Here is a 72,089-nt window from a genome sequence, read left to right on the forward strand (position 1 = left end):
AGGGTCCCAAGACTTCTTAGGCCAGGGTTACTGCTCTAATTGCTGCTCCACCTGCACATCCAGCTAGAGGTGGAGGTCAGGAAGGTAAAGGTCGCCCTAGAGGGGAGGCCATGCTAGATGTTATGTTTTTTCGGGTAGTATGGAGGCGGTTGCATCAGACACAGTTATCACAGGTATTGTTCTGATTTGTCATAGAGATGCGTCAATCTTATTTCATCAAGGCTCCACTTACTCATATTTATCATCTTGATTCACTCCGTATTTGGGTATATCTCATAGTTCTTTGAGTTCTCATGTTTATTTGTACACGCCTGTGGGGGATTCTATTGTTGTGGACTGAGTATATTGGTCGTGTTAAGTAGTTATTGGCAGTTTTAAGACTAAAGTTGATCTATTATTGCTCAGTATGGTAGACTTTGATGTCATCTTTGGCGTGGACTGGTTGTCTCTCTCTCATGCTATTCTTAATTGACACGCCAAGATTGTGATGTTGTCTATGCCAAGTTTGCCATGATTGGAGTGGAGGGCTACTTTGGATTATGTTCCTAGTAAGGTTGTGTCATTCCATAAGACACAACGGATGATTGAGAAGGGGTGTGCTGTATAACTAGCCTTTGTGAGGGATGTCGGCATTGGTAATCCTACCGTTGAGTCAGTTTTGGTAGTGGGTGACTTCCCAGATGTATATTCGGCAGATCTTACAAGCATGCCTCCCGATAGAGATATCGATTTTTGTATTGACTTGTTGCCGGGCACACATCCCATTTATATTCCACCATATCATATGTCCCTAGCAGAGTTAATGGAGTTAAAGAAGTAGTTGCAAGAGTTGCTTGATAAGGGTTTCATTCGGCTTAGTGTGTCACCTTGGGGTGCTCCGGTTCGGTTTATGAAGAAAAAGGATTGTTCTATGCGCATATGTATTGATTATCGGCAGTTGAACAAGGTTACAACGAAGAATAAGTATCCATTGCCACATATTGATGACTTATTTGATCAGCTACAGGGTGTCAGAGTGTTCTCAATGATTGATTTGCTGTCACCGCATCATTCGCTAAAGATTTGGGATCCGAATATTCTGAAGACTGCTTAAGAGAATCGATATGGTCATTACGAGTTCCTTGTGATGTCATTTGGCTGACAATAGCCCCAACAGCACTTATGCACCCGATAAATAGTGCACTCCAGCCATATCCTTATTCATTGGTAATTGTGTTTATTGATGAAATCTTGGTGTTTTCCCGCAGCTGGGAGGATCATGAACAGCATTTGAGGATTGTGCTCCAGACATTGAGAGAAAAGAAGTTGCATGCATAATTTTCAAAGTATGAATTACGGCTTGATTCGGTGGAATTTTTGGGTCATGTGGTGTCAAGTAAGGGGATAGAAAAAGAATGAAGTAGTGTAGAGTTGGCCTAGACTGTCTTCAGCTACTGAGATCCAGAGTTTTCTTAGTTTTGCCAGGTATACGGCCATTTTGTAGAGGGTTTCTCATCCATTACTGCACCTATTAATAGATTGACCTAGGTTTTCCTTTCATATTGTCCGAGGAGTGTGAGGAGAGCTTTCAAAATCCCAAGACTGCTTTGACTACAGCCTTAGTGTTAGTATTGCCTATGAGTTTGAGGTCTTACACTGGGTACTGTGATGTGTCACGTGATAGTCTTGGTGTGATGTTGATACAAGATGGTAGGGTGATTGCCTACGCGTCTTGGCAATTGAAGGTCCATCAGAAGAATTATTCGGTCCACGACTTGGAATTGGCAGCTATTAATCATGGCTTGAAGATAGAGCGACACTATTTGTACAATGTCCCTTGTGAGGTCTATACGGACCACTGGAGTCTACAGCACCGGTTCAAACTGAAGGATCTTAATTAGTGGCAGTGAAGGTGGTTAGAGTTGCTTAAATACTATGATATCTCTGTTCTATATTATCCCGGGAAGGACAATGTGGTGGCCGATGCCTTGAGCCAAAAGGCGGAGAGTATGGGCAGTTTGGCATATCTACCGACAATGGAGAGGCGATTAGCATAGGATGTTCAGGCCTTGGCAACCCATTTTATTGTATTAGATGTTTTGCAGCCCAAATGGGTTTTTGCTTGCGTGTTTTCTCGATCTTCTTTATATGATCGCATTAGAGACCGCCAATATGACACGGTATAGCACGATGATCCCAAGGAGGTTTCTATTGTTGACATGTGATTTTTGACCCTCCCCGAAATTTTACCCATTTTAGCATGTAAATATTTGGTTTAGGCCTAATATCGCCATTTCAACTAATTTTTACTATTTTACTTTATTTTATTACAAGAAAATGAAAAATTATAAAAAAATAGGTTTATTAATATTTTATAGTCATTTTTAATCTCAAAAAACAAAACAAAAATAGTACCCTATCTTTATTTTTATAATCTTGAAAACACAAAAAAAAAATAGTTTTATGTTTTATAGTTTAGTTCAATTAATTAAAATTAGTTTTACATTTTTATATTATAATTGTACATAATTTTAGAAGAAAGAATTAGTTTTAGGTTGGTTTATCCCGTTTTTATAAATCTTATAGTCCATTTTTTTAGTCTTTGGCCCAAAATCCCTAGTCCATTGTTCCTAGGCCCATACCCCTAACCTAATCCCTACCCTATATAATACTACCTACACCACAAACACACCATATAAACAAAAACACTCCTAAAACACTCTGCAAAAAACAAATCCGCCGTTCTCGTCTTAGGAGCTAACGCTAGAGAATAAAAAGACGGCATTTTCCAGTGACTTTCGATTCCTAGACCTAACGAAGAGAACAAAAATTCTGACACTTCTAAATTTTTGGTTGATTGGCTTTAATTACTGCCGTTTCCAATTGGCATTTTCCAGTGACTTGTGCTTTGATTTTAATTCTGCTTCGTCTTTGCCTCATCTTCGCCCATCGACCACCTCTGTATCTTCAACGTAGCTTCACCCATAACCCACAGCCACGACCAACGAACAGAACCAATTGCAGAAACCAAACGACCCTTTTGTTCGAGTTTCATTCACACACACACGCAGTTCGTGATTTCCATTTGGAGGTGCGATTGCTGCATAATCGAAGTTTCTATGAGAGGTGTGGTTTGTTGTTCCGATCCGAGATTCTGGTTCGATTTTGCCAATTCGTTTGAAGCTGTGTTGATTTCCGGTTGTAACCGTTACTCTGTTTCAGTCCATATAATTGCCGCGATTCGATTAATCAGAAAACCGTTGCTCTGTTTGTGTAAGTTTCTGGTGCCTATTTCCGTTTCATCTTTTAAATCTGATAACTGAGATGGAATTATGGTTGAGTGTCTATTGTATGAAATCTGTTTGGTAAAATGCCTGTTAGATCTTGTGGGAGTTTATTCAATGTTAAAGTCATCATTTGAGCTTGAAAACGGGTGTATAATACTGCTAGTTAACCATATGATTTTATTTGAGCTAATTTTGCACTTGAGAAATATGTATTGTTGCTCGAGTTTCTGCTTGTTTCTAGTTTGTTGTTTTGAAACATTTGCTTAATTGCTTGCATGAATCTTAGAAAACTCTGTTTAGTCCAATAAAACTTGGAAATAAAATTTGATTGGTTTATTTGATTCCACCTGTGAATTTGATTAAGGCATTTGGGTTGTAAAAGATATAAGAATGAGTAAGCCCATATCAAACTTGTAGGCCAGTCTTTATCGCACATGAACCAAATTTTCTTGTTCTGCTAGGCCCACGAGCCATTGAGTAGTAATTAAAGTCCGGCAGACCTTTCTCTAAATAACATATCTGGCCATCGTTCTTTTAATAAGCTAGCCCACTTTTCCACATTTAAAACACACTACCAAATCCATAATCCATGACCTCCGGATAATTAAATTTAATTCTTAGAATTCGAGACGTGCCATTTAGCAAATTTCCATGGCCCTCGCAAAGCTAAAAAACGCGTAGTTGCTTTAGGCGCGTTATTTTAATAATCTTACCTTCCTAAAATCGGGTGTGCATTTCATGTGACCCAAATCCAAATCCCCAAAACGTTGAATAAAATATGTTTAGGATTACGGGTGCATTTCATGTGACGCGATCCAAAGACATGTTTTAACCGACGTTCAACATTCTTTAAAAAAAATTGAATAAAAGCGGTAATAATCTAAAATTGCACATAGGTTCAAATGTATTAAAATCAGATAATTAAGCCGAATATGACAGTTGAGCGACCGTGCTAGAACCACGGAACTCGGGAATGCCTAACCCCTTCTCCCGGGTTAACAGAATTTCTTACCCGGATTTCTGGTTCGCGACTGTTAATACAGAGTCAAACCCTTTCCTCGATTCGGGATTCAAACCGGTGACTTGGGACACCATAAATCTCCCAAGTGGCGACTCTGAACTTCTTAATAAACGAATCCTGCTTCGATTGTCCTTTAATTGAAAAAACTCCTTTATTATACCCTTCACAGGGTGTATTAGCAAAAAGGAGGTGTGACAGCTCTGGCGACTCTGCTGGGGACAGAACCTAGAACTTTTGGTTCAGGGTTCAGAATTCGAGCTCAGTTAAATTGTTATATTTGGCTTTATCTGATTTTGTTACATGTTTTGGCTTAATGTGCTAAATGCTTTACCGCTTTGATATTTGGTGAATTGTATATATAAATTGTCACGGATCCCTTCCTCTCTCTGAGTCTTCTACATCATGGAGAAGGGTGCACTTAGTGTAGCTTCTCTTCTGTTTAGAGTTATTTCCCATATAGAACGAGGTTCGGATAAGTTGCTAAGCCGGCGGAGCTTCTGTATCCCCGGTATGCTGCCTCCCCCTCGGCCCGAGTTGTCCGCTCGGGTAAGCCAGGTCTAGACCAATAAACCTAGGGTTTAAACCTAGAAGAACAAAAAACCTCATGCCGGATCCCTAGTAGGAGCGCTTGTTTGCATCATGTGCATTTTGACTTAGGGGACTCAACACAGGGGTTGGGTCCGTCTAGGACAGGTGCACCCAAAATAACAGACCATCCGGATGCATCCTATGTGCTACATGTTGCATTTATTCAAGGGTAAAAAGGTCATTTGGCGGACCAAGGATAGCTAAGGGCAAATGAAAAGCAGAGAAAAAGAAAAAAAAAGAACAAAAAAAGAAAAAAAAAAGAGGTTGAAAATTCAAAAAAAGGGATTTTTCGCTTTTTCATCATTTTTTCGAAAATTCGAAAGAAAAAGAGGAAAAGAAAATCCAAAAAAAAAAGAAAAAAGATTTTGCATGTTTTATCCTTTTTCAAAAAAAAATATTGTTTTCTCTAAATTAGTTGTTTTTAAATTTTCGACCGTATCCGATCTGCCCGAACTACGCATACCTGATTATCGTCTTTCGGGGCGTGATACGTAGGCAACCCACATAGGGTCCGGTCTTCCTAGTAAATCTTAGGTTCTTGGCTTTGCGGGGTCTTAGCCAAATTTTGCATTTCTAACCACTTTTTGGCCAAATAAGCCATTTTGCAAAAATAGTCTCACTCATGTCTTGCATGTGTCTAATAGGGAGTGTTATTGTCTCACATAGTGTTGGTTTAAGATTTCTCATTAAGGTGTGGATTTACTTACCGGAGTTTGAGCATGACAGATACCCCAGGGCCACTGCATTCAGAAGTTGCTTGAGGAGATTTTTATTTTATTTTTGTGTCGTCTTTTACTTTCTAGTTTTATACAGTAATATCAAGTCTTTTGTTATTGTATTTTCTGCTTTATATTTGAAAAAATGTGCTGTAACTCAAAAATCCAAAAAAAAAAAAAGAGATGTTGCATTTTATATTTCCGTTATAAGTTTTCTTTAGAATACTAATTCTAGAAATGGAAAAAAAAAATTTTAAGGTTGTTTTTCCTTTAGGCAATTAATATCTAGGACTTAAAATGAATTGTTTTATGTTTCCTTCGAGTATATTAGGAGCAAAATTAAAAAAAAAAAAAATTTTCTTTTAGTACTTCTTTAAAAGCTTTCTTTAAGGTGTTAATTCAAAAATTCATAAAGATTTTCTTTTGAGGTGTTTCTTTGGGAAATTAGTGAAAATGAAAAAAAAATTATTTTCAGTAGAACTTTAGGATATTGTACATAGAAGAAAAAAGACAACATACTTGATCTTTGGTTTATTTTCAGATTTTCTCTTTTAGGCAATCAAAATTGAAATCCAAAAATATTTTTTATTGCTTGTTTCGAAATCTTGCGTCAGGATATCAATTGAAAATTCAAAACACTTTTCTGTGATTTATTCTTTAGATTTTTCTTCCTAAAAAAAAGAATCAAAAAATATTTTTCTCTTCTAGGATATTTCCTTAATAGAGTATTTGTTTCAAAAGAAAAAAAAAAGAGAAAAAATATGCCCGTTAAGCTCGAGTTTAGAATAGGTTATAGAATATTAAGTCTAGAAAATTCAAAAAAAGAAAAAAGATTTGCTTCTTTTTATTTCTCTTTTCTCATCAGAATAGTCATTAAGGTAAAAAAGAAAAAAAGAGAATGTCAGTTTGTTTACTTTATTCCCGTTCTTCCAGAACTATGCAAAGATCTGATTCATGCGGGGTCATGATACGTAGGCAACCTACATAGGGTTCGATCGGATCATTTTTTATTCTTAAAAGAAAAAGAAAAAAAGGAAAAAATCAAAAAAAAGGGGAAAAGAAAAAAAAGGTGAAATCATGTGATGTGAGAAATGAGAGGAAAGGAAAAAGTGATAATTAGAAGGAAAAAGAGGAAGGAAAATGAACAAGCAAGTGCTAGAAAAGCAAAGAAAAGAGAGGTTGAAATGAACAAATTAGGATGATGCCAAATGACCTTTGTACCCTCGAAGTCATTTTAGAACCGATAATTGTGGCTAGCTGCATTGCACGTAAGGTGAGATTATCTTGTGTTAAATGCCCTAACGCTAACGTGGTGGCTTCATTTTGTTATACTCATATCAGAAGGGTGGTTGGTTTGTGGTTTTTGAAGTTGTAACTCTTTTCTACAACATAAAGTCATAAGACAATGGCAGACAACAACAGAACTGAGTTGGTTGATACGGGTGCCCAAAAACAATTTTTCAGACCCATATGCGAAAGGCTTTGATCCTGCTGTTCGATGCATGTACCACTCTAAAGTCCGGGGGCATAGCATTGAAGATTATCGCTCTTTGAAAAGGGAAATAGAAATAATGATTCCAGAAGGGGTAGTTGTGGTCAATGACAGTGACAGGGAGCATGTGAATCCTTTTGGGAACTTGTTGATTAAAGTTGATAATGGTCTTGGCAGTATTGATGCGAAACTCAGTGGCTAAGATGTCGTGCTTGGTAATTGGGAAGACGCTCCATTTCTTGGTCAGCCGGAGTGGAGTTTTGATGGTTTATTTTGTTGTCATTTTTGTTGTCCGGGTTATTTCAGGGTTGTAATTCGGATATTGCCTTGTGACTCAAACCCTTCTATCCTTTATTTTGTCTAGTTCCTTTAGTCGTAGTGTCTCATTTAGTGTTATCTAGGTTTGTTTTAGGGTTGTACCCCAATTTATTTTGCTTGTTTTGTTGATTCAAATCATTTCATCGTCTGTCTAATGCAATTCTCTGTTTTCTGCTATTTCTAGTCATTTTTTTAGTTCTCTTCTCCTTTTTCAGTTCTTTTCATGATGGTTCTAGTGACATGACATGCACATCATAATTCTCAGCTTGATCTTTAAAAGTCAGTTTAGTCAGGAAGCAATGAAACAATTTTGAAGATGATAGGGGCAATTGAGGGAAATAAGAACAGATTTGGACATTTTGAGATCATTTGAAGCCCGAACCATGTGAAACTGGGGCAGATGGAACATGAAGAAATCCTAAAGGCAAGTTTGTCCCTAATTGGCAGGGGCCTTTCGTGGTAACGAAGAGTGTTGTCCAACGGTACTTAAAATTGCCAAAAGGCGAATGTGCAGATATGGTTATCAAGTCTGGTACAATCAAAAGATGTTATAAATGTGTTCCTCGGTTTGTTTAATTGTGTTGTTTGTATTTGGCATGTTTTGAAGATTGGAATGACGAAGGCATTTTATTCTGCTATCTAAACACTTCATCCTTTGTTACCCCTTTGAGCCTATTTATCTTCTTTCATATCCCTCTTTTGGAATTAGAAGCAGAGTCTATAAATATGATACAAAAAAAAAGAGAAAAAGAAAAAAAAGAGAAAAAGAGAAAGAAAAATGGAAAAAGAGTAAATCAAAGAAAAGAGAAAAAAAAAAGAAAAAAAAGGAAAGAAAGAAGAAAAAAAGAAGAAGAAAGGAAAATAGCAACAAAAAATTCCTGAACTACGTTTGACTTGATTCCGAAAGGATACGTAGGCAGCCTCTCTCTGAGGTTCAGTCACACCAAAATGAAAATCCAAATGTCCCCAAAGAAAGTAACCAGGGCAGTAGTTGTGCTTGTTGTGAGAAATCCAATTCCGAAAGTTGTAATTTTGAACCCATGATGAATTGTTTTGAGCCTTTGATACCCTTTCTTTCTAACCCTATCCAAAAGCCCACATTACGGTCCAAAGAAAGACCTTCCGATCAGTCTTCGAGAGATGCCAAATCAAGCGAGTAGAGGTGAATCATATCAGAGGCAACACTCCGGTTTAAACAAGGGAAATGAAGAATGATAGAGTCTTGTTGATGAGAACCCTCACGGGTACCACAAGGCGATGAAAGCTGAGAGAAATCAAAAATGAGAGAGTCTTATTGGTGAAAACCTTCACGGGCACCATAAGGCGACGGTGAGATGAGAGAAAGACCAAAATGAGAGAGGCTTGATGTGAAAACCCTTCGGGCACTGCAAGTCGAAAAAGGATTGTGGTTCAAATTGGATAGGCGGAGCTTCGAAGCCCAGTTTCACGGCAAAAAGGTACGACAACAGCTGAGCATCAGATTTGCTTAACAGAATAGGTCACAGGTGCATGTCATGGTCAGTAGAGTTGGTATCCACATCCGATAGGTTTCTACTTTGTGGTTTTCTTGTTAGTAATCATCTCTTTCCTTTGTCCTTTACTCTGTTCCTTTTGTTGTGTTTTCTTCCTCCTCCCGAGTCTGTTTGGTCATAACAAGTGAGAAATGTCTTCGAAATCTGCCACCAAGCTTTTCAATTGGACAAAATGGGATCTGGTGAACACATCAAAGCGTCATAAGTCAGGAAAGAATAGCAGGCACGCTGAGTTTGCAACAATCAACATGCTTTGGGATCCTTGTGAAATGCAAAGGCTTGGTAGATGTCCATTCATGCAACAAATGAAGGGTTAGGATGAACAGATCAAAGGTATTCCCTGTGATAAGCTTGATAAAAGGGTGTTAAACCAATGACGAGCAAGACCTTCCAAGCAGAAGTCAAAGTTATCATGGCAAATGGGGGAGCTATAGACCTCAAGGACCAGACCAGGGGTTTAAGTCAAGAAAGAACAACATACATTTGAGTGGGTGCCAATTGACGTGCTTTGGGATTCGTATGAAATACAAGGGTTTGGTACATATCAATTCATGAACAATGAAACAAGATGGAGGGTGTTCGGTGAACGGATCAGAGATATTTTCTGTGTTAAGGGTAACAAAGAAAGTGGTTAGTCAATAAACAAGCAAGGTCTTCGAGTAGGAATCATTTATGATGGCAAGTGAAGGAATAATAGATCTCGAGGCCAAGGATGTTGATTCAAATCAGGAAAGGACAACATGCGCGCTGAATTGGTAACAATTAATATGCTTGGGAGTCCAGGTGAAGCACAAAAGTTTGGCCAATGCCGGTACGAGCGGTGCAACAGATAAAGGGTATTGGGCCTGAACGAGAAGAGGTGTTTTCCGGGTCAAGGCTTACAAAGGAAGTGGTTAGTCAAGTAATGAGCAAGGTCGTCGAATGGAAACCAAAATGAAGGAGCAACAGACCTCAAGGTCGAAGCCAGTGGTTAAGTCAAGAAAGAACAGTGTATACACAGAGTGGGGGTAATAGACATGCTCATGCGAGACACAAAGGTTGGGTAGATGCCAGTTCATGAGCAATGCAACAGATAGAGGGTGTTGGGTCTGACTGGAGAAGAGGTATTTTCAAGGGTAAAGATGACAGAGGAAAGTGGTTAGTCACCAAACAAGCAAGGTCTTCAAATGGAATCAGCGATCATGGGAAGAGAAGGAGCAATCACCCTCAGAGTTCAAGGCCACAAACCAACCACCACATTTTTAAAACTGACAAGATTTTTCTTTGATTGAAACAGGAGCAGAAAGTTTTCGTTGGTTTCGGAGAAACCCTCTTTAGGGAAAAGCAAGCACCAAAACAGGTATGACGGGAAATTTTCAGGACCCTCCTGGAAAATGGGACTAGGTTTTCAAAACAATCATGAAATAGCATAATTTAGCACAAATGTATCCCAAAGAACATAGGTTGTCTAAGATATGATTCAATTAGGAATGTCAAGACCCTCCTGAATTATGGGACACAGTTTTAACACCACCTTTAGGCAACGAGATATTGTTCAGCCGTAGAATTGGCACACTTAAGATGAGACTCGAGTTTTGATTTTTCAGGACCCTCCTGGATAATGGGACGTAGCTTTAAAGTTTGTTTAGATAACAAGATATAGTGGGAGTCGTACCTTCAGTAGATATAACTTAGGTTAAAACTATCTTTTAACTAGAAGTTGTCATGACCCATCTAGATAATGGGGAGTAGTTTAAGACCTTTTAGACAACAAATGTAGTGGGGGTAATACCTCTAGAGGATAGAACTTAGGTTCATAATTATTAGAAGTTGCCAGGACCTCCCTGGATAATAGGACTTAGCTTTCAAATTCTTGTAATAGTTGGTAGAATAATTCAGTTTAACACTTACCCATGTACCCAGCTACCAAACTGGGGCAGAAAATTTTCTTTGCTTGTTTATTTCGTTGCAGTCAGGAGCCCACCTGGAGAACAAGGGAATACTTTTCAAGTTCAGCAATTAGAAGCCCACCTGGAGAACAAGGGAATACTTTTTAAGCTTCAGCAGTCAGGCGCCCACCTGGAGAACAAGGGAAGTGCAATTCAAATTTTAGCTTTTAATTTTTAATATTTGATAACATGCTGTACCCAGTTACCAAACTGGGGCAGAAATTTTCTTTGTTTGTTTATTTTGTTGCAGTCAGGAGCCCACCTGGAAAACAAGGGAATACTTTTCAAGTTTCAAACGTCAGGAGCCCGCCTAGGGAACAGTGGCATACATTTCAAGTTTTAGCAGTCAGGAGCCCGCCTGGAGAACAGAGGCACACATTTCAAGTTTTAGCAGTTAGGAGCTCGCCTGGAGAACAGAGGAATACATTCAAGTTTTAGCAGTCAAGACCCCGCCTGAAGAACAGAAGGAGTACAATTCAAGTCTTAGCTTTCAAATTCTTCTTAATATATGGTAATATGATGCCCAGCCACCAAACTGGGGCAGAAAATTTTCTTTGTTTTGTCTATGTTTGTTGAAGTCAGGAGCCCGCCTGAAGAACAGAGGAATACATTCAAGTTTTAGCAGTCAGGAGCCCGCCTGAAGAACAGAGGAATACATTTCAAGTTCAGCAGTCAGGCATCACCTGGAAAAAGGGCAAACATCTCAGATTACAATTCAAGTCAGCAACAAAAGAGGCTTGCGGAAAGAATGCGAGTCAACAGTCCGAGATGATCAGCGGAAGTTAGTCACAATCCAAAATAATAAAAGAAGAGGAGAAACAAAAAGAAAGGCAAGAAATGAATCCAAATGCAGAAATTGATGAAAGATGTGGGTTGCTCAAGACATGGCCGAGGTCACAAGCACTGCATGTCTGGTCTTGATCCGAAAATCTGAAGAAGAACGAGCTAGCACCTGCAACTAGCAAGCGTCAAGGTTCAAATCTAAAGTCTGCATGAAGAACCATTCAAGACTCAAGATCAAGCTTCAGAAGACTTATAGATAGAAATCTTGTAACTCGTAGTTGACAGGCTTAGATAGTCTTTTCATTTCTTTTGATTTTAATGTAATAGCAGGACCGCGGACCGGAACCTCGGCGGAACAGAACCTCACTCGACTCTCTCATCCTCTTCACACACTCCATCACCTCATTCATTTCTGAACTACACGTGGCCTGATTCCTTTATAGCCAAGGATATATAGGCAGCCTAGATACTAGGGCTCGGTCACATTCTCCTTCCTCTATTGGTCTCCTTAAACAAGGGTCGGGCAAAAACCTGTCTAGTCATTCTTTGTTTGAAAACTCTTCGAGTTTCCAGTCAAAGAGGGGCAGCTGTTGACATGTGATTTTTGACCCTTCCCGATATTTTACCCATTTTAGCATGTAAATATTTGGTTTAGGCCTAATATCGTCATTTCAACTAAGTTTTACTATTTTACTTTATTTTATTACAAGAAAATAAAAAATTATAAAAAAAATAGGTTTATTAATATTTTATAGTCATTTTTAATCTCAAAAAAAAAATACAAAAATAGTACCCTATCTTTATTTTTATAATTTGAAAACACAAAAAAAAATAGTTTTATGTTTTATAGTTTAGTTCAATTAATTAAAATTAGTTTTATATTTTTATATTATAATTGTACATAATTTTAGAAGAAAGAATTAGTTTTAGGTTGGTTTATCCCGTTTTTATAAATCTTATAGTCCATTTTTTTAGTCTTTGGCCCAAAATCCCTAGCCCATAGTTCCTAGGCCCATACCCCTAACCTAATCCCTACCCTATATAATACTACCTACACCACAAACACACCATATACACAAAAGCACTCCTAAAACACTCTGCAAAAAACGAATCTGCCGTTCTCGTCTTAGGAGCTAACGCTAGAGAATAAAAAGACGGCATTTTCCAGTGACTTTCAATTCCTAGACCTAACGAAGAGAACAAAAATTCTGACACTTCTAAATTTTTGGTTGATTGGCTTTAATTACTGCCGTTTCCAATTGGCATTTTCCAGTGACTTGTGCTTTGATTTTAATTCTGCTTCGTCTTTGCCTCATCTTCGCCCATCGACCACCCATGAATCTTCAACGTAGCTTCACCCATAACCCACAGCCACGACCAACGAACAGAACCAATCGCAGAAACCAAATGACCCTTTTGTTCGAGTTTCATTCACACAGACACGCAGTTCGTGATTTCCATTTGGAGGTGCGATTGCTGCGAAATCGAAGTTTCTATGGCGAGGTGTGGTTTGTTGTTCCGATCCGAGATTCTGGTTCGATTTTGCCAATTCATTTGAAGCTGTGTTGATTTCCGGTTGTAACCGTTACTCTGTTTCAGTCCATATAATTGCCGCGATTCGATTAATCAGAAAACCGTTGCTCTGTTTGTGTAAGTTTTTGGTGCCTATTTCCGTTTCATCTTTTAAATCTGGTAACTGAGATGGAATTATGGTTGAGTGTCTATTGTATGAAATCTGTTTGGTAAAATGCCTGTTAGATCTTGTGGGAGTTTATTCAATGTTAAAGTCATCATTTGAGCTTGAAAACGGGTGTCTAATACTGCTAGTTAACCATATGATTTTATTTGAGCTAATTTTGCACTTGAGAAATATGTACTGTTGCTCGAGTTCCTGCTTGTTGCTAGTTTGTTGTTTTGAAACATTTGCTTAATTTCTTGCATGAATCTTAGTACTCTGTTTAGTCCAATAAAACTTGGAAATAAAATTTGATTGGTTTATTTGATTCCACCTGTGAATTTGATTAAGGCATTTGGGCTGTAAATGATATAAGAATGAGTAAGCCCATATCAAACTTGTAGGCCAGTCTACACATGAACCAAATTTTCTTGTTCTGCTAGGCCCACGATCCATTGAGTAGTAATTAAAGTCCGGCAGACCTTTCTCTAAATAACATATCTGGCCCATCGTTCTTTTAATAAGCTAGCCCACTTTGCCACATTTAAAACACACTACCAAATCCATAATCCATGACCTCCGGATAATTAATTTTAATCCTTAGAATTCGAGGCGTGCCATTTAGAAAATTTTCATGGCCCTCGCAAAGCTAAAAACGCATAGTTGCTTTAGGCGCATTATTTTAATAATCTTACCTTCCTAAAATCGGGTGTGCATTTCATGTGACCCAAATCCAAATCCCCAAAACGTTGAATAAAATATGTTTAGGATTACGGGTGCATTTCATGTGACGCGATCCAAAGACATGTTTTAAACGACGTTCAACATTCTTTAAAAAAATTTGAATAAAAGTGGTTAATAATCTAAAATTGCACATAGGTTCAAATGTATTAAAATCAGATAATTAAGCCGAATATGACAGTTGAGCGACCGTGCTAGAACCACGGAACTCGGGAGTGCCTAACCCCTTCTCCCGGGTTAACAGAATTCCTTACCCGGATTTCAGGTTCGCGACTGTTAATACAGAGTCAAACCCTTTCCTCGATTCGGGGTTCAAACCGGTGACTTGGGACACCATAAATCTCCCAAGTGGCGACTTTGAATCTCTTAATAAAATGAATCCCGTTTCTATTGTCCTTTAATTTGAAAAACTCATTTATTATACCCTTCACAGGGTGTATTAGCAAAAAGGAGGTGTGACATCTATCATAGATGACAGTGTGCTATAGATGTAGGGCCGGTTATATGTGCCCAATATGGATGGGTTACGTGAGTTGTTTCTTCAAGAGGCCCACGATTTATGTTACTCCATTCATCCTGGTGCCGCTAAGATGTATCAGGATTTGAGGTAACACTATTGGTGAATGAGAATTAAGAAACACATAGTGAAGTATGTAGCTCGGTGCCTGAATTGATAGCAAGTGAAGTATGAGCATCAGAGGCCTGATGGGTTGTGTCAGAGACATGAGATTCTCGAGTAGCGTGTTACCATGGACTTTGTTGTGGGAGTGGAAATAGGAGTGTGTTACCATGAACATCGTTCTGGGGCTCCCTCAGACTCAAAAGAAATTTGACGTTGTATGGGTGATTATGGATAGGTTGACCAAGTCAGCTCATTTTATTCCGGTGGTGACTATCTATTCTTCAGAACAGCTGGCTCAGATCTATATCCGCAAGATTGTCCGACTTCATGGTGTTCCGATATCCATCATCTCTGACTGGGGCACGTTGTTAACATCGCACTTCTGTAGAGCCGTACATCGTGAGTTAGGCACATGGGTTGAGTTGAGTATACATTTCACACCAGACGGATGGACAGTCCAAATGCACCATTCAGATATTAAAGGATATGCTTCGTGCCTTTGTTATGGATTTCGAGGGTTTTTGGGATCAGTTCCTGCCGCTTGCGGACTTTGCCTACAACAACAACTACCAATCAAGTGTTCAGATGGCTCCTTATAAGGCCCTATATGGGAGACGGTCCGTTCTCTAGTTGGTTGGTTTGAGCCGGGAGAGGCTAAGTTATTGGGCACAAATTTGGTTCAAGATGCCTTGGAGAAGGTCAAGTTGGTCCAGGATCGGCTTCGGACAGCCCAATGCGGATCGAAAGCTTTGTGATGTTGCATTTATGGTTGGATAGAGGGTTTTTCTCTTAGTTTCACCCATGAAGGGTGTGATGAGGTTCGGGAAGAAAGGCAATTTAGGCCCTAGGTATATTAGACTTTTGAGATCCTTGAGAGAGTGGGAGAAATAGACTACATGCTTGCATTGCCACCTAGTCTATCTACAGTTTGTCCAGTGTTTCATGTCTCCATACCCCGGAAGTATCACGGTGATCCGTCCCATGTTGAGAAGCCAGTGGCCATCTTGGATAGGCAGGTCCGGAAGTTGAGGTCAAAGAACATTACTTTAGTGAAAGTTTAGGGAAGGGGGTCAACTAGTCGAGAAGGCGACTTGGGAGACCGAGCATGATATGCATAGCCATTATCCTTATCATTTCACCATATTAGGTATGTCTCCACACTCTTTAAAAAAGTTGACAGAAGTTTGAATTTCGTGTAGACGACTCCGAAATAGATTTTTTAGGGTTTTGTTACCTTCCTATGGTGACTTTGGACTTAGTCGTATGTCTGAATATTGATTTGGAGGTCTGTAGTTCGTTTTGGCTTGAATTGATGAAAGTTGGAAAGTTGAAGGTTTAGAAGATTTAGAAGTATGATCGAGAGTTGACTTTATTTATACCGGGTCCAGATTTCGGTTCCAGAAGTTGGAATAGGTATGTTGTGTCATTTGTCACTTGTGTACAAAATTTGAGGTCATTTTGAGTTGGTTTGGTATGTTTCCGCATTAGTTTTAAAAGTTGGAAGTTCATTTGTTCATTAGGCTTGAATCGATGTGCGATTCGTGGTTTTGGCGCTATTTGATGTGATTTGAGGCTTCTAGCAAGTTCGTATAATGTATTAGGACTCATTGGTATGTTCGGACAGGGTCCGGGGGGGTCCAAGTGTGTTTCGTATTGAGTTTGGACCATTTGTTAATGTATTGATATTGCTGGTTTCTGAGTTTCTAGTTTCATTAATCGTGTTTGCGAAAGGTATGTTGTGATCGCATAGAGTCCTTAGTAACTGATGGATTTTACCTTTCACGTTCGTGAAGATAGGGATGGGATCGTGATTGTTCGGCACCTTGTGCATTGCGAACACGTGCGTGGGATAATTTCACGACATCCTACGATGGGATATTTGGGATCATGACAAAAGTACTCTTGATTTCTTTGTCAGCAACAGCCTTACAATGACCTTGCTCTTCATGTTTCGGCAATATCTTTCTAGATGTTGACATCCTTGTAGTTCCTAGGTGAAAAAAGACGGAGGTCTTTGTGGCGGTTTCAACTTCCTTTAGATGTCCGAAAGCTACACGTTCACCCTTTTGACTCAGCCTTTCAAACATCGAGGCACGACATGTCGAGCCTCTAATGTGATCAAACACCGAAACCCATTGTTTTATTTTCTTGCCTTTAACTTCCTTCATCTCCTCTACCGAGGTTTGTTGTGATGAAGATATCTCTTTGCCTCTACCGAGGTATGTTGTGATGAAGCTATTTCTTTGCTTCTCTTATATAAAACATCAATTTTGACTATCTCTCCATCCTTTATGTACTTCAGATATTGATTTGAAGTAAACGATACCACTTTATTCTCATGAATCTAAGGATGTCCAAGCAGGAAGTTTATGATGTTTTATCATATATGATGTGAATCGGAGTGTTTGACTTCATCTCACCAATGGACAATCCTAGACTGATCATATTTATGGCTCGTTATCCTCCTTGGTTGAAACGTTGGATTATTAGGTTACTTCTGGACAGCTCTTCGATAGAGATCCCAAGCTTTTTAGCACCATCTTTGGCATGATATTGATAGCCGAACCATCATAACTAAGTATGAGATTAAGACGTTGTTCCCGAATAGCCCCTATAACAAACAAGGTATGTTATGTAGCTTAGACCCCAACAACAAGTCATCATCTGTGAAGAAAATTGTTGCACAATATATAACAACTTTTCTATTATCATTATGTTCTTGTGTTTTTGGTGGATCATGCTTATTGTTGCTTTCCTTTGTTTCATATGTGCTAGAAACTACATGAGTTGCACTAATATTCTGTGATAAGGCACCATTAATATTCTTCTGTGATAAGGCACCATTAATATTCTTGCTAGTAGAAGATTTGATAATCCTTGAAGGTTGCATCTTATCAACATCGCTCATTGTTGCTCTTGGCCTAGGAATTCATCACCTCAAAACTACTTGATGTTTTCGTTTCTTAAGAGTGACTAGAGTCCAATGCTCATGAGTGGTTGTCCACCTCTAATGAATCTTCGAGAATTTTTCCTTGTAAGATCAATTTCAATATGCTCGAAACTACCGAATTGTAAGAAGCAATGCTTGACATCTTCTGCGACCTTGAACACTTCTTTACCTTGGATTCGACATATGCATGGTTTGGTTCTACCGTTTCATCCATGTCTATGATGATTTTTCCCTCACTTACTTGAGCCATGAGTTTCTCCTTCTAGACGGAGCATTTCTCTGTAGGGTGTCCCATGACCTGGTGAAACTTGTAGTATTTTGGATCACCAACTTTACCAGTTTCCTCAAGCCTCTTTGGTTCAGGCTGTCACGACCCCAAAATCCCACTTAGGAATCGTGATGGCACCTAGTCTCTAAAACTAGGTAAGCCTAACACATGATGAGAATTTAATAGAAATAGCAACTAAGATATTAATTTAAAATGATAAATACCATAATAGAGCCAAAGCGGAACCACAATCATACAATACCAACACCGGTGGTACATAGTCATAAGCTCTACTAAAATACACTAAGAATATCTAGTACAATAGTGTTCGGAAACAAAAAAAACAGTAGCTTAAGATCACTAGAAGGTGACTCTGAGGCCTGCGAGCATCAATCAAGTATACCTTGAAGTCTCCGATACATCTGAATCAGCTCACTGGCGTCCAACATGGGCAGAAGTACCTAGGTCTGCACAAAAATGTGCAGAAGCATAGCATGAGTACATCACAACAGTAACAGTAAGTATCAAGCCTATCCTCGGTGGAGTAGCGACGAGGTCAGGTCAAGACACCTACTAGACATAGAAACCTGAACATAATATTAATATAATCTAATAATGGGAAGTAAAAGCAGTAAATGACAATAAAACAGAATGATAAAATAATACAAACAACTCAAGTAAAAGCGATAAATGACAATAAGGAGTGAACATATGTTAAAAACAACAAATGATCGAATACAGTCAAAATATAAGCGAAATGAATTTAAGGAAGAACAATATCCATTCAAATCAACAAGTCGTTCCAACATAGAATGTACAACAAGAACCATACTGAGGTACCACACCTCATATTCACATTTCACAAGTCACAATCACAATCTTCCTTATATCGCCGCGTGAGCCTTGCATTTATTTTATAACATTTTTCCCGAAATAGCTTCACGCGCTTTAGCCCCCTGATCTCGTCGCGTTGCTTCAAGTAATTCCCTTGCTAGCAACACGCGCATACATCCCACCTTATCTCATCGCATGCGCATCACTACACCACGCCTATACCATCGCATGTGTATCAAAATCACAACACAATAATCAACTCACACCACACGTGCCCATCTGCCACAACATTGTCAGAATCAACAATACCAATGTTACGACAACATATAGCCCACGGTTCAACTACAATGTGCATAAGAATCTCAATAACAAAAAAATAAATTGGGAGATACTTAACAATGAAGGATATCCCATAAAACAACAAGTTAATAGCTCTCAACTTTTACAACTTCAATTCAATGTATAAAAATAAACTTAACAATGAATGGTATGTCATGTAACAACAACCTCAATTAAATGCATATAAGAGCAAGCTCCACAATAAAAGGTATTACTTGTGTTAACAACTTCAACTAAGACACATAAGAGTAAACTCAACAAGAAAAGATAGAACATATAATAACAACTACAATTAAAGCATATAAGTGTAAACTCGACATTGTAAGATAGTACATGTAATAATAACTTCAACTAAAGAATATAAGAATGAACTCAACAACGAAAGATGTAACAAGTAATAACAACTTTAATTAAATGCATACGAGTAGCCTAAGAGTCAAAACCGGCAAATTTCCACATATAAGGTCGAATTCACACTCGCCACCTCGTGTACACGTCTTCCACGTAATTCAAATAGTACAATCAAAATCCAATCCTAAGGGGTAGTGCCCCACACAAAGTTAGGCAAGATACTTACGTCAATTAGGTCAAATAAACACTCAAAAAATGGCTTTTCCCTTAAAATTTTCCTCCGCACGGCTCAGATCTAACCAAAAACGACTTAATGTCATCAAACAATGCAAGAGAAACGAATTACGATTAATAAACGTACGTGGTGAAATCAGAGGGACCGATTTCCTGCCATTAAGCCATCTCGGGGAGGTACCTCGAGACCCCGAGGACATGAAGCCACGACTTAGCCCTCTCATTCGGGGCTCGTCAAAGCACGGTTCGAGGTCGAGATAAAGACAAAGAGGGGAAGCCCCCGAGACACGCGGTCGAGTCTGACAGGGCTGGCCTATCTATAGCCTACGTTGAGGTGTCGCGTCAAGCCATCACATCTCCATATTTCGTAAATTAAATATACATGTATTAGTAACTGAGTTCCCCTCCTATATAAAGGGGACTCGCCCTTCCTTGTAGGGGACTGATGTTAATCCATTTCTCCACAAGTTCAATGATATCTCTCTCTCTCTCTCTTTCTCTTCTTACTAAAAACTTGTTGGCTCCCACTGATCCGAGGATACCTCAATATCCCTCGCCTTTATATGTGCTCTCCATATTTATATGTGTTCTTCATCGTATAATTTAGTTTCGGCTATAAAGAGCTTTATTTGATCGTATCTCTAACTGTTATACTACCCTCGATTGTCCTTGATAGCCCGAGTTCGATCTCGAGGTCGACCCCGAAGCCCCCATCGACCAAACCTACATCCGGGTAGCATGCCCCTTCGTTTCGATCATTATCTCGTTCTGACTCACGCTCCATCGTTAAATTTCATATTTTTAGCATCATCTGCCCTAACAACCAGCTCGGGAATAGAACAGGTATTTTTAGAGTCCCATTTTACAAATTTAATTATCGTTACCATTTTCACGGGTAAACAGTTTGGCGCCCGCCGTGGGGCTAAAAATAATAGTGATTATTTTCTTGCTAGTTTCATTACTCAAACGCATATCATCTTTCATACTTTTTCTTGTCCAAGATCCTTTGATTACAGGTAAAAATGTCTGGCTCAGTAAACAAAGTTGAGAACGACCGTCTCGAAGATCACGGGGAAAATGGTATAACTATCCCGGCCGCCGGAGCACCACTACAGGATCCCGATAACACACCCGGACCAATACTACTGGATGCGGACTCACAGGACGCACAGCAAGTCAACGAAACTTCTCACACCGACAAAAGCGTGCGACACAGCGACCGACAGGAAGTTCAAAGTCTCCCAGCCCGGGAAGAACAGGAAGTTAGTCTTCATGTTATTTTTGAAATATTGCAGGCACAACAACTAGCCATTACTCAGTTGCAAAGCCATCCGAGGGCCCCCAATGTAGCAGCACCGGAAATAGCTTCCCCCGACGAATGCACCGCCGCTCACGCATGCACAAAGAAAAATAGCGACTTCCAAGATGACCCCGCTACAGAAACATACGCCGATGTCATCGAAGCAGCAACGGCGGAAACCGACAAGTCGGAGGCCGAACAAAGAAAGGAAGAAACACAAGAAGTCGCATCTTGCTCCCTGGTAGGACGAATGAGATCGCATCCGGTTTCAGGTGAACAGAAAACCCTGGCCTTTGCTTGGGGTCTAAACAGAGCATACCCGCCGATCCCAGGTCGTTTCAAACGACGTTTAGCCAGATACCAAGCCGAGACTTGGCCATGCATCCGTATCCAGCACCGGCTACTAATCGGGGCCATGAGTGACCATCCAAAAACCTTTGCAGAAATAGCAAACCTAAGCATGCCTTCCACGAAGAAACTAATGCCAAACGGATGGAGATACCGTCCACGCGCCGCTAATGGGAGGAACGCCTCAAGATCCAACCTACCTCGCAACGGTAGGGGAATAGTTCGAGGGCGACATCCTCGGGGAACCTCCAGCAGACAAACCTCATCCGGCAAAGTACGGGCTCAACATTGTTATGCCAAATATCCTAGTCACCATAAGCGAAACCGGGAATGCTGAGCGACTCAGGCCTACTTGAACAAGGCCCCTTCGAAAGAACCACAACCCGACGCGGAATCCGCTGGACGCAGGCGGCAGCAGGGCCGCGAATGACTCCCGTCTCAAAAATATGATAGCCGTGTTACTCAGTCAAAATCGCCGACGAGTACTATCGAACAATCAAGCCCAAATCTGGCCCCGAGGAAAGAAGACAACCGGGAAGGATGAAGCAAACAAGCCACGATGTATCACCGCGATAATGGAGGAGCGGAGACGCCCTCCGAGAACTCATAACATGGGGAGTAAAAATACCCGCCACCGGGTCAAAGATAGATCCAGGGAAATATTTCCAAGGATACTCTGGCATCCAGAGAAAAGGGCACCACGACTGCACACCAGCGTCGCACCAACACATTGGTAAACCTCTCCCTCATCCGCTTAATCTTTAATAAAACATGTGTTCATACATTCAGGAAGTTCGATCACCCACAACGGCGGTATCGAACCAAAGGTCAACAGGGCGGTTCGCATTAACGGACCAAATCTCCCGACATCCCGAATCCTTGGTGATTCCAAATGACAAATCGCCGAAAAGACCGTTATCTCAATAGCCCACCTGAGTCCGAGCCGGGACCTCGGGCTTTACACATTCAAAGGAAGCGCAAAGTATAGATGTCTTGTTCAGACGACCACCGATGCACTACCCGAAGGCGCCAACGATCCTATCTCGACAAAAGAATAAGATTCCTAACAAAGGGCAGAACTGGAATAAGCCGACAGGGATACCGAGTCCTAGAACACCGCCTAACACACCCCGCAGCAAGAAAGAACTGCTTTGCTCCTTCGTTTTCTTTTTACTAACCTGAATGCAGACAGCTGGCAAGGATATTCGGAGGTTCCCAAGACTCTACCCGGAGATTCCTAGGCCTCATATGGGCAACCGCCGTGTTTTCTCCCTTCAGCTGGGCTTCCGCCCCGAAAGAAACCTTGTCAGCAAGATTATTCGCAGAACAGCGTACCAGAAGAAGGTTCGATGATGTCACGGGCTTTATTCCGATAGCCCAACAACGAACGATGGTTTGCCTCTAAGAGCATCCCCCCCCCTCAGGAGGACCCAGATACAGCGGACTAAACTCCTATTGGGAATTATAAGCTGGTCCAAAACGATCCGAGAAGCCGTGCATGCACGGGTCGAGTTCACAATGACGAAATAATGTACATCTACACCAAGCAATAAAAGGATATTTTCTCAGCATTTTATTCTTCGGACAAAGAAATCTCAAATGTATCCCCAGCAGGGGCCCCCTCCACCGAATACATTCCAAAATACCCGGAGACGTAATGCCTACCACTAGGCACTTATGCGATCTCAGGATCGGAACTCCGGGCTCATAAATCCCCTACAAGGCAACTCCGAGCTCACAAGTAGCGGTCTTCACGCTAAGACAACATGATGACTCGGAGGCTGTCGTCAGTCGCCATACGCTGGAAAATCCAAAACCGTAAGACCCTTAGCTGGCAGACTCGGCATAACCAGGTCCATTCTACATCACCCAAGAACTGTAAGACCTCAATATGCATGACAAACTGTAAGACCTTAATAGGCATGACAAAACTGTAAGACCTCAACAGGCATGAGAATCCCAAAGTGTAGGCTATACTTCGTATTTGTAAGAATCCCGAAAGGGCATACCCTTGATGTAGACGCCTATACTGTCACTCGGGATCAAAAATGGCTACGGCCAAACACACATGATTACGATCAAAATGGCTGATACAACAAAAATAACGCGACTCGGGGACGCCTGACCATCGCTAAACAAAAATCGCAGGCCACTACTTCGAATATACTTCGGAAAGAACCGGTTAAAATAGGCTTCCATCAAACAGGCAAAAAACGGGCTATGAACCTTCCGAGGTGCTCGAAATATTGCCGATAACGACTTGAAATCGAGTTTCTTCCAGAGCCGACGATGGGTCAAGCAAAAATCTTTCAAAAGACCTTAACGAGCGGAAAATAAGCCTACTAAAAGCCCACGGGCAAAAACAGCGTGAGAGCCATTGTCGCCAGCTAAGCAAGCCTACGAGCCATATATCAGAAGGTCTCTACGACCAAAAAGCGTAAGAGCCATTGTCCCCAGCCTAATTAACAACTTGAGGATTAAAGTGAGCTCGAATCGTAACCCGTTTCGGAGACCGGATCCAAAATAGTTAACAAAACAAGCCTACGGGCCACATACGAAAAGTTCTCAACGACCAAAACAGCATGCAAAGTACTACCCCCATTCAGGAAATCGAAGGCGCTTAAAGGTCAATTACAGCTCAAACCGCAAAGAGGCTCAAAGACTGGACCCGCAATAAGCACAAAGCTACAGCATGCCTAAAGGCACGGCACAAACGCCACAATCGCCAGCCGAGAGAACCTCCGGGTCGCCCGCTTATAAGGTCACTTCGACCCGAGGCAAAGAAGGCTACCATCACCCGCCCTTGCAGGCAGGGAAGAGCTTAAAGGTCAATTACAGCTCGAATTGCAAAACAACTCGGAGACTTGACCTAAACGCCGGACAAAGCGCAGGGACCGCAACGCTTGCTCATGTCGAGAACCATACCTAGGAGCCCCGGGCTAAGCCCGATTGATCCCGAACCTACGAGGATCCCGCCAAACATTGAAGCCGACCTGTTTGAAGGCAATAACAAAAAGAGATGCGGAAGAAGTAAGGCTTCAAAGTCTCTTCTTATTTCACGCACACAGAGGGAAAAAGGGGGAGGGGACACACCCTCCATTAATAGACATGTTCTACATATATAAACAATGGAGCAACAAAATGGCACAATCTGCGATCCAGTCCGAAGGGCTACAGCTTGCTGGGTTCACTCCCCGTCCCGTCAGCAAGAAATGACCACGCGTCACGCTCATCCGCCCTTGCTCGATTCAATTCATCAGAAAGAATAAAGCCCTTTGTGCCAATCTCCTCGAGTGCTTCTCTCCGGGATCTGCAACGGACATATTCCTCGATCCTTTTCTCCCGGTCGAGGGCTCGCTTCAGCTCGGCCTGAGCATCAACGGCATCCTTCATATGGATCGCCATCTCCTGATCAGCATTGGTTCGGCATAGCATCACCTTAGCCCGAGTGTGAATTATCTCGGCCCTGGTCTTCGAAAGTTTGGATTCTAATTTCTCGATCACATCTGCTTGGATTTTGGCATTATCTCGAGCCAAGCAAAGTTGGACTTCTAAGGCAGGAACCTTGGCCAAGGCACTTGCCTCCTCTAAAACATGAGCTTGCACCTGAGCCCTTAGCTCGCCACAAATATTTCTAGCGCGATCAATATCGCCCTGAAGGTACTCCATGGCCTCCGCCTTTTTCTGCAGCTGATATAACGAAGAAGGGCGTTAACTTAAAAGGGCCGAAGAAAGCGAAGCTTGAGCTGCATAAAGTTACATGCTCCATCAAATAACTCTCATAATTCGAGCATCGGTACGCTTCACATCGCCAATGCAGCAACTCGCCCTCCTTCTCCTCGCTAAGCAATCTAAGAGATTCTCCCTCACCCCGAACTTTCTGGAACTTGGCCCCTTAACGGACCAGCTTAGACATCAGCCTGTCACAAGCCTGCACAAGGAAAACTCAATGACGAATGAAGGACGCACAATACAGGGAAACTGCGCCTAAACTCACCACGAAGTGAAGCCGGCAGACTTCTTCGAAGTCAGAGCATACTCCTGTTGATCCTGTCCCTTCGCCCCTGGGAGAATCGGACTCGGGCAAAACATATCCGCTCGAAGGCATCGACGACCTAGAATCAGGTACTCCGGGGCCGCGGACTCAGACAATGCCTTCTCCTTGGAGACACTGGCCTGGTCAGCACCACTAGGAGCTCCATCGCCTCGAGGGGCGAGAAGGAGATCAACGACTCCTTCCCCTCTTCGGAAGGGCACTGTCTCATCCCGAGGAACTGCCCGATGCCTGCAAACAGCAAATCCAATGCAAGTAAAAAAGGGGAAATATTACCTCAAGTATATGAAGGCCAAGGCAAAAGCAACATGCGCACGTACCTTGATATTTCGCTCCCCACCTTACACGAAGCACAGCTCGCCATCGACGCTCGTCGTAGGACGAGTGGGTCACCAACCTCCGGACCCAGCCAGGCCGATCGGAGACTTCACCCGACGTCCAAGAAGTTGCTACAACAGGGTAAAAACACTATTATTTAACTAACTTCCGCTATAGGTACAACCTGAAAAAGCACCAGACGCTCCACTCACGTGCGTAATTCTACCCTTCGGGGAACGGCAAAAGCTCCACGGGGATAATATCGATCGTCCGTACCCGGACGAACCAACCGGCCCACACTTGAACCCCCTCCTCTTCGTCATCGACAACTAAGGGTATGGACGAACGTCACTTCAGGGTTAGCAGGCCCTGGTGATGAAAGGGCTGATACAGCCGGATGAGGTGATCAAGCGTAAATTCAAGATAGGCTTTCTCTGCAAAGAACCTCATCATCAGCACCACCCGCCAAAACGACGGATGTATCTGCGCCAAAGTAACCCGATACTTCAAGCAAAAATCAAGCATGACCCTGTCGAGGGGGCCAAATGCGAAAGGATACAAGTATACACTCAAAAATCCATCAGCGGAATCCGTAACGTTCTCTCCCAAAGGAAGCACCTGCAGCGCTACCCCCTCACTCCATCCGCAGTATTTTCTTACCATCTCCAAATACCCTCCTTATCAAAGAAACAGTCTTCAGGACAAAATCCCTCAGCTCCCGAGCGCCAGGAACAGCGCTCTCCGTTCTATGCCATGCCGTCCCCGAAGTGGTTGCCATGACTATGGTAAAACTAAATAGAGCAAAGCAAGGGCGCGCACCAACACCTTTTGCACCTAGGGAAATGAGGAACCCTATACCGAAGCGAGAGTGCAGCTACCTAAAAATAGTAAAGCCCTGCAAAGAAGCCGAGGCTGCCCCACTTATTTGCTAAGCAGAGGCAACGTTTCGCGTACTCGGAGTAAGCCCCGGGGAACCTACGACATCGGTATAGTCTAATGGGGCGATACCTAACCTCGAAAGTATCCTTTGACAAGAACCTAAGACTCGAGGAACCGTCTGCGTTATCTCCAAGATCGAGATAGCATCCCGCCTCGAGGATCCCCACCGAATAGAAATAGGAATTTACGAAGCTTTCCATACCGTCACTCAACGTGAGGTAGTTTCAGATTTCGTGATTACCTTTCTAAAAAGAAAGAATAAACGCAAGAAGCTCCAATCGCGGAAGCACTACAAAGGTTCGAAGCGGTGCCTGAATGTGAGTAACCCCTCAGCAAAAAATCTATCTCGTACGTATCAAAAGGAAGCTGACCGCATCAAAAATTAAATGGGACCCCCCGGTACCCGAAGCTGGCTTTCATCCAGGATAACATCCTCGAAGGCCCCAAAATTCAACACATTATCTACGTGCAATTCAAAAGGCCCAGGCAGCCCAGTACTATCCGATCGATCCAAGATTGCTCTGAGGTACGACAATGGCCTCGAAAGGGAGCCATGTCGGTCAGTAGAAGAGCGGAAAAGATGCTCGCACCCGATTTAAATATCAGCAACCAAGAAGTGAAAGGAGGCAGTCAAAGGGCCTCGAGGGGTATGGACACATGCGAAAATCAAAGGCAAAAAATCAAAGAAATATATTCATGTTCATAAAAATTCATGTACAACAGCCCCCGAGGGGTCATGGAATATGTTTACAAAAACCCACGAAGGGTCTTTACACAGAAGTAAAAAAGCAAAAGTATACATACAGTGAAGATCCGGGTCCTAATCCAAGCGGTCGACGATCCACCGCGGCGTCAACACCTCCAAGTACCATCTTCCCCGGGCGTATGACCTCAAAAATAATATCTACCAAAGCGCCTTCAAGAGCCCTACCCCAACCTTCCGAACTGATATCCCCAACAGATGAACCAGGGAAGCGGGGAAGGATGAAAAAACGCCATAGCTCTCCGAAGCTCGAGGACCCTCTATGGCAAAGGGAGCCTCGGAGAGACAGCGGACCGAACAAACCTCGGTCCCGCTTGCACGGCTACTTCAAATCCACTTCTTGGAGCGTCAAGCCGTGCAAGCTCCCGGCTCGGGATAGAGTTCCACAATCGAGCCGGGATACGAAGGTGAGCAGCGTTGTATAATTCGAGCCCCCTTTTGAGCAGCGGTGTATAATCCGAGCGACTGTCTACGTAAGAGGGAGACCGACTCCCCATCCATCGCCACCTCGGGCCAACAACAGCAGCAAACACCAACATACCAACGAGCGTAGTAGGACAACGCGATTATGTTCAACGAAAGGACGATCCGGCGAAGGGCCATAGCACAAATTAAGGGAGCTCCCCCTAACACCCTTGAGGCCATAAGCCCCAAGCAAGATGTTCAAAGATAGAAGAAGGTGACGAGAAGGGATAGGAAAAACAACGCCAAGGCATCCCATTTATAGGGGGCAACAACACGATCGTCGAGGCTCTGGAAGACTGACCGATGAATGCAATTATTGCATCCTTGAAAAATCAAATCGATGGCAGTACTTTCACCTTGAAAGGCGGAAGTGACAGAGTATTGAGCATGAGTCTATGAGATATGCCACCTATCACAAAATATTGCGCCACGATACTAATCGCCAGTGTACTGTCTCCATGAGGAGTTCGGGGAGTCAATGGTCATAATCGTTTCCCATCGCTTCGTTCTGAGAAACGCGGAGACTATCTGTACGCGGTGAAATCAGAGGGCCCGATTTCCCGCCATTAAGCCATCTCAGGGAGGTACCTCGAGACTTCGAGGACATGAAGCCACGACTTAGCCCTCTCCTTCGGGGCTTTTCAAAACCCGGCTCGAGGCCGAGATAAAGACAAAGAGGGGAAGCCTCTGAGACATGCGATCGAGTCTGACAGGGCCGGCCTATCCATAGCCTACGCTGAGGCGTCGCGTCAAGCCATCACATCTCCATATTTCATAAATTAAATATACATGTATTTGTAACTGAGTTCCCCTCCTATATAAAGGGGACTCGCCCTTCCTTGTAGGGGACTGATGTTACTCCATTTCTCCACAAGTGGAATGATATCTCTCTCTCTCTCTTTCTCTCCATACTAAAAACTTGTTGGCTCCCACTGATCCGAGGATACCTCGATATCCCTCGCCTTTATATGTGCTCTCCATTTTTATATGTGTTCTTCATCGTATAATTTAGTTTTGGCTATAAAGAGCTTTATTTGATCTACCCTCGATTGTCCTCGATAGCCCGAGTTCGATCTCGAGGTCGACCCCGAAGCCCCCATCGACCAAACCTACATCCGGATAGCAGGCCCCTTCAGTTCGATCATTATCTCGTTTTGACTCACGCTCCATCGTTAAATTTCATATTATTAGCATCATCTACCCTAACAACTAGCTCGGGAATAGATCACGTATTTTGGAGTCCCATTTTACAAATTTAATTGTCGTTACCATTTTCACGGTAAACAATAAAGCTAAGATCTTTACACAATACCCTAAAAGTCAATAAAATTAACCCCGGGCCCACCCGTTAAACCCCGAGTACAAAGATAGATCTCGACTATCCATAACCCCATGGGTCCATATATGTATTTTGTTTTCAAATCCGAGTCCAATTCGACTCTCAAATCTCAAATTTTCATTTTTCAAAATATAGACAAAATTTCCCACAAATTCTCTTACATTCTCATGAATTTGATGTTAAATCTCATAAATAATCATGTAATATAATTGAAAATTTATCAAAATAACTTAATCAATAGTTGTATGTGAAAATACCTCCTCAAAATTGCCTCATACCGAGTCTCGGGTTCTGAAATATGATAGAATGAGGTTAAATCTCGTTTTCCAGCGCATTTTTTCAGGTGTGAATGTTGCAAATGCGACCGCGGTTCGCAATTTCGAACCATCGAAAATGCAATCAATCCACCACAAATTCGGTACCTAACAAGCCCAGGGAAATTTACAAACGCGACACTGACTTCACATTTGCGAAGTTAGTCACTTTCGCAAATACAACCAGATGGTCGCAAATGCGAGCTACCCATTCTAAGTATAAAATTCGCAATTGTGAGTAAGGCAACGCGAATGCGATACCTGAGCCCTCCTTGTCTACTTTGTAATTGTGATGTTGGTTCTAGAAATTGCGATACCTGAGGCACCATCACACTAGAAACCTAGAATGAGTTCAAACCAATCTGAAACACGTCCAAAACTTATCCAAGCCCTCGGGGCTCCGCACCAAACATCCACACAAGTCTAAAAATATCATACCAACTCGATCGCGCGATCAAAGCACCAAAATAAATTCCGAAACCACGAATTAGATATCACGATATATACCTATCGGAGCCATCAAAACACTATTCTGGGGTCATTTTCAAAAAGGTCAAACCTAGGTCAACATTCCCAACTTAGTCTTCTAAACCCAGAACCAAAGGTCCAAATCATTCCAAAACATCCATGTAATAAAATCAACCATCCCCACAAGTCATAAAACCAAAAATTCACATATAGGTTCAAAAGGGGAAACATGGCTCAAATACACAAAATAACTGGTCGGGTCGTTACATTCTTGCCCTATTAAAACAAACGTTTGCCCTCGAACGTGCATAGAGACATACCTGAAGTGCCAAAAAGGTGAGGATAATGACTCCGCATGTTGTGCTAGGTCTCCCAGGTCACCTCCTCGATCGGTTGACCCCTCTATTGAACCTTTATTGAAGGAAAATTCTTTGTCCTTAATCTTCCGGACCTATCTGTCCATGTAACGACCCGACCGGTCGTTTTGAGCTTTTGCACTTTGCGCGCCAGTTCTGGGGCATGACTTGCCACGTGTAATGTATTAAGACTTATGTAAATCGTTGGTTTTGATTTTCAGGGTGATCGGAATGAATTTGGAAGAACAGTTCTCAGTTTGAAGCTTGAAATGGAAAGGTTTGACCAAGTTTTGACTTATTAGTAAACGACCTTGGAATGCAGATTTTATGGCTCGGATAACTTTTTTAGGTGATTTGGTACTTAGGAGTGTGTCCGGAATATTTTTGTGATGTCCGGTGTAGAATTAGGCTTGAATTGACGAAAGTTAGTTTTTGGCGTTTTCCGGTTGATAGGTGAGATTTTGATATAGGGGTCGGAATGGAATTCCAGAAGTTGCAGTAGTTTCGTTATGTCATTTAGGATGTGCGTGCAAAATTTTAGGTCTTTTGGATGTGGGTTGGTTGAGTTAATGATCAAGAGCGGAATGCGGAAGAATTTAGAACCTTAGGCTTGAATTCGATCAATTTTGGTGATTTTGATGTTGTTTGGGGTGTTTTGAAGATTGGTACAAGTTTGAATAAGGTTATGGGTGATGTTTGTACTTTTGGTTGAGGTCTCGGGGGCCTCGGGTAAGTTTCGGGTGGTCAACCGGACAATTTCATAAAGTTTGAAATTGCCGAAATCTGCTGCTCAGTGTTGTAGACAAATGACCTTCGCGTTCGCGACAGGGGAGCCACGATCGCAAAGGGTTACCGGAGAAGGTTGAGATTTTGGCCTTCTCGTTCGCGAGGAAGACTTCGCATTCGCAAAGGGCTGGGAAGTGATTTACCGCGTTCGCGAGGCGAGCTACGCGTTCGCATAGAGGAAGTTGTCCTGCTGGGTCTGAGGTGTTTCGTTCATCGCATTCGCGGATGAGGGAGCGCGTTCGCGAAGAGTCAGGTTGTGGAACCATCTCGTTCGCGGGTGGCATGATGCGATCGCGAAAGAGGAAAAATGGTCAACGTCAATATGTGCTTCGCGAATGCGAGGCTTTGACCGTGTTCGCGATTAAGGAATTTTAATAGCTGGGCATAATGTTTTAAAGACTTGTTCCATGACTTTGGTCCCTTTTACACCATTTTTGAACGGGAAAAGAGCTTTGAGGCGATTTTGAAGAGAGGAAATCATTGTTCTTTGTTGAGGTAAGGATTTTGAACCCTAAAACTTGATTATTTGTGATTAAGGAACGAAAATATCAGTGTAAATTCATGAAAATCAGTAGAAAAAGGTGGAGTTAGGGCTTGAGATTATGAGACCTTCTAGGGATGATTTGAGGGGTCAAACAAACTTCGATTTTCGAGTTCTTTATATGTACGGACTCGTGAGATGATGAAGAACATTTTGCTATAAAGTTTTTCCAGCTCCGGGATGCGGGCCCAGGGGACGGGTTTTGATTGATTTCGGGTTTTGTGCTTAAATTCGATATTTTTAAATTGGAATTCATTCGTTTAGCAGAATTCGATGATAAAAATCTGAACTTGGTAGATTTGGAGCACTCGGAAGTTGATTCAAGAGGCAAGCGTGTTGCAGAGTAGCTTTTCGGGCTAGTTCGAGGTGAGTAATGATTTTAAATGCTGTCCTAAGGGTATGAAACCCCGGAATTTTACAGCGTACGGCTATGTGGAGCTGACTTACACGCTAGATGACGAGCGTGGGGTAGAGCAACGTTGGGGATTGTGACTTAGTCCATCCCAAATGTTTATTTTACTGCGTATTTGGTAGTTAATTGTTTAATATTATTATATTTTGGGCTAAATGCCATACGTGGGCTTCGTGCCAGCTGTTTGAACCCTTAGGGGATTTTTAATAATATTTTCCTCACTGATTGATTTCATACTGGTGCTCAGTCATACTATATTTTACTATTTTAAAGACTCGGTTGTATTATTCTATTTTAAACACATTAAAAGATATTTTCAAAGGTATTTGAGTTGAGCTTCATATTTTACTATGGCCCGAGGGGCTTATGAGATTCTGACTGAGTAAGGCCGAGGGCCTGTGTTGTCAGGATACATTGTGGTCGAGCTGCACGCCGCAGCAGTGATACACTGATTATGATAATGAGGCCGAGGGCCTGAGATTTGTACGCCACGAGGTGGCTTGAGATTTGATATGAGGCCGAGAGCCTGTTTTTTATGCCACGAGATGGCTTGATTATGCGCTTGGGCCGTAAGGGGCCCCTCCCGGAGTCTGTACACTCCCAGTGAGCGCGAGTACCCGTTGTGATATGAGATATAGCCCGAGGGGCTGGTGTTATTCTGTGATATATCCCGAGGGGCTGATTCTGTTGTTACCGTGCCCGAGGAGCAGTTATTATGTGTTTACTTTATAGTTGTTTTTCCTGTATATTGTTTAACTGTTTAAAGGATGCTTATGAGATTTCACTGCTTAATTATATTTATCGATTTTTGTTATGCCTCGTTTAGCTTAATGTTGTGCCTTATGTGGTTTTTTATTACTCAGCCTTCATTTATTTTTATTACTCACTGAGTTGGAAGTACTCGCTTTACTACCTGCACCTTGTGTGCAGATTCAGGTATTTCTGAACCCTGTAGCGGGTATTGGTTGCTCAGAGGCAGAGTCATCGGTGTTTAGCAAGGTAGCTTCCCGACGTTCGCAGCACTGCTTTTCTCCCTCTTGATTTCATTAGACTGTATTTAGTACATTTTTTACTCTAGTTGCATTCGGACCTTAGTAGATGCTCATGACTAGTGACACTCCGATGTCGGGCTGTGTTGGGTTTGTTTTTCCGCAAATTATACTGTTAACTGCTTATTTTTGAGATTTTATCATGCTTACGACTTAATACTTATTATTTTACTACTTAAGATTGGAATGGGAATGTGTCGGCTGGCCTTGTCTTCACGAGATGCACCATCACGACCGGGTCTGGGTTTAGGGTCTTGACAGTCCAGGACAGCCACCTGCTCCTCAACGTAAGTCAAACCCTTGTCCAATTGGACTGGGCTAAAATCTAATACATGTTACGATCACCATAATACTTTCGTAGAATGGAAACATGGAACTCCAGGTGAACTCCCGATAAGTTGGGTGGCAATGCAAGTTTGTAGGCCACCTCACCAACTCTCTCAAGGATCTCAAAAGGACCAATATACCTAGGGCCAACTTGCCCTTCTTCCCAAACCTCATTACACCCTTCATGGGTGAAACTCTAAGCAAAACCCTCTCTCCCTCCATAAATGCTACATCATGAGCCCTCGGATCAGCATAACTCTTTTGCTTAAACTGTCTTGTACAAAGCCAATCCTAAATCAACTTGACTTTCTCCAAGGCATCCCGAACCAATTCAATGAGCCTCCCCCGGCTCAAACCAACCAACTGGAGAACGACAATGCCTCCCATATAAGGCCTCATAAGGAGCCATCTGGATACTCGATTGGTAGATATTGTTGTAGAAAAACTCTAGAAGCAGTATTAACTAATCCCATGAGCTGCCAAAATAAAAAATATAGTCACGTAGCATGTCCTCCAATATCTAAACGGTGCGCTCGGATTGCCCGCCTATTTCGAGATGAAATGTCGCGCTCAACCTGCCTGCCTAACTCATGATGTATAGATCTCTAGAAATGCGATGTGAGCTGTGTGCCTCAACCAGAGACAATAGACACCGGCACACCGTGAAGATTAACAATCTCACGAATATAAATCTATGCCAGCTGCTCTAAAGAGTAGGTAGTCATGACCGGAATGAAGTGTGCAGACTTGGTCAGTCCGTCCACAATGACCAACACAATTGAATTTTCTCAAGGTCCGTGGATGTCCAACTACAAAATCCATGGTGATACGCTCCCACTTTCATTCTGGAATATCAAGACCTTGAAGCGAACCACACGGTCTTTGATGCTCGTACTTCACATGGTGTTTGTTCTAACACCAAGCCATATACTCCACAATATCCTTCTTCATTCTTCTCCACTAGTAGTGCTGCCTCAAATCCTGGTATATCTTCGTGGCACCTGCAAGAATTGAATACCGCGAACTGTGGGCCTCTTTAAGAATCAACTCAAGCAACCCATCCCCATTTGGCACACAAATTCGACCCTGCATCTGTAACACCGCATCAACTCGATTGGTAACCTCCTTGGCTCACCATGCTGCACAATGTCCTTAAGGACAAGCAGGTGGAGATCATCACACTGACGCGCTTTAATGTGCTCAAACAAAGAAGACCGCGAAACCACGCAAGCAAGAACCCGCCTAGGCTCCAAAATATCCAACCTCATGAACCGATTGGCCAAAAAGCCTGAACATCCAATGCTAACAACCTCTCTCCAACTAGAATATAAGCAAAACTCCCCATGTTATCAGCCTTCCTACTCAAAGCATCGTCCACCATATTGTCCTTCCTGGGATGATAAAGAATGGTGATATCATAGTCCTTCAATAGCTTTAATCACCTCTGTTGCCTCAAGTTCATCTCCTTTTGTATAAACAAGTGCTTCAGACTCATGCGATCTGTGAATAACTCACAAGACACGTCGTAGAGATAGTGACCCCATATCTTCAATGCGTGAACAATGGATGCCAACTCTAAATTATGTAATGGGTATTTCTTCTCACGGGGCTTTAACTGCCGCGAAGCATAAGAAAATACTGCACCTTCATATATCAATACATAGCTAATGACAATCTATAAAGCATCACAATAAACTACATAAAACTTGATGCTAAAGGAAAAACAAGAACTAGAGTTGTGGTCAAGGAAGTCTTGAGCTTCTGAAAGCTCTCCTCACACTCATAGGGCCACCTAAATGGGGCACCCTTTTGAGTCAATCTGGTCAAAGGGGATGCGATTGATGAAACCCCTCTATGAAATGGCGATAATACCCGACCAAGACTATAAAATTTCAAGTCTCAGTAGCAGAAGAAGGTCTAGGCCAACTCTAAACTGCCTTCACCTTCTTTGAATCCACCTTAATCCCCTCACTAGACACCATATGGCCCAAAAACGCCACCGAATCAAGACAAAACTCACATTTGGAGAATTTAGCATATATCTTCTTCTCCCACAAGGTCTGGAGCACAATCCTTAGTTTTTTCTCATGATCCTCTCGGCTGCGAGAATATGCAATATGTCATCTATGAACACGATGATAAAGAGTCAAGATATGGCTGGAACACGCTATTCATCAAGTTCATAAATGTTGCTGGGGCATTGGTCTACCTGAATGACATCAACAAAAACTCATAGTGACCATAGCGAGTCCTGAAAGTCATCTTCAGAATATATGAATGGCAGAATGGCCTAAATGGCACCTATACTTGTGTAACTTTGTCATGCCGGTCCTCCTGCTTCATGTTTTTTCATCCAGACCCTTTAACTTGTTCCAAATCTATATTTTAAACCCCTCTGACCGTTGACCAAGTACATGTGGCACAATAATTTTTGAGCTGGACAAAGTGGGTGTAATTCACGCGGATAATGAGCGTGACTATGAACATTTTGAACCAAAACTAATTAAAATAAAAAGAAAAATCACTAAAATAAGAACAAAAAATAAATAAGTAAAAAAAAAGAAAAAAGCATTTTGTTTCTTCTTCTTCTTCTTCCACCCGCACCTCCGTTCTCTTCTTCTTCCCACCCCCACCCCTGTTTCTTCTTCTTCTTCCCCACTCCCCCTCCCCCAACAAACCCCCTCGTTCCTCCCCTTCTGTTTTCTTCTTCTTCTTCCCCACTCCCCCCCCCCCCCAAAAACAACACCCCCTCCTTTTTCGTTCCCTTCCCCCATGTACGTTTCTTCTTCTTCTTTTTCTTCCACACTCCCCCCCCCCCATACAGGAAGCTACATCATTATTTCTCTACACACGCAACTTTTTGATTTTGCGACGTTCAATTTCCAGCAATTCGTCATCGTCGATCTTTCAGTTTTCAATTTCTCATTTTTATTGCCGTACTTTAAAGTTGAAATGTCGCAATGTTTTACTATTACTTGTAATTCAGTTAATTTTTCTCTTTATGCTGGCTGAAAATTTAGTAAAATACATGCTATGGCACTTTCTGAAAATACCTAATTGTGAATTCGAACTCACAAATGTGGCTAGCGTTATAGTGAATTGTATTTTATTAGAACAAAGTGTTGTTTGACAAGTGACTTATTAGGATAATTATTTAAAATTCTAGCAAAATTTTCAAGAGATTTTAATTATGTTTTGCTCTTTTTCTGTTAACTTTGTATCACTGTTTATTATGTTTTCATTAATTTTGGCATTTCCTAGGAAGAAGAAATTTGTGAATTTTAGGGAAAAGAGATGAGATGGAGGCATTGATTTTCTTTTTTTTTTCCTTTAAGAAAATAGTATATAATAAGTATTTTTAGTAGATAAAATATAAAAAATGACGTGGAATATGATGTGTCATCCACGTCAAGAAAGTGAGATACACACACGGTCAAAGGGGTTTAAAATATAGATTTTGAACAAGTTAAAGTGTCTGGATGAAAAAATGTGAAGTAGGAGGACCGGCATGACAAAGTGACACAAGTATAGGTGCCATTTAGGCCATTCCCAAATCTTCAACTGATGATACCCAGATCTCAAATCAATCATCAAAAATACTCGAGCACCCCAAAGTTGGTCAAACAAATCACAAATACACAGTAGTGGGTACTTGTTCTTAATTGTAACTTTGTTCAGCTGCCTGGAACCAATACACATCCTCATAGAGTTATCTTTCTTCTTCACAAATATAACTGGAGCACCCCTAAGGCGAGACACTCGATCGGATGAAACTCCTATCAAGCAACTCTTGAAGTTGTTCCTTTAATTCCTTCAACTCCACCGGTGGCATACGGTATGGTAGAATGAAATGGGCTGAGTGCCCTACACCAGGTCAATATCAAAATCGATATCCCTATCGGGTGGCATGCCCAGTAGGTCTGCTGTAAACTGGCTATCAGAACTGACTTAAGAGTAGTTGTTTCAGCACTGACATCCCTCACAAAGGCTAGATATGCTTCACACCCCTTCTCAACCATTCATCGTGCCTTCATAGTATACCCCATCCTACTAGGAACATAATCCTATGTACTTCTCCACACCAACCGCGGAAGCCCTAACACAGCCAATGTCCTTGGTGTGACAGTTCAGATTAGCGTGATAGAGCGACAACCTATACATGCCTAATATCACCTCAAAATCCACCATACTGAGTAGCAGAAGGTCAACTCTTGTCTCATAACCCCTGGCAGTGAGCTAACACGGTCTACAATAATAGAATATCCTACGGGCATAGACAAATATATAAGGGCACTCAAAAATCATGAGATATGTCCAAATATGGAGCAAAGTAAGATGACACATGTGAATAAGTTGAACCCAGATCAAATAAAATTGATGCATCCCTATGACTGACAAGAACAATACCTGTAATGACAACATCTGATGTGATAGCCTCAGTCCTACCCGAAAAAAGCATAGTAAAGAGCCTTGCCTCCCCCTCTAGGGTGACCTATACCCGCTTAACCTCCACCCTTAGCTGGTGATGCTAGTGGAGCGAAAACTAGAGTAGCAACCATGGCATATGAACCTTGTGGAGCCTGTAGAGGCACACCCCTTCTAAGTCTTGGGAAGTCTCTCACCATATGCCTAGTTTCACCACACTCAAAATAACCTCTCGGCGGGCGTAGCTATTGAAACTGAATCTGACCTAGTCGGCTACACTAACAGCAGAAGGCACCCCATGCAGGAGGTACACAAAAAAGCAGTTGTGCATAATGGATAGATCTGAGACCTTGGAATGGCTGGAGCACTACGAGTAGCTAGAAGTGTAGAATGAACTGGTCGATCCATATAACCTCTGCCATGACCAGCTGAAGCTGCAGTGCAGGAACCATTAAATCCTACAGAATCTCGAGGCCTCTCGGCCTTCCTATCTTCCATCTCCTAGCCCCGCGTACGCTCCATCCTCCGAGCGATCTCTAATGCCTAGTGAAGTGGATTATCGGTCTCCAGCTCCCAAGATATGCTGAATCTAAGACCATAACTTAGCCCCTCAATAAATATGTGGACTCGCTCTCTGACTACAGCAACCAAAGCGGGTGCATGAAGAGACAACTCACTATTCTTTTGGTACAAGTAAATACTTTTTGCTCTTCATTGATGACTTTCCTAGAAAGACACAGGTTTATTTCTTGAACAAAAAATCTGAAGCATTTGTTGCTTTTAAAAATTTCAAAGTACTTGTCGAAAAAGAATGTGGTTATGAGATTAAAGCTTTAAGATCCGATAGAGGAGGTGAATTCACTTCAAAAGAATTTAATGACTTTTGTCTGTCTCATGGAATTCGTCGCCCTCTAACGGTACTTTATTCACCAAAACAAAATGGAGTTGCAGAGATAAAAAGTCGAACGATTCTTAATATGACTAGATGTATGTTGAAAGCTAAAAGAATGCCCAAGGAATTTTGGGCCGGAGCTATTTCTTGTGCAGTTTATTTGAACAACAGGTCTCGAACAAGAAATGTTTGATATCTACCCCTCAAGAAGCATGAAGTGGAAGAAAGACAATTGTCAAGCACTTGAGAATATTTGGGAGCAAAGCCTATGCTCATGTGCCACAACAAGGGAGAGAAAAGCTTGACGATCAAAGTGTCAAGCATGTGTTTGTTGGCTATGATACGAGTTCAAAAGGCTACAAGCTATACAACCCAAACAGCCGCTAGGTGGTGGTAAGTCATGATGTTGAATTTGATGAAGAATTGAAATGGTATTGGGAGGCCGATCAGGAAGAAACTTCATATGATATTCTTTCACACTTTGGTAATGAAGACGAAGCAGAGACCGTGGAACCTTTGCAAGATGCAACTCAACCTCCTCACCAACTAATGTTGCATCTCCTTCTTCTCAAGAAATTTCAAATGAACACCCTCAAAGGACGAGAATTATTCAAGAGCTCTAAGATAGTAGAAAATAAGTTACTAAATTTAAATTCTTTATATTGTCTCTTTGCTGATAGTGAACCATTGAACTTTGATGAAGTTGTTATAGATAAAAGGTGGAGACAATCCATGTAAGAGGTGATCGAGTCAATGGAGAAGATCAACAATTGGGAGTTAACAACTCTTCCCAAGGGCCATCGCGCAATTGGAGTGAAATGGGTATACAGGATAAAGAAGAATACTAGTGGAGAAGTAGAGAGATACAAGGCTAGACTTGTGGCTAAAGGCTATAAGCAAAGTCAAGGCATTGTCTAAAACGAAGTCTAGGCACCTGTTGCCCGCATGGAGATGATTTGTTTGCTGATCTCTTTAAAGGCACAAATAAAGTGGAAGATCCATCAACTAGACGTCAAGTCAGCCTTCTTGAATGGTAATCTTGAAGAAGAAGTCTACGTTGAAAAACCATTGGGCTTTGTGATAAGAAACCATGAAGATAAAGTGTTGCGGTTGAAGAAATCTTTATATGGAATGAATCAAGCCCCACAGACATGGAATAGCTGCATCGACAAGTATTTTCAAGATAATGAGTTTACTCGTTGTCTCCATGAATATGCTCTTTACCTTAAAGTTTATACTAATGGAGATATCTTGCTTATTTGTGTTTATTTTGATGATATTATTTTTATGGGTAATAACCCAAGTTTGTTTGAAGCTTTTAAGAAAGATATGTCCAGTGAGTTCGAGATGACGGACGTAGGGCCCATGTCATACTACTTGGGCCTAGAAGTGAAGCAGATGGAGGATAGAATTTCCATCTCTCAAGAAATTTATACAAAAGAGATATTGAAGAAGTTCAACATGCTCGATTGCAACCCCGTGAACATACCGATGTAGAGTGGAACAAAATTGTCCAAGTCTGATGAAGGAGAAAATGTGGATCCCATATTTTTCAAAAGTCTTGTAGGAAGTTTGAGGTTCTTGACTTGTACTGGGCTAGATATACTCTTTTAAGTTAAAGTAGTAAGTCGCTTCATGGAAGCACCTACCTCCACTCATTTGAAAGTCCCGAGAAGAATTCTTCGTTACCTAAAAGGTACGATTGACTTTGTGCTATTTTATTCTTCTTCTAGTGATTTAACCTTATGGGATTTTGTGATAGTGATTATGCGGGAGATATTGATGATAGAAAAACCAAAACTGAGTTTGTGTTTTTCTTGGGTTATTTTTTATTTCTTGGAGTTCAAAGAAAAAATCCACTGTTACTCACTCGACTTGTGAAGCTAAATATATAGCAGCAACATCCTGTACATGTCGTGCTATTTGGCTGAGAAGATTATTGAAGGAGCTCAATTTACTACAAATTGAAGCTACAGAGATTTGTATTGACAATAAATTCGCACATGCACTCGCGAAGAATCTGGTGTATCATGATTTAAGCAAGTAAATAGACACAAGGTATCACTTCATTAGAGAATGCATTTCCAAGAAGGAAGTGGCGCTCAATATGTGAAGTCTCATGATCAAGCTGCGGATATCTTTACAAAGTCTCTGAAGTTTGAAGATTTTCAGAGATTGAGATAAGACTTGGAATGAAGAAATTAAGGGAGATATTTGTGATACCCATCTAAATAAATAAATAAAATAAAGAAAAACAAGATGGAAACAAGTTACAGAAAACAAGTTGGGCGGTGGAACAATTTGCTTTGCAAATTGTTGATTGAGCCAATCCGATTGGTTAGTTTTGGTGGCAACTTTTCTTATAAAAGGAAGTGTTCCGTTTCAGTTTAAATAAACCCAAATCAGAGAGAGCGCAATAGAGCGTTAGAAGGACCCGATCGGTCGTTTTGAGCTTTAGTGTTCTATTCGGTGGTTCGAGACTTTGAGTAGGTTCATATTATGTTTAATGACTTGCATGTATGGTTGATTTCATTTTTCAAGCGGTTCGAGATTGATTTGGAAGAATGGTTCTCGTTTTAGAAGCTCTAAGTTAGAAGAGTTGACCAAGGTTTGACTTTTGGATAAACAGACTCGGAATCGGGTTTTAATCACTCCAATAGTGTTGTATGTTGATTTTTATTATGTCCACAAAGTTTGGTTCAATTCTGATGAGTTTTGGATAAGTTTGGGTCGTATGGTGATTGTTTTCGATTTTTGCGTCGATTTGAGCATAAAGGTTACCATATTGAGCGAATGGCCTTTGATTTGTGTGCTGACTAAACCATTATATCCATATCATAATTTTAGAATAATAGGAATTGAAATCATCAAGTTCCGACATCGTATGAGGAATATATGGCCATTTATCTAAGCATTGGGTTGCCACATTATTCAAATTAATTACGAAATTGCCACTGAATTCGTATTTAAAAGTCTACACTATTTTAAAATATTGAAACCAACATATCTCCTTCATTATAAGGTCATGGAGTGATTCAAAAGCCTAACTTCACTGAAATTTCACGAGGAATCCATTGGAGCAATCAAAAGGGAGTTTCGGGATCGTTTGACATAAGAAACGAGGCAGAACAGCTGGGCATTTTCGGCATTTAATGTTGCTGGAGTTTTTCTCATCTAGAAAATTTGGGATTGGGAGAATTCAAGGATGTTCTTTGATTTTCTTCCATGGGGTAAGTGTTTTCTACTTGGTTTTGATTAATTCCTTGATTCCATCTTCGTTTTTAGCATTTGTTTGATGATTTCAGAAGAGAAATTGTGGGTTTTTGTCTACAAAATTTTAAAGTGATATTTTGAGCTTTGAACACCGATTCATAGTCAGAATTGAGTGTCTCGACACAAATATCCACTAGTCATGATGGAACCTAACCAACCCGCTAGGTAAGCCAACTATACTATCCAATTCCAATAATATTCAATAAGGCAATTTAGAAAGGAGAATTATCTAAATCTTATACATTTCCCAAGGACAAATCATGAGCTTCTATGAATAGAGTTTACAAAGCTGATATGAAGAAAGTACACCTTCTGTTTGAAAAGTACAAAAATAGAGTTTTATAATCTAAGGCTACCGTGAACAAGAGGCAGCTACAGAAGGAATGCAGGTACGCCTTCGAATCCAACAACCATCATACGCGATCGGCATCCAGAATTTGCACGCGGTGTGCAGAAAGTGTAGTATGAGTACAACCGACCCCATGTACTCAATAAATAACAAACCTAAACATAGGTTGAAAGCAGTGACGAGCTGTGAACATAGGTTAGGTCCAACACCAATAACAAATATCAGTTCATAACAGCATAGTGCATATAAATAAGGAAGTAACTCAGGGATAAAAATACTCATCTTTTCACAATTTTTCCCGAAAATAGTTCCGCCTTTCAAAAATATCAGTATCTTTACCGAAATCATCGTAAAACATGAGATAGTTTGAACACAGTAATTTTTCCAAAAATCCTTTTCACAATAAATAAGATGTTTCATTTTTAGATAGCATGATAGCAAGTGTGAAATACCTCTCTATGTCCACATATCAATGTGTGTAAAAAGTCATGAATGACGTGATACCGTACAGCATGAGGAAAAATGCATCAATATGCCTATATGTCATGTGTGCATGCTAATGCCATGTATCTCAGAGATGAATCATGTATCACACTCTTAAAGTACTCAACCTCACTGTCTCACACCTTCCACTCATCATGCTCAACCCCTTAGTACTGTATATGGCCCATACGGCCCAGGGAAGATCCATCCCGGAATATATACGTCACTGACAATCAGTCACTCAGTACCAAGGAAGGACAATCCGGCCCCATGGAGAAGATCCATCTCCATGTATATAAATGGTTCAGAAAAGATCCATGTCAGGGAAGATCCATCCCTCAAAGTAATCAACTGCGCTCACTAGGGGTGTGCAGACTCCTGTGGGGCTCCTTCAGCCTAAGCGCTATCATAAATTAGCATAACCGTTGCGGCGTGCAGTTCCATCCCATAACTGTCACTCATAATTAGTCTCTCAGCCTCACTCAGTCATCAATCTCTCCAGTCTCACCCACGAGCTCACAATGTCATGAAAATTTACCCAGAACAATGATATGATGTATCAATAAGTAACAACTGAGACTGAGATATGATATGAATGCATGAATGTGACTGAGTACGAAATATCAATGAAATCAATGAGATGACCGCAAGAAACGACCATTATGGGTGCCAACAATATCAGCATAAAGCCTAAACATGATATCTAGCATGATGTATAGCTCATTTACTTTACCACATGGCGAAAACATAGATATCAACAAAATAGGGCCACTATTCAGTGCCCTTGAAACAACAGAGTCACAATTCACAAGGTGCACGCCCACACGCCCGTCACCTAGGATGTGCGTCACCTCAACACCAATCACATAGCACATAATTTGGGGTTTCATACCCTCAGCACTAAGTTTAGAACAGTTACTTATCTCAAACAAGCCAATTCCAACACCGAGCAAGCCAAGATGTTCCAAGAATACCATCACGCGCGTAGCGACCTCCGAACGACTCAAAACTAGCCAAAAGCAACTCAAATGCATCAGATAAAGCCCAAGGAAGCAATTACAAATGATAAATATCGAATCCTACATCAAATCCCAAATCCGGCCAAAAAATACGCCCGGGCCCCGCCTCGAAACTCGACAAAACTTAGAAAGTCTGACAACCCATTAAATTACGAGTCCAACCATACTAGTTACACTCAATTCCGACTCCAATTCAATGTTCAAAAATAAAAAATTCATATTATGAAACTTTAGGCCAAAACCCCCAATTTCCTCTTTAAAATTCATCAACCAATTGCCATGTGCACAGATGGTGAGGACACGTGCTACTAGTCAGGACGGACGACCACCAGTACCACCAGTTGGGGCCATGAGAGACTGAGGTCGCGGTCGAGGCCGTTGTAGGGGCAGGGGTGTTGTCGTACAGCAGCTAGGGCAGCAGCTACAAATCCACTACCCGCCCCAGTTCATGATCTGGTCCCAGTTGTAGATGCAGCAGCGGGACCAGCTTAGGCACTGGCTGTGCCTATTGTTATCCTAGGTCTTCAGGAGACTTTAGCTTAGATTTTGAACATGTGCACCAGTCTTGCTCAGGAGGTTGCTGCTTCTACTACAGCAGCTACTTCCCAGGCCGGGGGAGGCACTCAGACTCCCGCCACCCATACACCCGAGCAGGTTGTTCAGGGACTTCAGACACCGGAGGCACCACCAGCCCAGCCATTTACACCTGCTCAGGATTATGTGGTACCAGTCATGGTTGATGACAAGTAGCGTAGATTGGAGAGGTTTGGTAGACTTCAGCCTCCGACTTTCATTAGTGCAGAGGGCGAGGATGCCTAGGGTTTCTTGGACAAGTGTCATATGATTGTCTGTAAAGCGGATATTCTGGAGACTAGTGGGGTCTCGTTTACTACCTTTCAGTTCTCTGGAGTTGCCTTTACTTGGTGGGGGCTTATGAGAGGCGTAGGCCAGTTGGTGCAGCACCCTTTTCCTGGCCGCAGTTCTCCATTCTCTTTCTGGAGAAGTATGTGTCGCAGTCCCGTAGAGAGGAGCAGCGCAGATAGTTTGAGCAGTTGAAGCAGGATGATATGACTGTTACGCAGTGTGAGATGAGGTTTTTTGAGTTAGCCCATCATGCTATTTGGTTGGTTCCCACAAATAGGGAAAGGATCAGGAGGTTCGTTGATGGTCTCACATAACAGTTGCAGATTTTTACGATTAGAGAGACGGTGTCTGGTGCTTCTTTTGAGGAGGTTGTTGTCATCGCTTGGGAAATAGAGTCGATTCGCCGTCAGGAGCGAGTAGAGAAGGAGGCCAAGAGGCCTCATGGATCCGATAGTTTTGGTGGTGCTCCTCATGTGGGGTCAGTTCCAACACGGTAGAGGTCCTCCATTCAGACATGCTCATTCAGCTCTCCCAGTTCACCGTGGTCCATCATCGGGCCATGGTTCTCATCAGGGCCATTCATCTCTTAGTGCCCTCCCAGCCCAGAGTTCGTCCCGTGCTCCATCAGTTCAGGGCTCCTCCATGCCAGGTTCTTCTACTAGTTATTCTGGTGCTAGGGGTTCCCCTCAATCCCCGTGACCAGCATCAGGGGGTTGTTTTGAGAGTGGGGAGTTTGGGCATGTGAAGGTAGTATCCTCGTCGTCATGGGGGTCCGCCCTAGCAGAGGAGTCAGCTTTCGACTTCAGCACTAGTTACTTTCCCACCCGCCCAGCCAGCTCGGGATGGAGGTCAGGCAGCTAGGGGTCGCCCTAGAGGGGGATGCCGATAGGTGGCGGTCAGGCCCGTTTCTATGCACTCCCTGCCAGACCCAATGCTATTGCTTCAGATGCTATGATCACAGGTATTATCTTAGTTTGCCACAGGAATGCCTCTGTATTATTTGATCATGTTTCCACTTTTTCATATGTGTCATCATATTTTGCTCATTATTTGGATACGCCCCGAAATTCTATTGTGGTGGACCGCGTATATCGGTCCAGTGTGGTGACTATTGGGGGGTAGGAGACCCGAGTAACCTTTTGCTGCTTAGTATGGTTGATTTTGATATGATATTGGGCATGGATTGGTTTTCTCCGTGTCATGCTATTTTGGACTGTCACGCTGAGACGATGACGCTGGCTAGCCGGGGGTGTCACGGATTGAGTGGCGAGGTTCGTCGGATTATGTTCCCTGTAGAGTGATATCATTCTTAAAGGCCCAGCGGATGGTTGGGAAGGGCTGTCTTTCTTATTTGGCCTTTGTGAGGGATGTTAGTGCAGAGACTTCTATTATTGATTCAGTTTCGGTGGTGATATTTTCTGGATGTGTTTCTTGCAGACCTGCCGGGCATGCCACCGGATAGGGATATTGACTTTGGTATTGATTTGGTGTCGGGCAGTCAACCCATTTCCATTCCATTGTATCGTATGACACCAGTGGAGTTAAAGGAATTGAAGGAGCGACTTCAGGAGCTCCTTGATAAGGGGTTTATTCGGCCTAGTGTGTCACCTTGGGGTGCGCCTATTCTATTTGTGAAGAAGAAGTATGGCACGATGAGGATGTGCATTGACTACAGGAATTTGAACAAAGTCACCATCAAGAACAAGTATCCTTTGCCTCGTATTGATGATTTATTTGACCAGCTTCAGGGAGCGAGGGTGATTGATCTCAGTTCAGGGTATCACCAGTTGAAGATTAGGGATTGAGACATTCTTAAGACAGCTTTCAAGACCTGATATGGTCATTATGAGTTCCTTGTGATGTCATTTGGGCTGACCAATGCCCCAGCATCGTTCATCCATTTGATGAACAATGTGTTTCGGCCTTATCTCGACTCGTTTGTTATTGTATTCATTGATGATATTCTGGTGTACTCGCGTAGCCAGGAGGAGCACACTGAGCATTTGAGAGTTGCATTGCAGCGGTTGAGGGAGAAGAAGCTTTATGAGAAATTCTCCACGTGTGAGTTTTGGCTTAGCTCAGTGGCGTTCTTGGGGCACGTGGTGTCCAGCGAGGGTATACAAGTTTATCCGAAGAAGATAGAGGTGGTTTAGAGTTGGCCCAGACCATCCTCGAACATAGAGATTCGTAGTTTTCTTGGTTTGGCGGGTTTTAACGCGGTTCGTTTAGGGATTTTCATCTATTGCATCACCCTTGACCAAATTAACCCAAAAGGGTGCTCCTTTCAGGTGGTCGGATGAGTGTGAGGCGAGCTTTAAGAAGCTCAAGACCTCCTTGACCACAGCTCCAATATTAGTTTTGCCATCAGCTTCAGGTTTTTATACAGTATATTGTGTTGCTTCTCGGGCCGGCATTGGGTGTGTGTTGATGCATGAGGGTAGAGTGATTACTTATTCTTCTCGTTAGTTGAAGCCCCATGAGAAGAACTACCCTGTTCATGATTTAGAGTTGGCTGCCATTGTTCACGCGTTGAAGATTTGGAGACATTACCTCTATGGTGTGTCTTGTGAGGTGTTTACTGATCATCGTAGCCTACAAAACTTGTTTAAACAAAAGGATCTCAACTCGAGGCAGCGGAGATCGTTGGAGCTGCTAGAGGACTATGATATTACTATTTTGTATCATCGGGGAAAGGCCAATGTGGTTGCGGAAGCCTTGAGTAGGAAGGTGGTGAGTATGGGCAATCTTGCATTTATTTCTGTTCGGAGAGACCTCTTGCAGCTGATGTTCGACCTTTGCCAATCGGTTTGTGAGATTGGATGTTTCGGAGCCCAATCGGGTCCTAGCTTGTGTGGTTTCTCGGTCTTCCTTGTTTGATCGCATCAGAGAGCGCCAATATGATGACCCTCATTTGCATATTTTCAAGGACAAGGTTCTGCATGATGATGCCAGAGATGTGACTATTGGTGACGACGGGGTATTGAGGATACAGGGCCAGATATGTGTGCCCAATGTAGATGGGCTTCGTGAGTTGATTCTGGAAGAGACCCATAGTTCTCGGTATTCCATCTATCCGGGTGCCGCGAAGATGTATCAGGATTTGAGACAACTCTATTGGTGGAGGAGAATGAAGAAAGATATAGTGGGGTTTGTAGCTTGGTGTCTCGATTGTCAACAGGTAAAATATGAGCATCAGAGACCGGGTGGCTTGCTTCAGCAGATAGAGATTCCAGAGTGGAAGTGGGAGCGGATCACCATGGATTTCGTAGTTGGACTCCCACAGACTTTAAGAAAGTTTGATGCTGTTTGGGTGATTGTAGATCGACTGGCCAAGTCCACGCACTTCATTCGTGTGTGTACTACCTATTCTTCAGAGCGGTTAGATGAGATTTATATCCGAGAGATTGTTCGCCTGCATGGTGTCCCAGTTTCCATCATTTCAGATAGAGGTACTCAGTTTACATTGTAGTTTTGGAGGGTTGTGCAGCTAGAGTTGGGTACTCAGGTTGAGTTGAGCACAACTTTTCACCCTCAGATGGACGGACAGTCCAAGCGCACTATTCATATATTGGAGGATATGTTACGTGCTTGTGTCATTGATTTTGGTGGTTCATGGGACCAGTTTCTGCCACTCGCGGAGTTTGCATACAACAACAGTTATCAGTCAAGTATTCAGACTGTAGACATGTGATTTTTGATCCTCCCCAAGATTTTTCATATTTTAGCACGTAGATATTTAATTTAGGCCTAATATAGCTATTTCAACTAATTTTTACTCTTTTACTTTATTTTATTACAAGAAAAAATAAAAATTACAAAAAAATTGTTACATTAATGTTTTGTAGTCATTTTTAATCTTGAAAAAGACTAAAAAATAGTTTATTTTAACAGTCAGTCTTATTTTAACAGTAATTTTACTTAAGTAGGACTAATTAATAAATGAGATCGTATTTTAATCTTGTTCGCGGGGAAAGAATAAAACTTGGGCTCGAGCAACCCATTTTTAGGCCTAATTTTGAACCTAGCCCATAATTTCTAAACCCACAATTCCTAGGTCCATACCCCTACCCTAATCTCTACCCCTATATAATAGTACCTAATCCCTAAATATAGAACTACAACCCTAGAGCAAAAAGAAAAAAAACTGCCATCCGCTTTAAGAAAAACGGACAATAGCAGCTTTCTTTTAGAGGCGGAGGTCCCAAAATAGCTGGGTATGAGCTTGACTCCATCTCTCCCATTTTCCCAAATCACCATAGAAACTCCATAGTCACATAGCTTCCCACCCTAAACCTTCCCTAATAGCTGAAAAATTCACCTTGATTAACACCAATTTTCAGCTCAAAGCCGCTGCAAAAACGCAGCACTTCTCCCCCCCACCCCCACCCCCCACCCCCAAAATCAGTTGTAAAATCAGCCGAAGAACTGCTGAAAAACAGCCCCAAAAAACAGCAGCAAATAGTCCTAAAATCAGCACTCCACACTCAGCAAGAACAGCTCTATTTTCATCCAAAAACCCAGCGAAAATTCCAGCCAAAAACTCCATGAAAGGTTGCTGAAAATCAGTCCAAACAATCAACAAAAATGCAGCATTTTTGCACAAAAAACGCAGCTGAAATTCCCATAAAAATAGCTCCAAAGAAGTGACGGAAAACATCTGCTAAAATATTCCAAAATCAGGTCATATCTAGCTTCAAAATTCCATGAAATAAGCTGAAATTCCAGCTCAAAATCAGCCATTGAACAACCCCCTTTTTACCTAGAACAAGGGCATTTTCTTGGCGTTCAAGGTTTCCGTCATTGGCGAGGCCTCTGGTTTGAGTTCGTTAGAGGATGTTCGGTGAAGATTTTCAGTCCACGTCCTGTTTGCTTTTTCTGCTTTTGGACAAATACCTGCCTAATGTACGTCAAATTGGAGTCTTCATCCAATAAAAGGTTTTTATATTTTTCCTCTTTTCCTGGTTCTATGATACTTGCTGAAATTTTATTTGCATTATGATTTTAATTTAGATGATATTGTTGTTTTTTATGTGATGGCAAGTGTGCTTAAAATCAAGAATCTGTTCAATTGTTTTATGAACCGGATGTCATGTGCATTAATAGTAATAGTAATATTATTTATTTATTAGATCTAAAAGAAAGGGAAAACCAAAAAAAAAAAGAGTGGATTAGCTGCTAAGGAATTTGGGCCGAACGAATAGGCCAATGGTATTAGAAAATCTGATGTAAGTTTGGGATAGGAGTGGCTCTGGTTTCGAAATAGGTTGTATTGCTCCTTACCCTTTAATTGAACGCTGTCATGTTTCTTCAATAACCTAGAGCGTTCAAGCACTCAAAATTCACTACTATGCCTTTAGAAATACTCGTAATAAATAAATTATTGTGATTATGTATACGTTCGCGTAACATAATTGCGAATTTAATTTTAAAAATAACTCGAGGAATGCGTTCGTGCAACTTCGACCAAAACTTTCTTAATAATTAATAAAGCGTGATTAATTGTGAACACGTACGCGTGACTCGTTTTTAAATAATTCTTTCGTTACGAATAAATCAAGTGATTAAAAGCGGTAAAGGGATAAATGCACATAGGTCCTAAAAACGAGTAGTTAAACATTTTAAGCCAAGTATAAATCACTAAGCGACCGTGCTAGAACCACGGAACCCGGGAGTGCCTAACACCTTCTCCCGGGTTAACAGAATTCCTTATCTAGAATTTCTGGTTTGCAGACTCTTTAAAAATAAAACTTCCTCGATTTGGGATTTAAAATAAACCGGTGACTTGGGACACCGTAACTTATTCCAAGTGGCGACTCTGATAAACTAAATAATCCCATCTCGAATAATGTCACTTTAATTGGAAAAACTCCCTTATATTACCCTTCGGGTGGTAAAAAGGAGGTGTGACACAGACGGCTCCGTGTGAGGCCTTATATTGGAGACAGTGTAGATCTCTAGTAGGTTGGTTTGAGTTGGAAGAGGCTAGGCTTTTGGGTACAGACTTAGTAAAGGATGCTTTGGACAAGGTGAAAGTGATGTAGGAGCGGCTTCGTACAGCTCAGTCAAGACAAAAGAGTTATGTTAACAGAAAGGTTCGTGATGTGTCTTACATGGTTGGGTAGAAGGTATTGCCAAAGATTTCACCTATGAAAGGTGTTATGAGATTTGGAAAAAAGGGCAAGTTGAGCCGTCGGTTTATTGGGCCTTTTGAGGTGCTTCGCACGATTGGGGAGGTGGCTTATGAGCTTGCTTTGGCACCTAGCTTGTTGGGTGTGCATCCAATATTTCATGTTTCTATGCTCCGGAGGTATATCGGCGATCCCTCTCATATTTTGGATTTCAGCACGGTTCAGTTAGATGGTGATTTGACTTATGATGTGGAGTCAGTTGCTATTTTGGAGCGGCAAGTCCTAATGCTGAGATCAAAGGATATAATTTCAGTGAAAGTGTAGTGGAGAGGTCGGCCCGTGGAGGAGGCTACTTGGAAGATCAAGCGTGATATGCGGAGCAGATATCCACACCTATTTGTGGCTTCAGGTATGTTTCTAGACTCGTTCGAGGACGAACATTTGTTTAAGAGGGGGAGGATGTAATGACCCGGCCGGTCGTTTCGTGAGTTATAGCCCCGTTTTCCCCATTTCTGCTTCCTTTTATGTTCTTCAGCTATATTTTATTGTATCGTGTTGGTTGGTTCGGGTTCGGAGTCGTTTCGGAATGGAATGAGACACATAGTCTCCTATTTAGAAGCTTAAGTTGGAAAAGTCAACAGAATGTTGACTTATGAGTAAATGACCTTGGATTTGAATTTTGATGGTTCTTTTAGCTCCCTTAGGTGATTTTGGACGTAGAAGAGCGTCCGGAATGTGTTTTGGAGATCCATGGTAGAATTAGGCTTGATTTGACGAAAGTTAGAAATTTGGCGATGTTGGTCGGCAGTGGAAAATTGATATCGGGGTCGGCATAGAATTCTGGAAGTTGGAGTAGGTTCGTACTGTCATTTGTGACGTGTGTGCATAATTTCGGGTCATTCGGAGGTGATTTGATAGGTTTCGGCATCGGTTGCGGAATTTGGAAGTTTAGAAGTTCTTAGGCTTGAATCCTAAGGTAATTTGGTGTTTTGATATTGTTTTGAGTGTTCCGAAGGTTCGACTAAGTTCGTATATTGGTATATGACTTGTTGATATTATTGGTTGAGGTCCCGAGGCCTCGGATGTGTTCCGGATGGTTGGCGGATTGGTTTTGGTGTTTGAGAGCTGCTGAAAAACTGCTTGGTTGAATTCTTCTGCTGATTCCGCACCTGCGGAAGGGGAGTCGTAGGTGTGAGGTCGCAGGTGCGGTCATGTGGCCGCAAATGCGGAAATGGAACGCCAGGACTGGAGTCGCAGATGCAGAGGATTTATCGCATTTGCGGCCCCCAGGTGCGAGACCTGGGGCGCAGGTGCGACTTTGAAGGACTTAAGTAACTTCCGCAGATGCAGAAGATTTGGCGCAGAAGCGGCACCGCAGGTGCGCAACATAGGCCGCAGGTGCGAGAAGCCTAAGCAGAAGCTATAAATTGAACCATTCGCGAATTTTGGTCCATTCTTCACCACTCAGTCGGTTTTGAAGCTTTTGGGAGAGATTTTGAAGAGGGATTCAAGGGATTATCAGTGAGGTAAGTTGCTTGAGCCTTAATACTCGTTTATGTGGTGATTTCTTGTTGTTTAATCATGTAATTAGTGAAGATTAGGGGTGAAAATGAGGGGTTAGGGCTTGGGATTTGGAGAGTTTGATTTGAGGATTTGAGGGGTCAAATGGAGTCGGATTTTGATAAATTTCATATGTATGGACTCGTGAGTGAATGTGCTTTCTAGTTTTATAAAAATTGTCGGATTTCGAGACGTGAGCTCGGGGCCGGGTTTGCGCCAATTTCATGTTCCTTGTCTAATTTGGTAGTTTTTCTTGTGGAAATCATTCCTTTAGCATATATAGATGGGATTGTTCTGATTGTGAATAGATTCGGAGCAGTTGGAGACCGAGTCGAGGAGCAAGAGCATCGGAGAGTAGAGATTTGATCGGTTTGAGGTAAGTAACAATTGTAAATCTAGACATGAGGTTATGAAACCCCGCATTCTGTGTCATGTGACTATTTTCAAGTGACGCACATGCTAGATGACGAGCGTGTGGGCATGCACCATTGGAGATTGTGACTTGGTCCATCCCGTATCTACTGTAATGTTGAACATTTTGTTTAAACTACATGCCTCACACTTGTTTTAGAAAGAATTTCGCGAAATCGGGCTGGATCCATGTTTAGGCCTTATGCTAGTGTTGTTTCGACCTTAGAGGTCTTTTATTGCTATCCTCTCTTTGTTTTCGATTGGAAATCTATACTCAGTCATGTTTATGCTTATAGATTTCATAACTCAGTCTTTATTGCTCTGCTTTGATGCATATAAATGTTGTTTTTGGGTTGAGTACCATGTTTTTACTGAGAGCCTGAGTGGCTTGAGAGGTTTATGACTGAGTGAGACCGAGTGCCTGATTTGTGAGGATATTTATGGGATCGGGCTGCACGCAGCATGTTTCATATAGGCCGAGGGCCTGATTGATTAATGCCACGAGTTGGCTTGTTATAGCGCTTGGGCTGAAGGAGCCCTTCCGGAGTCTGCACACCCCTAGTGAGCGTAGGTTCCTATTGAGTGCGAGTGCCGAGTGCTGAGTGACTGGGAGGCATGAGTGATGGTGAGGTATGCCCGAGGGGCTGTATACGAGTGACTGTGAGGTTTGCCCGAGGGGCTGTATATGAGTGATGTTTTGCCCAAGGGGCGGTTTATGATTTCTTCATTTCTTTGCTCACTTTTTCATTGAGCCTTTATTTGAAAACTGTTGAAAAATGTCTTTAAATGATTTTTACTAGAACTGGGTTTGAACGAGATGATTTGATTCAAACCCCGAATTTAAAAGCCTGTTGTATTTTACTGAGCTTTCATGATATGAACTTTACATTCTTTATTGCTCGTCACTACTGCTCATCCTTTATTTACTGTTGCTACTTACTAAGTAGGCGTAATCACGTTACTTTCTGCACCTTGTGTATAGATCCAGGCGTATCAGGACCCGGTAGCGGCTGTTGAATATTCCAGCTGTAGATCTTCTCGGAGTTAGCAAGGTAGCCGCTGGCGATCGCAACGCTGCTCTTCTCCCTCCTATCTTCCTATAGTTGTTTGTAGTTACTTTCTAGACTGTGCTAGTCTTAGTATTTTCAGACAAATTGTAGTAGATGCTCATGACTAGTGACACCCCGATGTCAGTCTTTTCTTTCCGTCATTAGGAATTTCTTTATGATGTTTTATTATTAAATAGCTTGAATTTATCCTTGAAATGAAATTTCGTGTTTTTGGTAAAGAGTCGGCTAGCTTAGTACCACGATAGGCGCCATCACGACATGGTAGTTTGGGTCGCAACACCACCTTAACAAGTACCATCACAATACTATGCTAAGAGCCTAGCAGACATCGTAGAACCAAAACACACGAATCCAAGACAAAGGATCATATCTCAACATAACTTCGCTGCAATGTGTGACCCCATCCAAACGCTGGTCCATATTATATACCTCGAGCCGCCTTGCTCAAAATCAATAACCACGCGAAATTCAACATCAAGTACCCAAAGTGCATTACCATAACCACAGAGAGCAAATAATATAATACCACGATCCGGAAAGAACATTGCCGACGCGCAATTAATCATGCAATACCGAAATATTCATCCCGCTCAAATCCCGATATAAAGCTCAAATAGAACCGCATCATATATGCATATAACCAACGAATCAAAACTCCTCGTAGCATAGAAGAGTAACTCACAGATCGTTTCAGAACACGAATAAGCTCAACACAACGAATGGCACGTCCCTCAACAATGGCAATATGGAACCAACCAATCCGAGTCGGTGGAGAACACGCATCTATATCGGGCCTAACAATGAACCCCAAATCAACTCTCGTCACCCACAATAGATAAATAACCCTCCAAAAGTCCACAATAACTGAATCACAATAGGTACTATCTTCTGACTAACCTTGGCTAGGTTTCACAGTCCACAACCACGAAACAATCTACTCATGAGAACTCCCAGTCTCCAAATCCATAGAACACACGAATCACCATATTTGATCTCAACTCCACTGCCTGAATTCTAACACTTCTCCAGTACACGATCATCCCATGAGGAATACTCCTATAATTCTTCTGTGCCACAAAGAAAAATTTGAACACCAGCAGTCGATCAAACATGAGAGTGCCACAATACCAATGAAGTATCATAACTCAAAACACATTGCCCCTTGTGAAATGTATACTCTCATAAGCCATACCAGATAGTAATATTAGTTACCTAGTCATCTGAAAGTGTCCATGCTGACTAAGGACTCATGACCTTCCCATCAAAACTGAACCGTGACCTTACACATGCAAATTTCAATCCTACACAACACACCACATATACCATGCCATCATACGAAAAATATGTGAACTTCATAATCAACTCCGAGTCACAAGCAACTGCATACTTAATTAGCCAAGAATTTTCCATTTGATCCCATCCAGAAAAAGATCACTATACACCACATGCTCTTCATGCCAGCAGGAAATATACATCTCTAACCGTGGTAGAAACCGCCAGGACTGAACTCCTTTAACTAAACCAGGCTACACAGGCCATTAAAACCCAAAAGTATTGCCACAAAACACCTGTAGAAACTCACTACATCTTAAGCATCAAAAGAGCCAATCGCATCCGTTGCCATGCCGATCCATGTTATCTACATGTCTTTATGATGTAGTGAGTAACTATTGATACTAGTAACTAAACTTCTGTTATTCTATTCTCTCACAGATGGTGAGGACACGTGCTACTAGTCAGGACGGACGACCACCAGTACAACCAGTTGGGGCCGTGAGAGACTGAGGTTGCGGTTGAGGCCGTTGTAGGGGCAGGGGTGTTGTCGTACAGCAGCTAGGGCAGCAGCTACCCACCCCAGTTCATGATCTGGTCCCAGTTGTGGATGCAGCAGCGGGACCAGCTTAGGCACTGGCTGTGCCTATTGTTATCCTAGGTCTTCAGGAGACTTTAGCTTAGATTTTGAACATGTGCACCAGTCTTGCTCAGGAGGTTGCTGCTTCTACTACAGCAGCTACTTCCCAGGCCGGGGGAGGCACTCAGACTCCCGCCACCCATACACCCGAGCAGGTTGTTCAGGGACTTCAGACACCGGAGGCACCACCAGCCCAGCCATTTACACCTGCTCAGGATTATGTGGTACCAGTCATGGTTGATGACAAGTAGCGTAGATTGGAGAGGTTTGGTAGACTTCAGCCTCCGACTTTCATTAGTGCAGAGGGCGAGGATGCCTAGGGTTTCTTGGATAAGTGTCATATGATTGTCTGTAAAGCGGATATTCTGGAGACTAGTGGGGTCTCATTTACTACCTTTCAGTTCTCTGGAGTTCCCTTTACTTGGTGGGGGCTTATGAGAGGCGTAGGCCAGTTGGTGCAGCACCCTTTTCCTGGCCGCAGTTCTCCATTCACTTTCTGGAGAAGTATGTGTCGCAGTCCCGTAGAGAGGAGCAGCGCAGATAGTTTGAGCAGTTGCAGCAGGATGATATGACTGTTACGCAGTGTGAGATGAGGTTTTTTGAGTTAGCCCATCATGCTATTTGGTTGGTTCCCACAAATAGGGAAAGGATCAGGAGGTTCGTTGATGGCCTCACATAACAGTTGCAGATTTTTATGATTAGAGAGACGGTGTCTGGTGCTTCTTTTGAGGAGGTTGTTGTCATCGCTTGGGAAATAGAGTCGATTCGCCGTCAGGAGCGAGTAGAGAAGGAGGCCAAGAGGCCTCATGGATCTGGTAGTTTTGGTGGTGCTCCTCATGTGGGGTCAGTTCCAACACGGTAGAGGTCGTCCATTCAGACATGCTCATTCAGCTCTCCCAGTTCACCGTGGTCCATCATCGGGCCATGGTTCTCATCAGGGCCATTCATCTCTTAGTGCCCTCCCAGCCCAGAGTTCGTCCCGTGCTCCATCAGTTCAGGGCTCCTCCATGCCAGGTTCTTCTACTAGTTATTCTGGTGCTAGGGGTTCCCCTCAATCCCCGTGACCAGCATCAGGGGGTTGTTTTGAGAGTGGGGAGTTTGGGCATGTGAAGGTAGTATCCTCGTCGTCATGGGGGTCCGCCCTAGCAGAGGAGTCAGCTTTCGACTTCAGCACTAGTTACTTTCCCACCCGCCCAGCCAGCTCGGGATGGAGGTCAGGCAGCTAGGGGTCGCCCTAGAGGGGGATGCCGATAGGTGGCGGTCAGGCCCGTTTCTATGCACTCCCTGCCAGACCCAATGCTATTGCTTCAGATGCTATGATCACAGGTATTATCTTAGTTTGCCACAGGAATGCCTCTGTATTATTTGATCATGTTTCCACTTTTTCATATGTGTCATCATATTTTGCTCATTATTTGGATACGCCCCGAAATTCTATTGTGGTGGACCGCGTATATCGGTCCAGTGTGGTGACTATTGGGGGGTAGGAGACCCGAGTAACCTTTTGCTGCTTAGTATGGTTGATTTTGATATGATATTGGGCATGGATTGGTTTTCTCCGTGTCATGCTATTTTGGACTGTCACGCTGAGACGATGACGCTGGCTAGCCGGGGGTGTCACGGATTGAGTGGCGAGGTTCGTCGGATTATGTTCCCTGTAGAGTGATATCATTCTTAAAGGCCCAGCGGATGGTTGGGAAGGGTTGTCTTTCTTATTTGGCCTTTGTGAGGGATGTTAGTGCAGAGACTTCTATTATTGATTCAGTTTCGGTGGTGATATTTTCTGGATGTGTTTCTTGCAGACCTGCCGGGCATGCCACCGGATAGGGATATTGACTTTGGTATTGATTTGGTGTCGGGCAGTCAACCCATTTCCATTCCATTGTATCGTATGACACCAGTGGAGTTAAAGGAATTGAAGGAGCGACTTCAGGAGCTCCTTGATAAGGGGTTTATTCGGCCTAGTGTGTCACCTTGGGGTGCGCCTATTCTATTTGTGAAGAAGAAGTATGGCACGATGAGGATGTGCATTGACTACAGGCATTTGAACAAAGTCACCATCAAGAACAAGTATCCTTTGCCTCGTATTGATGATTTATTTGACCAGCTTCAGGGAGCGAGGGTGATTGATCTCAGTTCAGGGTATCACCAGTTGAAGATTAGGGATTGAGACATTCTTAAGACAGCTTTCAAGACCTGATATGGTCATTATGAGTTCCTTGTGATGTCATTTGGGCTGACCAATGCCCCAGCATCGTTCATCCATTTGATGAACAATGTGTTTCGGCCTTATCTCGACTCGTTTGTTATTGTATTCATTGATGATATTCTGGTGTACTCGTGTAGCCAGGAGGAGCACACTGAGCATTTGAGAGTTGCATTGCAGCAGTTGAGGGAGAAGAAGCTTTATGAGAAATTCTCCACGTGTGAGTTTTGGCTTAGCTCAGTGGCGTTCTTGGGGCACGTGGTGTCCAGCGAGGGTATACAAGTTTATCCGAAGAAGATAGAGGTGGTTTAGAGTTGGCCCAGACCATCCTCGAACATAGAGATTCGTAGTTTTCTTGGTTTGGCGGGTTTTAACGTCGGTTCGTTTAGGGATTTTCATCTATTGCATCACCCTTGACCAAATTAACCCAAAAGGGTGCTCCTTTCAGGTGGTCGGATGAGTGTGAGGCGAGCTTTAAGAAGCTCAAGACCTCCTTGACCACAGCTCCAATATTAGTTTTGCCATCAGCTTCAGGTTTTTATACAGTATATTGTGTTGCTTCTCGGGCCGGCATTGGGTGTGTGTTGATGCATGACGGTAGAGTGATTACTTATTCTTCTCGTTAGTTGAAGCCCCATGAGAAGAACTACCCTGTTCATGATTTAGAGTTGGCTGCCATTGTTCACGCGTTGAAGATTTGGAGACATTACCTCTATGGTGTGTCTTGTGAGGTGTTTACTGATCATCGTAGCCTACAAAACTTGTTTAAACAAAAGGATCTCAACTCGAGGCAGCGGAGATCGTTGGAGCTGCTAGAGGACTATGATATTACTATTTTGTATCATCGGGGAAAGGCCAATGTGGTTGCAGAAGCCTTGAGTAGGAAGGTGGTGAGTATGCGCAATCTTGCATTTATTTCTGTTCGGAGAGACCTCTTGCAGCTGATGTTCGACCTTTGCCAATCGGTTTGAGAGATTGGATGTTTCGGAGCCCAATCGGCTCCTAGCTTGTGTGGTTTCTCGGTCTTCCTTGTTTGATCGCATCAGAGAGCGCCAATATGATGACCCTCATTTGCTTATCTTCAAGGACAAGGTTCTGCATGATGATGCCAGAGATGTGACTATTGGTGACGACGGGGTATTGAGGATACAGGGCCAGATATGTGTGCCCAATGTAGATGGGCTTCGTGAGTTGATTCTGGAAGAGACCCATAGTTCTCGGTATTCCATCTATCCGGGTGCCGCGAAGATGTATCAGGATTTGAGACAACTCTATTGGTGGAGGAGAATGAAGAAAGATATAGTGGGGTTTGTAGCTTGGTGTCTCGATTGTCAACAGGTAAAATGCCGATCCAAGTTTCTACATGTCTTTATGATGTAGTGAGTAACTATTGATACTAGTAACTAAACTTCTGTTATTCTATTCTCTCACAGATGGTGAGGACACGTGCTACTAGTTAGGACGGACGACCACCAGTACCACCAGTTGGGGCCGTGAGAGACTGAGGTCGCGGTCGAGGCCGTTGTAGGGGCAGGGGTGTTGTCGTACAGCAACTAGGGCAGCAGCTACAAATCCACTACCCACCCCAGTTCATGATCTGGTCCCAGTTGTGGATGCACCAGCGGGACCAGCTTAGGCACTGGCTGTGCCTATTGTTATCCTAGGTCTTCAGGAGACTTTAGCTTAGATTTTGAACATGTGCACCAGTCTTGCTCAGGAGGTTGCTGCTTCTACTATAGCAGCTACTTCCCAGGCCGGGGGAGGCACTCAGACTCCCGCCACCCATACACCCGAGCAGGTTGTTCAGGGACTTCAGACACCGGAGGCACCACCAGCCCAGCCATTTACACCTGCTCAGGATTATGTGGTACCAGTCATGGTTGATGACAAGTAGCGTAGATTGGAGAGGTTTGGTAGACTTCATCCTCCGACTTTCATTAGTGCAGAGGGCGAGGATGCCTAGGGTTTCTTGGACAAGTGTCATATGATTGTCTGTAAAGCGGATATTCTGGAGACTAGTGGGGTCTCGTTTACTACCTTTCAGTTCTCTGGAGTTGCCTTTACTTGGTGGGGGCTTATGAGAGGCGTAGGCCAGTTGGTGCAGCACCCTTTTCCTGGCCGCAGTTCTCCATTCTCTTTCTGGAGAAGTATGTGTCGCAGTCCCGTAGAGAGGAGCAGCGCAGATAGTTTGAGCAGTTGCAGCAGGATGATATGACTGTTACGCAGTGTGAGATGAGGTTTTTTGAGTTAGCCCATCATGCTATTTGGTTGGTTCCCACAAATAGGGAAAGGATCAGGAGGTTCGTTGATGGCCTCACATCATGCTACACCTGTAGAAACTCACTACATCATAAGCATCAAAAGAGCCACAAAACACCTGTAGAAACTCACTACATCATAAAGACATGTTATCTACCCTTTGCATTCATGGTTACCCCTCCCTTTTTCACTAACCATCCCCGAGAGTTTATTACAAAAATTATTACAGCCCAAAATGAAGATAAAAGAAAATACATCAGAAATTAAAAAAAAAGGTACAACCAAGGAGAGCCTAATTCAGGCTTCCTGTCTGAAGTATGAAGTAAACCAACTCCAAAAGATCATGTTCCAAAGCCTTTCTCCCATTTGGATGTGTCAAAGTTCCCTAAGAGCCTTGAAAACGACTCTGAGCAATGCTTACACCCAAATGTATCACCAGATTAAGACATAGTGCAGTGTGGAAGGGCCAGCCCTCAGGTGTCCAAGTTCAGAGGGAACTCAAGGTCCCAAGGCAAGGCTCACAAGAGGGGGGGCCGAACTTAGGAACTAAGAGAGAGTGCAAGTGCAGAAGTGGAATTCTGAAAGGGGAAAGGGAAAAGGGAAACAGTTTAAATCAGTATACATAAGGGTATAGGGAATGGAGAGTTGCAAGAGGCAAAAGCAGGCTGGTGGGCATACCCAGCAATGGGAGATGCTGGCACACCCTTAGGCCTGTTAACACATATTGTTTAGAGGTTAAGATCCCCATGGATCAAACTTAATTCATGGACAACAACTTACATTGCCATGCCTCAAGTCATAACTCAAAACACATAGGGGTAATAGGGGGATGGGGGTTCATAACAAACAGACAGAAGGAAATCAGCATGCCAATTTAAGTTCTGAGATATACAGAAACATCAAGCAAACATGGACACACAAGCAGTAAATACACATTGTTGTAGTGCTAAAAATTAAATTCGGACATACCAGTTTCAGAGAAACAAACAAAGAAAAAAGTAGTAGGTCTTGTGAACGCGCCACAGTGCAGACAAGAAGAGAATATTATTGTGTGTGAGTATGAGTTCAGAAGGATTCTGAATGTTCTTTTTTTTAGTGAAGGATTGTGAATCGTGTCTGTTATGTGTTAAAGAGTCGTGCATTTATAGTGTTGAAAACCAGGCAGAAATAAGGTAAGAAAATAGTTAAGGAACTGAGTATCAATTAAGCATCAATTACACAAGACTTCCCTTAATTAACGGATTCAGATTCAAACAGAAAACTATTTAAGGAAAGAAATCAAATAAACACTTGTACAAAGCATGCAGTTAGGGGCAAATGCATAAAAGTTATTTAAGGACTGAATTTTGAAGTACACGGTTGTACAAATAAGGTAAGAAAATCAGTAAAGAGCCAGTAAATCAAAGGTCAGGGATCTTGTAATCACTGGTCCATGAATGAACCAAGTTAGAAAAGTTAAGGAAAGTCAAATAACTTAAATCGAGTCATAGGAAAATCAGCAAACAAGGAAAGAAATCAATCAAACTCATACAGAAGGAACTCTGAAAACCATTTTAGAGGGGAAGTTTCAGCGCATGTAAAGAGCATACAAACATGTTAAGAGAAAGTTGTGTCAATGCAAAAATCAGTAGATAACAGACTATAGGAGCATGGTAGTCACGTAGGTTAGCAATGTAGAACAGAAGTAGCATCTAGTAGCATACAAAAGATCCACTGTAAAAGACCTTAGAAAAGTTTTAGTGGAAAATCAGAATTGCTTAAAAAGACAGAGGTTGAGACAAAGAATTTCAAGACTTAGTTGAGAGACAAGTTCAGAACCTCAAAATAGTTAGGGTTTCTGAAATCAGACAACTTTAAAGATGAAGAACAAACATATCACATAGCAAATGTTCTCAAACTCGGATGAACCCCTAAATTTTAGGGTTTAACCATCAATCGAGTGCCGAGATGAGAGGGCAAGTAATCAAGAAAGCAAAAGATACTAGTCGAAACAAGTTCAAAGGTCTCATAAAGGAACTGAGACCTTCGACATGCTTTTTTTTTCAATAACAGAAACTCATGAGAAACAAAGTAAAAGAGTAACATGCGACCCATAGTAGAAGGACTGGTAGAAGAAACAAATAAGAACATGGCAGGAGAAATTTTAACAAGAGCACAGTAGGAGCAACATAATAGAAAAATATGGCAGAAGAGTTTTAACAAGAACACAGTAGGAGCAATATAATAAAAAAACATGGTAGAAGAGATTTAACAAGAACATAGTAGAAAAACACACAAGAGAAGAAGAAAATCAGAGAAACACATAAGAAAATCAGAGAAGCATAACTCAAAACCCTAAATCGGAGAACAAAGGTTTTGAAAGTATCAGAAAATCGTTTAAAAGCTTAGGGAAAGCATACATCTGGAACAGATCTAAAGAGATCAGAAAAACCTCAAAGCTAGGGTTTTCTGAGGAACCCAAACGGTGAGAAAGGCTTGGATCAAAACAGGAGGAGTTGAGGCCAGGCTCGAACAGACATGGCTTGCCGGAGCAAGGCCGGAGATGGCCGTGGAACTTGAAGCGACAAAAGTTTGGACCCAACTGTTCGTGGTCGAGCCATGAAGCTTCAGAAACCAAGCGTGAGGAGCCATAGGAGGATGGTGGGTCGTGAAACCACCATAGATTCAGGCTAGGAGGTGGCCGGGGAAGGTAAGTGAAACTCATCGGAGCTGAAGGGGAAGGGGGGAAGGTTCTAGAGAGAACCAGAGATTAGAAAGATAGAGACAAGTGAGGCAAATGAGGGGTTTGGGGGGGGGGTTTCGTTTTGCTTAATTAGGTAAGAATGAATCTGGGCCGTTGATCAATTTGATTTAATCCGGGTTGGGTCGGGTATATTTAGGGTTTGGGCTTGGGTCTTTGGGCTGGTTTAATTGGGGTTGGGTATTGGGTTTAATCAGAAATGGGCTGGGAATTGGGGGTTAGATTTAGGCTAAATTTGAAAGCCNTTTATGCAATGCAGGAAATGCAGATGGAGACAGTGCTTAGTCTCGGAAGGCAGAATGGTAGCCTTATACAATGCAGGAAATGCAGATAGAGACAGTGCTTAGTCTCGGAAGGCAGAATGGTAGCCCTATGCAATGCAGGAAATGTAGATGGAGACATTGCTTAGTCTCGGAAGGCAGAATAGTAGCCTTATTCAATGCAGAAGACGTAGATGGAGACAGTGATTAGTCTCGGAAGGAGATAGTAGCCTATGTCAGAGATAANAGGGGAAGGGGGGAAGGTTCTAGAGAGAACTAGAGGTTAGATAGATAGAGACGAGTGAAGAAAATGAGGGGTTTGGGGGGGGGTCGTTTGGCTTAATTAGGTAAGAATGAATCTGGGCCGTTGATCAAAATTGATCAATGACTAGGATTTAATCCGGGTTGGGTCGGGTAGATTTAGGGTTTAGGTTTGGGTCTTTTGGTTGGTTTAATTGGGGTTGGGTATTGGGTTTAATCAGAAATGGGCTGGGAATTGGGGGTTAGATTTAGGCTAAATCTAAAAGCCAAATTTGGCTATACGTTAAATAGCCCTTTTTCCCCATTTAATTTATAAAAAATAGTAAATAAATTTATGAAAACTAATTGATGGCACTAATATGATCTATAATATATAATTAACAATTTAAAAATACAGGACTTAATTTTAGGAATATAAAACATAATTGAATCTTAAAATGGCTAATATTGCAATTATATGCAATTTAGCTTAAAAATACTAAATAAATTTGTAAAAATATGCAAAATTATCTTAGCTATATCCTAGCATAAATATAAATTTCCAATAAATGAATTACCAAAATAATAATTTTGGAAATAATCATTGGGTTTTTATGGACGAAAAAAGGGAAATAAATCAGTTTAAAATCTAAAAAATTATGGGAAAAATAGTAAAATGCTTGGACATACTTATATATACATATATATGCTCTTTTTAAAGATATTTTGCATATAAAAATAGACAAGGAAAAATTGGGTATCAACAGCTGCCCCTCTTTACCCGGGAAGGATGAAAGAGTTGTCGGGTAAAGACATGATGGCCAATTTTGCCCGAACGAAATGTTTTGAAGAAGTTTGGCCGTGCCCTGGCTTATGAGCTGCCTACATATCCCGGGTCTTACAGGAATCAGGCCCTATGTAGTTCGGGATCGGACGGCGGAATATGCCGGTGGAGACCTTTCAAGAACGGACGCAATTTTTAGGTTGGGATGGATGGTTAAGGTCTGATAGGGCTGCGGGAACTGGAGCGGAATTGCTCCGGCCGAGATGGCCGTTGCTCGCCGGTTTACCTGCAAATGAGCCATACAAGCATATATTGTGCATAAATTTAAACATGATGCAAGTTTCCGTCAGACCAAGAATGCTGTCTTTGGATGGTAAGGATGACGTCCTGGCCATGAAGCGTATAATAAAGGATTCACAGGCTATGAGATGATGTTCTCGGGCTATGAGAATGATGCCTCCGAACCATGATGCCTTTGAATAATGATATGCAAAAGATTAAAGGGATCCTCAGGCCATGACATGGTGTTCTCGGGCTATGCAAATGGTGCCTCCGAACGATGACGCCCTCGGATAATATGGCAATCTTTCAGCCCATGAAATGCAGTATTTGACGATATTTGAGCCCATGATATGCGATAGGTGGCGATCATTCAGCAATCCAAATGTAAATAAATTGGCGATCTTTCAGTCGTGCAAATGCAAATAAAGTGGCGATCTTTCAGCAATGCAAACGTAAATAAAGTGGCGATCTTTTAGCCGTGCAAATGTAAATGAAGCGGCGATCTTTCAGCCATGCAAATGTAAATGAAGCGGCAATCTATTATCCATGCAAGCGTAAATAAAGTGGCGATCTTTCAGCCGTGCAAATGTAAATGAAGCGGCGATCTTTCAGCAATGCGAGTGCAGATGGAGGTAGAGCTTAACCTCGGAAGGCAGAATGGTAGCCTTATGCAATGCAGGAGATGCAGATGGAGATAGTGCTTAGTCTCGGAAGGCAGAATGGTAGCCTTATGCAATGCAGGAGATGCAGATGGAGATAGTGCTTAGTCTCGAAAGGAAGAATGGTAGCCTTATGCAATGCAGGAGATGCAGATGGAGACAGTGCTTAGTCTCGGAAGGCAGAATGCTAGCCTTATGCAAGAGATAAATGGTAATAGAGTTTTCTTAGCTGATTGTGATATTGTGGCTGCTGAGGATATTGTGTGCGGATAGCAATTGCGAATAGGTGCGATGGTTCTGAGCGTTGTGTTCCTGAACAATATGAGTGTATAATATGTTTGATGATTTTGCGACTCGTGTGCCTGCATCCAAAGAAAAATCGTGAGTTTTGTAAAGGGGAAAGGTTAGTTCGTATCCCCACTGACTTTGCTTGACCTGCTCGGCTCTGTTTCGGTGATATCGGTATGTATCATTGGGGTAGCGTTGCTAAACAAAGCGATTTCGATAACAAACATGCATGAGTTTGTAAAAAGATATGACATAAGTACAGAGTTAAGAAATAGCTTTTTAGATGAACCGACGACTGTGACGTGGTTCGAGTCATTGCAACTTCTCCTGCTACGGAATTTTGAGGGTCCTCCTCAAAATTCTGCCCCGTTTAATGGGTTGACTTTTCTGATTGCTGCTAGCGATGATCAGCTGAAATTACTTCGGAATTTTAAGGGTCCTCCTAAAAATTCTGCCCCAGTTTCTAATTTCGGGGGAGATGAAAATTTTATTGAATTGTGACTGAAACCATAAGGCTGCCTACGTATCCCCTCTTAAACGGGAATCAGGTCAGACGTAGTTCAAATTACATCATCTAGGAAAACATAAGATTACACATAGTAGCGCTTGACTGCATCTGAATTGATCGGTTTTGGCCACACTTCTTCGTCCATTTCTCCAAGTATAAGGGCTCCTCCTGTTAGAACCCTGTGAACCATGTATGGACCCTGCCAGTTGGGAGAGAATTTCCCTTTGGCTTCGTCTTGATGCGGAAAAATTTTCCTTAACTCCAGCTGCCCCGGTGTGAATTATCTCGGCTTGACTCTCTTGTCGAAGGCTCTGCACATTCTATTCTGATAAAGCTGACCGTGGCAAACTGCATTCATTCTCTTCCCATCTATAAGAGCTAGCTGCTCGTAACGACTTTTAACCCACTCTGCATCGTCGAGTTCTGCTTCCTGTATGATCCTTAAGGAGGGAATTTCCATCTCGGCGAGAATGACTACCTCCGTACCATAAACCAGCATATAGGGGGTTACCCCGGTTGATGTGTGGACTGTGGTGCGATACCCCAATATAGCAAATGATAGCTTCTCGTGCCACTGCTTATGCTTCTCTATCATTTTCCTTAGTATCTTCTTGATATTCTTGTTGGTGGCCTCTACAGCTCCGTTCATCTGCGGTCTGTAGGCTGTAGATTTCTTGTGTTTGATCTTGAAGGTTTCACACATGGCTTTCATCGGGTCACTGTTGAGGTTGGAGCCATTATCAGTAATGATTGACTCTGGAATCCCAAATCGACAAACGATGCGGTCGCGGACAAAGTCTGCCACTACTTTCTTGGTTACTGCTTTGTAAGATGCTGGTTCGACCTATTTGGTGAAATAGTCAATTGCCACTAGGATGAATATGTGCCCGTTGGAGGTGGCAGGCTCGATTGGTCCAATGACATCCATTCCCCAGGCGGCGAAAGGCCATGGTGAATTTGTTGCATTAAGCTCATTGGGAGGCACCTTTATCATGTTTGCATGTGTCTGACAGCGGTGGCATCTCCGGACATACTGGATGCAATCCGTCTCCATAGTCATCCAGAAGTAACCGGCTCGGAGTATTTTCTTTGCCAAAACAAAGCCGTTCATATGTGGAATGCAGGTCCCGGCATGAATTTCCTCTAATAGCCTGGATGCTTCTTTTGCGTCGACACACCTTAATAATCCAAAATCAGGAGTCCTCCTATATAGGATTCCTCCGTTGTGAAAGAAATTGTTCGACAACCTTCGAAGTGTCTGCTTCTGAGTAGCGTTTGCAAGTTCTGGGTATTCTCCTTTTGCTAAGTACTCCTTGATATCATGAAACCAAGGTTTTCCGTCTGCTTCTTCCTCGACATGAGCACAGTAAGCTGGCTGATCATGGATTTTTACGGGAATGGGATCAATGAAGTTTTTGTCCGGATGTTGTATCATGGATGACAGGGTAGCCAACGCATCGGCGAACTCATTCTGGATTCTAGGAACATATCGAAATTCTATCTTTGTGAACCTCTTCCTCAACTCCTGTACATGATGCAGATAAGGGAGTATCTTGGAGTTCTTGGTTGTCCATTCTTCTCGGACCTGGTGTATGAGCAGATCTGAATCCCCAATTACTAGTAACTCTTGAATGTTCATGTCAATAGCCATCTTGAGCCCTAAGATGGAGGCTTCGTACTTGGCCATATTGTTGGTGCATGGGAACCTGAGTTTGGCATACACCGGATAATGCTGACCGGTTTCTGATACTAGGACTGCTCCTATGCCGACTCCTTTGAAATTTGCTGCTCCATCGAAAAACATTCTCCACCCGTTATAGGATTCTGCAATATCTTCTCCTATGAATGCTACCTCTTCGTTAGGAAAATACGTTTTCAGGGGTTCGTATTCTCCATCCACGGGGTTTTCGGCCAGGTGATCTGCTAGTGCCTGTCCCTTGACTGCTTTCTGAGTTACGTAGACAATGTCGAATTCACTCAACAGGATCTGCCACTTGGCTAGCTTGCCGGTGGGCATGGGCTTCTGAAAGATGTATTTCAAATGATCCATCCTTGATATGAGATATGTAGTATAGGCACAGAAGTAGTGCCTCAGCTTCTGAGCCACCCAAGTTAGAGCAAAACAGGTACGTTCTAACAGAGAATACCGGGCCTCGTACGGAGTGAACTTCTTGCTGAGATAATAGATGGCCTGCTCTTTCCTTCCAGTTTCATCATGCTGCCCCAGGACGCACCCGAAGGCACCATCTAACACTACGATGTAGACTAACAGAGGTCTACCTGGTTCAGGCGGGACTAAATTAGTGGTGTTGACAGGTATCCCTTGATCCCGTCGAAAGCTTTCTGGCAATCATCAGTCCATTCGGTGGCGGCATCTTTCTTCAACATCTTGAAGATTGGCTCACAGATAACTGTAGATTGTGCTATGTACCGGCTGATGTAGTTAAGTCTCCCTAATAAACTCATTACTTCCTTCTTGTTCTTTGGCGGTGGCAATTCTTGAATGGCTTTGATCTTTGATGGATCCATTTCTATTCCCCGGCGACTCACAATAAACCCAAGCAATATTCCAGCTGGAACCCCAAATGCACACTTCGCGGGATTCAGCTTTAAGTTGTACCTTCGCAGTCTATTGAAAAATTTCCTCAAATCTTCCATGTGATCAGTGGCCTTCTTTGACTTAATGATGACGTCGTCTACCTACACCTCGATCTCCTTGTGTATCATATCATGGAAAATGGTAGTCATGGCTCTCATGTAGGTGGCCCCTGCGTTCTTATGGCCAAATGGCATCATCTTGTAGTAGTACATTCCCCACAGCGTAATGAAAGCCGTTTTCTCAGCATCTTCTTCATCCATCCAGATCCGATGATATCCAGCGAAACAATCTACAAATGATTGCAACTCGTTCTTGGCGCAATTGTCAATCAGGATGTGTATGTTTGGCAAGGGGAAGTCGTCTTTTGGACTGGCCCGGTTGAGGTCCCGGTAGTCGACACAGACTCTGACCTTCCCATCCTTCTTCGGTACTGGCACAATGTTGGCTAACCATGTTGGATATTCTACTACCCTGAGAACTTTGGCTTTGACCTGCTTGGTGACTTCTTTCTTGATTTTCAAACTCATATCTGGCTTGAATTTTCTGAGCTTCTTCTTCACCGATGGACATGTTAGATTAGTCGGCAGTTTGTGTGCCACAATAGATGTACTTAGCCCAGTCATGTCATCATACGACCAGTCGAATATGTCCTCATACTCTCTTAGAAATTCTGTGTACTCTTCCTTTTCTGACGGTGATAAGTGAACGCTGATTCGTGTTTCTTTGACGTTTTCTGTATCTCCCAGGTTAACAATCTCAGTCTCTTCCAGGTTGGACTTAGGTCTGTTCTGAAAATTATCAACTTCTTTAACGATCTCTTCCGGTATATCATCTTCCTCTGAATCTATGTCCGTTTGTTGCGTTGTCTCGTTGCATTTCACAATCATTGGTTCATCAAGATAAGTAATAGTAATACTGTATAAGTAAAGTAATGAGAGAAAATAATAAGAGTAAGATTTATAAGAAAACCGAAATTCTTTGATAAATTCCATAACTGTTTTTGAACATTGGAGCTCTTTCTTGCAAAAAAATAAAAATGCGAAAGGAAAGTCAACTAGTAAAAATAAAAATAGTGCATGATGCTTGTTCAACCTTGCTACCCCGAGGCTCGTCGGGCTCTGGTGATTCTGATAGTCCAGTTATTGAGGCATGCTCCTCTGCTTACAGCCTGTATGGAAGGGCCTTCCTCCCCCTCCTCCTCCAAAACGACACAACAATCCATATTATCGTCTTCCAAGAACAAATTCCTCACTGCTGCCAGTGCTTCCTCTTCTTCTGACCCATAGATAACTTCAGCCGGTTGGAAAGTCTGCTCCAAGTGGGGTATTGGCTGCTCCAATGGGTAGTAAGGACCGTGCCATGGTGGCGACCAGTCGTTGAATTCTTTCCAGGTATACTTATACCCCAATCCGAAGGTGGTTCCATGTTTCTTGAGCTTGATGGGATTAGTGATTCCTTGGAGATTCTTGCCAAGTCCCTTGCCAGGTTCGCATCCGCTCCAGTTCAATATACTTTCAATTTTGTTGTCCCACCACTTATCCTTATCGACGGCGTTTACTTGCTCGATGTGGTGGTAAGTTTCCCCACCTATCTTTCTTCTACCTCCGATTGTTGGGATAGTCTAGCGACTGTATATGGGATTGCTACCGTCGCCGTGAATGATCACCTCTTGGTGGTTCCACTCAAACTTCACTGCCTGATGTAGTGTCGATGCTACAGCCCCAACGGCATGAATCCATGGTCGTCCCAACAATAGATTATAAGATGCCGGCACGTCTATCACTTGAAAATCAACATCAAACCAAGTAGGCCCCATTTGCAAACAAAAGTTAATTTCCCCAATAGTGGACCTTTGGGATCCGTCGAAAGCTTTGACGTTGATGGCCCCGTCCTTGATCTCATGCAGCCCCTTTCCTAATGTCCTGAGTGTTACTAACGGACAAATGTTGAGGCTGGACCCTCCATCAATTAAGATTCTTGTGATAAAATAATCTTCGCACTACACGGTGATGTGCAATGTCTTGTTGTGACTCAATCCCTCCGGCGGTAGCTCATCTTCGTGAAAAGTGATCTTGTGACTTTCCAATAGTTGGCCTACCATGTTAGCCATCTCTCCGCCGGTGATGTTACTTGGTACATATGCCTCACTCAGCACTCTTAGCAAGGCAATCTTGTGTGCATCAGAACTTTGTAGCAAAGCAAGGATAGAAATCTGTGCCGGTGTTTTGTTCAGCTGATCAATGACTGAGTATTCTTTGGCTTGTATCTTTCTCCAGAGATCGCCGGGCCCAGTTTCTGTGACGATTGGCCGACTAGAAGCCTGTTTGCTTGACTCGGCCAAATGCTCCGGGGTATAAACCCTACCGGTTCTTGTCATACCATGTGCCGCAACGGCTTCCCCGAACTTGACCTTCCCTTTTCTTCTTGTCTCGGCTGTGTAGTCTCATGGTATAGCCTTTGTATGGAACGATGTTACTACTGACATTGCCACTGGAATTGGCGTGGCTATCTTTACTCCGAACGGAACCTGCACCTTGGGCGGTAAAACTGCAATCTCGAATGGTGTAGGTGCCTTTGCTGGAGACACGAATTCAACCTCAATTGGTGCTGGCATCTTTGTAGATGGTGGTGCTTCAAACTCAAGCGGCATGGACATATTTACCTTGGCGTCCCCAGAATGCTGAATCTGGACCATAATCGGATTAAGGGTGACTATTGGCTTCTTCGGATCGTCGCCTTCTGTGACTAAACCAATTGATCCCTTGAGGTCCCAGTCATCCTCTATCTCGATCATGTGAACAACTCCGTCCTTGTGGTCTGGCTGAGGGTTATTGCAGACATTCGGAGCAGGCTCCTTTGCTACAATGATCTTGTTATCAATCAAAGTCTGGATCTTATCTTTCAGAGAGCAGCATTCATCAATGGTATGTCCTTTCATGCCGGAATGGTATGCACAGGATTTATTTGGATTGACCCACTGAGAAGGGTTTTCGGGGGTTATAGCAGGGATAGGGGTAACACAACCAGCAACTTTGAGCCTTTCGTACAGCTGGTCAATTGGTTCAGCAATGGCGGTATACTGTTTGGGAGGCCTGCGGTCAAAATTTGGTCGAGGTCTAGGGAAGTTTTGACGTGGGGGAGGTGATTGATAGTGGGATGATTGGGTGTTGTAGGCTTGGTAAACATGTGCTGGTTAGGAGTATTTGGGTGAAGTGGGCTGATATGCGGGAGGTGGAGCTGACTGATAAGTGGGTGGTGGAGTATGGTAAGGGGGTGAGGGTGCTTGGTAGTTCGGGGTAGGTTGATAGGTGAGTGGAGGCATTGGATAGGTTTGGTATTTGATAGGGGATTTGGTCCTCTGTGCAACCATTACGGCACTTACGTCCCTTTTCTTGGACGTACCACCAGACTGTAATGTCAGAAAATTTGTGGCCTTCGATC

General features: G+C 42.5%; 1 protein-coding gene across 1 annotated transcript; it reads left to right on the forward strand.

Moving 5' to 3' along the window:
* Positions 1-14,849: 14,849 nt before the first annotated feature.
* Positions 14,850-21,643, forward strand: LOC109210447. Its single transcript, XM_019373864.1, has 4 exons — positions 14,850-15,081; positions 20,464-20,501; positions 20,675-20,863; positions 20,954-21,643. Exons 1-4 carry the CDS (start codon positions 14,850-14,852, stop codon positions 21,641-21,643), a joined length of 1,149 nt encoding a protein of 382 aa, XP_019229409.1.
* The last annotated feature ends 50,446 nt before the right edge of the window (positions 21,644-72,089 follow it).

Source organism: Nicotiana attenuata, unplaced genomic scaffold (assembly GCF_001879085.1).
Source record: "Nicotiana attenuata strain UT unplaced genomic scaffold, NIATTr2, whole genome shotgun sequence".
In the NCBI taxonomy this organism is placed as follows: domain Eukaryota; kingdom Viridiplantae; phylum Streptophyta; class Magnoliopsida; order Solanales; family Solanaceae; genus Nicotiana; species Nicotiana attenuata.

Bases quoted from the DNA above. Each gene is read 5' to 3' on its own strand.
- LOC109210447 (XM_019373864.1), top strand. From the start codon at position 14,850: ATGAACATCGTTCTGGGGCTCCCTCAGACTCAAAAGAAATTTGACGTT. The intron at 15,082-20,463 runs GTGAGTTAGGCA...TCATATTTTTAG, and splicing joins CTTCTGTAGAGCCGTACATC to CATCATCTGCCCTAACAACC. The intron at 20,864-20,953 runs GTGCGACACAGC...GAAATATTGCAG, and splicing joins CTTCTCACACCGACAAAAGC to GCACAACAACTAGCCATTAC.